Genomic DNA, 72,089 nt, shown 5'->3' on the forward strand with positions numbered 1-72,089 from the left:
AGCCCCCAAATGCTGGAGCCTGCTCTCCTGAGCCACAACTTCAGGACCCCAGACAATTGTCTGCTTTCCGTGGGGAAGTACCTGCTGGCATCCCGGAGCTCCTACTTAAGCTAGGGTTACCCAAGGGCCCCCAAGAGGATGGGGAGAAACCTCAAAAGTATTCTAGTACTTCCTGGCCTAAACCAGATCAAGACCAAACAAAGGACTTCCTCTTCAGGGGCGGTGTCAGTATTAAAGCCAAAGATAACCCTCTCTGCAAAAAGGACAGCTCAGAAACAGGCCAAATGCTTCACCCAGCAGGCAGCCAAGTGGTGGGAGGGGGATGGAACTTTATTAGGATAAGAAGATCCAAGTTCAACTCCCGTTCTGAAACAATGAGTGATCTTGTGTAAGTTACTTTATCTCTTTGAGTCTGAGTCTGCATCTTTCCCTCTTTCTTTTTCTTTTCTTTTTTTTTAAGAAACTGGATCTCGCTCTATTGCCCAGGCTGGAGGGCAGTGGTGTGATCTCAGCTCACTGTACCCTCGAACGAACTCCAGGGCTCAACTGAACCTCTCACCTCAGCTTTGCTAGTAGCCGGGACTATAGGCATGCACCATCATGCCCAGCTAATTTTTGTATTCTTTGTAGAGATGGGATTTGCGCAGGCTGGCCCCAAATTCCTGGGCTCAAGCGATCTACCTGCCTCCCACAGTGCTGGAATTACAGGTGTGAGACACTATGCCTGGCTTGCATTCTCCCATCATTAAAATGGAAACAACAGTACCTGTTTACAGGCTTGCTGTGAGCTCAGCCTGGTGAATACTTCTGGGGCCTAATTTCTGTATCTGTAAAACTGAGTTAATAATGCCCACCTTTCCTAACTCACAGGCCTATTGTGAGCCCAAAACACTTTGGACTTTAGAACAAACGCTTGGCAAAGGAGGAGTGGCATTATGATCTTCACTTTCTATGCTAACTCAAAGGTCAAGGGAGTCAGAGTCCTGAAATTATCATTGTCCAGAGCAGGTTCAGCAGACTATTCCTGTAAGGGACCCGAGGATAAATATTTTAGCCTTTGCGAGCCATACAAACTCTGTCACAATTATGCAGCTCTGCCGTGGCATGGAAGCAGCCACAGAGAATGAATAAATAAATGAATGTGGCTGAATTCCAGTAGAACTTTGTATACTCACTGAAATTTGAATTTCATACAGTTTTCACATCAAAAATGTTATTTTTTCCTGGCTAACACAGTGAAACCCCATCTCTACTAAAAATACAAAAAATTAGCCGGGCGTGTTGGCGGGCGCCTGTAGTCCCAGCTACTCGGGAGGCTGAGGCAGGAGAATGGCGTGAACCCGGGAAGCGGAGTTTGCAGTGAGCCAAGATCGCGCCACTGCACTCCAGCCTGGGTGACAGAGCAAGACTCTGTCTCAAAACAAAACAAAACAAAACAACAACAAAAAAAAGTTATTTTTTTTCTGAGCATTTAAAACTGCAAAAAGAAAAACATTTCAACTGGTGGACCATAGAAAAACAAGCAGTAAAGTAGAGTAACCCATGGGCCATAATTTGCCAAATACCTGTTGTAGAAGAATTCCACCATTACTGGCCACATCTCTAGTACAGCAAAAACTCCCTGGAGATTCGTTTGGTGATACAGATGTGAAAATCGAGAATTCAATCATTTCATGGGAAGAACAATTTTAGAATTTGTCCAATAGGGTCCCCTTCAGTGAGAGGGTATGCAGGTAACCATTAATTCAACATTTGAAGATATCGACCTAACAGCACATCTAGATCCAAGCGTAATGATGAGGGAAGAATGTTCACTGAAAATCCCATCTGTCTGAAAATAGGGACTTGAGACCTCACCAGTTGTTTTAAGGGAAAAAATATCTGTGGGCAGGAACCTCAAGTAAGTCACTAGGAGCATGCTTGTATGCATTGTTAAGACACACTGCTATCAAATTGGTTCATAGCCACCTTCATTATTTTGGTTAAGAACACTAACCACCGGCCAGAATCTCTTCTATGCCTGCACCTTTGATAAGTGTTTTCTTGGTTTACAGCCACTGTTGAACTTACTCTGCTACAGTTCTCAACAAGACCCTTGGACTTGGGGGCTCCTATTAAGGAGACTTTGTTAAGAAAAAAATAGCGGGAGGCTAAAGCGGGCAGATCACGAGGTCAAGAGATCGAGACCATCCTGGCCAAATGGTGAAACCATGTCTCTACTAAAAAGGCGGTCGTGTTGTAGACCACTACTCAGGAGGCTAAGGCAGAAGATCGTTGAACTGGGAGGCAGAGTTGCAGTGAGCCGATTGTGCCGTGATTCACTCACTCATCTGGTGACAGATTGAGAACTGTCTAAAAAAAAAAAAAAAAAAAAAAAAAAAGGCATCTCACACAAAAAAATCTGTAGTTGTATCTCCCCAGATTTTAATCATTAATTTATTTTTTATTTATTTTTGTCAAAAGGTAGTCGCAGTATAGACCATATCTGTTAGTAAATTACCTGAAGACTGTCTGTCTCTGCTCTGGACTTGTTTTTGTCAGTGGTCCGTCTTTTTGGTATACATCTTTGTGAGATGACATTTACAAAGCTTGCCAAGGTCCCCAGTGACCTCCACATTAATAAATCCAGGGATATTTAGAGTCCTCAGTTCACTTGGCCTGTCACCTGCATTTTCCAATCTGGACCATTCCGTCTCCCCTCTGGCCCTCATGATACCACACTTTTTTCCGGGTCTCCTTGCATGCTTGCCTTCCTCCACCCAACTGTTCAAGCGGGAGTTTCTCGGGCTGAGCTCCTCCTTGTGTCACTTTATCTCCTAAACAATCTCTCCCATACTTTGGGTTCCAGTCTAGGGCAAGAGGAGTGGTCTGGCCTGGGGATACACAATTGTGACTCACTTCAGCAACTGTACACCAGTGACTCACAACTGTGTATACCCAGGCCAGACCACTCCTCTTGCCCTAGACGTAGGTATCTGATCTTCTAGTCTGTGTCTCTTTTTGAAGGCCTCAAAAGCACCTGAAATTCGATGTGTCCAAAACTACTATCCCAAGTTTATCTTTTTGCAGTTGTCCCTGCCAGTAAATAACATGACCATCCATCCACTTAGGAGAAGACCAAAAACTTAGGAGTCATCTTTGACATCTCCTTTTCTCCTGTTTCCCCATAGCTAATCTAATGTGGACTAATACTAACTTTACATTTGAAATATCACTCAAACCCCTCATCTCCTCTCCATTTCCACTATGATCAACCCAGACCAAACCACTGGGACCCTTACCATGGACCTCAGACTGGCCTCTCACCCCCATACTTGCTCTTCCCAAATTCATTCCCTTATGCATCAGTAAGAGTGATCTTTAAAAATGCAAACCTGATCCAATCAACCCCCGGTCCCCAAATAAAACCCTTTGATAGTTTCTTGTAGCTCTTAGCATTGCACCAAAATTCTTAATGTGGCCTCAGAATCCTGCATGACCTGCCTGCTGCCTGCCTTCCCAGGCTGTTCTCAGCGGCCATGGCCCTCACCTCCTCTCGCCCCCTTTTGCCTGAGTCCTTCTCACTTGCTGAGGTCTCGGCCTACCAGGCCCTTCCCCACTGCTTTTTTTTGTTTTCTGTTTTTTCGTTTTGTTTTTGTTTTTGTTTTTGAGATGAAGCCTTGCTCTGTTGCCTAGGCTAGAGTGCAGTGGTGCAATCTCAGCTCACTGCAGCCTCTGCCTCCTGGATTCAAGCAGTTCTCCTGCCTCAGCCTCCCGAGTAGCTGGGATTACAGGCACCCGCCACCACGCCCAGCTAATTTTTGTATTTTTAGTAAAGAAGGGATTTCACCATCTTGGCCAGGGTGGTCTTGAACTCCTGACCTCGTGATCCACCTGCCTCGGCCTCCCAAAGCGCTGGGATTACAGGCGTGAGCCACTGCACCCAGCCCCCCACTGCTTTCTTTACCTACATGATTCCTCTCCCCCACTTTTTTTTTTTTTTTTGAGATGGAGTCTCACTCTGTCACCCAGGCTGGAGTGCAGTGACGCAATCTCAGCTCACTGCAAGCTCCGCCTCCCAGTTTCACGCCATTCTCCTGCCTCAGCCTCCCGAGTAGCTGGGACTACAGGCGCGCACCACCATGTCAGGCTAATTTCTTTTGGTATTTTTAGTAGAAACGGGATTTCACCACGTTAGCCAGGATTGTCTCAATCTCCTGACCTCGTGATCTGCCTGCCTCGGCCTCCCAAAGTGCTGGGATTACAGGCGTGCGCCACCACACCCGGCCGATTCCTCCCCTTTTTTTTTTTGAGACAGAGTCTCGCCCTGTCACCCAGGCTGGAGTGCAGTGGCGCAATCTCGGCTCACTGCAAGCTCCGCCTCCCGGGTTCACGCCATTCTCCTGCCTCAGCCTCTCCGAGTAGCTGGGACTACAGGCGCCTGCCACCACGCCCGGCTAATTTTTTATATATTTTTTAGTAGAGACGGGGTTTCACCGTGGTCTCGATCTCCTGACCTCGTGATCCGCCCGCCTCGGCCTCCCAAAGCGCTGGGATTACAAGCGTGAGCCACCGCGCCCGGCCTCCTCCCCATTTTTATGGTCTTACTTCAAACAGCAGCATTGCGGGAAAACCTCTGCAGATTCCCTGGTTTGTGTCTTCTACAGCTCTCTGTATCTCTTCTCTCAGCAGTTGTCATGTTTGTGGTTACATTTTAATTTGTGTGATCATTTGGTTAATTGCTGTTCCTTCCTTAGACTGGAAGCTCTGTGACAGCAGAGCAGTGGCCACTTTGCTCCCCATTACACCCTAGCACAGGGCAGGGCCAGCAGGAGGCACTTCGTAAATACCTGATGAAGAGAAGGAGGGACAAAAGGAGAAAGGGAGAGTGGTGGCAGGGCATGGGTAGGGGCAAAGGAACTGAGGGAAAAAAGGAGAGAAAGATAGAATAGAGCAGAATAAAGAGGGAAGAAGCATCTATCCCTAGAAATGGTACCTGGGAAACTACAAAATCACCCACACCCCATATGAAGTATCTTCTTTATATTACAGAAAGGAGTTTCAACACATGCCCACATGCCCGCTGTGAAAACACTCGTCATCTGAAGCCAAAGGGCCTGGGGAGGTTTGTCTCTTTCATAGTGTAATGCCCTCAGAGATCCAACTACTAGAATCGTGCTCATGGCATTTCTGAGCCCTTTTCATGGTGTCAGTTTTGGTTGAGACAGAAAGTGCAAGCCACACACCCCTTTACAGAAAACCTGGTGTTCCCGAGACCCTGGAAACACGGAAGATGAATAGACATGTCATGGCGTCCCACCCCGAGAGTCATCCGGAGGCCTAAGGGAAGTTCTCATTAGAAAATGTCAGACAGCAGACAGAAGGAGTGATTTACAGTACAGGAAAAATGCTGAGGAAATCCTTAGACAAGAGGCTTCACAAAGATTACTTAGAATTGGAAGACAGAAAATACATATTTTCTGGTGGGGAGGAGATCATTTTATCGTGCCTGGTAAACAAAGTTTGCTGTTGTGCTTGGATGGTATGATAGGTAGCCTACTTAATCCTTGAAGATTTGCTGTAAACTGTAGACCCACATATATGCATGAAGCCAGGGACCTTGCGGGGCTGAGCACAGCCTTCCCTTTTTGTCCCGATCAGTTTTTCGGATTCAGAGTTGAAAAATTGAATTCATTTTCTGGCCTCATGCATATTGCGATGCCATTTTTAAATAGAACCTGAGACCTCCTTCATCCTCGCCCTTCCATTGGTTTATGCATTTTCTACATTCAGCTACTGCCCCTGTTTTCTTCCATAAAGACTAGGAAGGACATCCAAACAGGGGTACAAAAGTTTACCAACGAAGACCTTCTAGGAAAAAAATAAATGAGCTTAAAGTTTAGATTATCTCTAGCTGAGCATGGTGGCTCACACCTGTAATCCCACCACTTTGGGAGGCCAAGGTGGGCAGATCACCTGAGGTCAGGAGTTTGAGACCAGCCTGGCCAACATGTTGAAGCCCTGTCTCTACTAAAAAAAAAAAAAATACAAAAATTAGCCAGGCATGGTGGTGCATCCCTGTAATCCCAGCTACTCGAGAGGCTGTGGCTGAGGCAAGAGAATCACTTGAACTTGAGAGGCGGAGGTTGCAGTGAGCTGAGATGGTGCCACTCACTGCACTCCAGCCTAGGCAACAGAGCGAGACTCTGTCTCAAAAACAAAACAAAACCAAAACAAAACAAAAAGGTTAGATGATCTCACAAAAATAGTATAAAAACCCGAGTGTGCAGCTTTGAGACACTTAGGGAGAAACAGGGGCCAAAAGAAGCTGAGAGGGAGGCTGAAATTGCCGGAATGAAGGGGTAGCTGAAATAGCCGCCACTTAGGAGACCACCAAGCCAGGCAGGACAGGCATGGCAGGGGAGGCAGCTGGAGAGGGACTCTTCACCAGCCTTGCTTAGGTTTGTTACCTTTTCAGATCAAAACTGGAGCCTCATAATAGATATCACAGAATAATTGGCCCACTAATTAATTAATAATGAATTTAGTTTTCCTTCTACAGAAATATATCTCCAAGATAATTTTTTTCTTTTTTTGATGCCAAAGCATAAAGCAATATGACCCTAAATAACTCACTATTTTGCTACCTGAATTTCCCAATTAAACATCTGTATTTGGAAAAGCAAGACATACCAAGTGGCCTTTTCATTTAGGATGAACATGTCTTTGCTTTCATCATCTTACTCGAAACTCCATAATTGTCAACAACTGCATCTAAATCCCCAAGTGGATTTCATCTCATTTCTTAATCTATGTTGTAAAGCTGCAATATTCAGCTTTTGCTGCCAACCATGTTTTATGTCTTCAGAATTGCCTGAAATGTAAAATTAAACTTAGTCCACGCTATTCTGAACCTCCTTCCATGGCATCTGGTCTGTGGTTAGTTTGCTTTAATAGTTAATTTAATAGGCCGGGTGCGGTGGCTCATACCGGTAATCCCAGCACTTTGGGAGGCCGAGGCAGGCGGATCACGAGGTCAGGAGATAAAGACCATCCTGGCTGACACGGTGAAACCCTGTCTTTACTAAAAATAAAAAAAAAATTAGCCAGGTGAAGTGGCGGGCGCCTGTAGTCCCAGCTACTTAGGAGACTGAGGCAGGAGAATGGCGTGAACCCAGGAGGTGGAGCTTGCAGTGAGCTGAGATCGTGCCACTGCACTCCAGCCTGGGCAACAGAGCGAGACTCCGTCTTAAAAATAATAATAATAATAATAATTTAATAAACCAGAGCCACTGGAAGCAAGACTGAATTGCACCTGTTGCACTGATTTGGTGACTATTATTCATAGGATTAAACAAAGATATTAATTTCCTTTTAAAACTCATAATTAGCCAAATGAACTTCATTCCTGAAGTCCTGAAATGCAAACATGTTCAATATAATAAAACTATTAATACAATTTCCCATGTTATTTAGTAAAAAATGAAAAATGATTATTTTAATACATGACAAAAAACCATCTTCTAAATTCTTTATCATTTGTGAAAAATTATTTTTTTGTTTTTTTTTTTAGAGACAGGGTCTTGCTCTATTGCCCAGGCTGGAGTGCAGTGGCACCAACACAGCTCACTGTAGCCTTGAACTCCTGGGCTCAAGCAGTCCTCCCACCTGAGCCTCCCAAGTAGTTGGGACCACAGGCACATACCACCACACTTGGCTACATTTTTATATTTTTGTAGACACAGGGTCTCACTATGTTGCCCAAGCTAGTCTTGAACTCCTGGCCTCAAGCAATCTTCCTCCCTCAGCCTCTAAAGCACTGGGACTACAGGTGTGAGCCACTGCACTCAGCCTCTTTTCTGAAAAACTATTGTAATATAATATAATTTAGAAACAGCAAGAAAAATGGTAAAAACAAGACAAAACCAAAAGTCTTTGAGTTAATGTTACAATCAGTTTAAGTTTCATTTAGCACGACTTCTTTTAACATTAATGTGGACATACTGACATAAAATTGACAAAAAAATGAAATAAGAGGTTTCGATACTGAAAGGAAAGAAACAAAGTTATTATTATTTTCTGATGGCATGCTTTTACTTATTGAAAACCCAGGATTAACAAATAAACGAACAAAAATCAGGAACAATAAGGAAGCTTATAAGGTGGCCAATTATAAAATAAATACTGAAAAAGAAGATATTGAGAGAAAAAAATATCATTTTTCCCTAAATTAACATGTAAATTCAATGATTTCTGTATAATTCCGAACCAAATGACCTTACTGAACAAAATGATTCCATATTTTATGTGAAAGAACAGACATGTGAGAATAACCATAAAATTTCTGAAAATAAAAGACAATGTTAGGGACACACTATTTGGTATTAAAATATATTATAAAACTATAATAATTAAAACAATGTGGTGATGAATTGGGAATAAATAGAATGAAAGGATTAAATGTAAACCCAGGATATATGGTAATTATAACAAATATATATACAAATGTCAAGTTGACATTTGTACCAGTGGAAGAAAACTTGATTATACAATAGAGAACAATGAATATCCAATAAATATGTTTTAAAAGTTCAAACTCAGTACTAATTGAAGAAATACAAATAAAAACAGTTGGTGAGAGTGTAAATTGATAATATTTCTTTTTTTTTTTTTTTTTTTTTGAGACGCAGTCTCGCTCCGTCACCCATGCTGGGAGTACAGTGGCACAATCTCAGCTCACTACAGCCTCCGCCTCCTGGGTTCAAGGGATTCTCCTGCCTCAGCCTCCCTAGTAGCTGGGATTATAGGCATGCACCACCACTCCCGGCTAATTTGGTATTTTTAGTAAAGATGGGGTTTCTCCATGTTGATCAGGCTGGTCTCGAACTCCTGACCTCAGGTGATCCACTCACCTTGGCCTCCCAAAGTGCTGGGATTGCAGGCATAAGCCACCGTGCCTGGCCAGCTGATACTTCTAAAGGACACTTCAACAACATAACCTAAAGACTTTTTTTTTTATTTCAATAGCTTTTGGGGTACAAGTGGTTTTTGGTGACATGGATGAATTACATCATAGTGAATTCTGAGATTTTTAGTGCACCCATCACCTGCACATTATAACTAAGGTATAGTTTTTTATCCCCGTAAATAACCTAAAGATTTTAAGGGACCATACTTTAACTGGACCATACTTTTTAGAAGCTACATCCATGAGAAGTACACTGTCACATCAGCTTGGCATAGTCCCTGACTCCTCACTGTCTCTCTTGCCACATATTATTTCATCACCCAGGTATTAAGCCCAGTACCCAGTAGCTATCTTTTTTTTCTGTTCTCCCTTCTCCCACCCTCTCCTGTCAAGTAGACCCAGTGCCTGTTGCTTCCTTCTTTGTGTTCATAAGTTCTTAACATTTAGCCCCCACTTATAAGTGAGAACATGTGGTATTTGGTCTTCTGCTCCTGCATTAGTCTGCTGAGGATAATATCCTCCCGCTCCATTCATGTTCCCAGACAAGACATGATCTCATTCTTTTTTATGACTGCATAGTATTCCATGGCATATATGTACCACATTTTCTTTATCCAATCTGTCATTGATAGACATTTAGGTTGATTCCATGGCTTTTCTATTGTGAATGCTGTTGCAATGAACATTTGTGTGCATGTGTCTTTATGGTAGAACGATTTACATTCCTCTGGGTATATACCCAGTAATGGGGATGCTGGGCGGAATGGTAGTTCTGCTTTTAGCTCTTTGAGGAATCACCATACTATTTTCCACAATGGTTGATCTAATTTACACTCCCACCAACAGTGTATAAGCATTCCCTTTCTTCGGCAACCTTGACAGCAGCTGTTATTTTTTGACTTTTTAATAATACCTATTCTGACTAGTGTGAGATGGTATCTCGTTGTGATGTTGATTTGCATTTCTCTAGTTATCAGTGATACTGAGCTTTTCGTCATATGCTTGTTCACTGCATCTATGTCTTCTTTTGAGAAGTGTCTGCTCATGTCCTTTGCCTACTTTTTAATGGGATTGTTTGTTTTTTTCTTGTAAATTTAAGTTCCTTATAGATGCTGGATATTAGACCTTTGTCAGATGCATAGTTTGCAAATATTTTCTCCCATTCTGTTTACCCTGTTGATAGTTTATTTTTCTGTGCAGCTCTTAAGTTTAATTAGATCCCACTTGCCAATGTTTGCTTTTGTTGTGATTATTTTTGGTGTCTTTGTTGTGAAATCTTTGCCCATTTTTATGTCCAGGATGGTATTGCCTAGGTTGTCTTCCAGAGTTTTTACGGTTTTGGGTTTTACATTTAAGTCCTTAATCCATCTTGAGTTGATTTTTCTGTATGGTGTAAGGAAGGGGTCCAGCTTCAGTCTTCTGCATATGGCTAGCCAGTTATCTCAGCACCATTTATTGAATAGGGAATCTTTTCCCCCTTGGTGGTTTTTGCCAGCTTTGTTGAAGATCAGATAGTTATAGATGTGTGGCCTTATTCCTGGACTCTCTATTCTGTTCCATTGGTTTATGTGCCTGTTTTTGTACCAGTACCATGTTGTTTTGGTTTCTGTAGCCTTGTAGGATAGTTAGAATTCAGGTAACATGATGCCTCCAGCTTAGTTATTTTTGCTTAGGATTGCCTTGGCTATTTGGGCTCTTTTTTGGTTCCATATGAATTTTAAAATAGCTTTTTTTCTGGTTCTGTGAAGAATGTCGTTGGTAGTTTGATAGGAATAGCATTGAATCTGTAAATTGCTTTGGGCAGTATAGCCGTTTTAATGATACTGATTCTTCCTATCCATGAGCATGGAATGTTTTTCCACTTGTTTGTGTCATCTCTGATTTCTCTGAGCAGTGTTTTATGATCTTCTTGTAGAGATATTTCACCTCTCTGGTTAGCCATATCCCTAGCTGTTTTATTCTTTATGTGGCAATTGTGAATGGGATTGCCTTTCTGATTTGGCTCTCGGCTTGGCTATTGCTGGTGTATAGGACTCAGGAGACTGAGGCAGGATACTTGCTTGAATCCAGGAGGCCGTGGTTGCAGTGAGCTGAGATCATGCCACAGCACTCCAGCCTGGGTGGCACAGCGAGATTCAGTCAAAAAATAAATAAATAAAAGGAATACTAGTGATTTTTATACATTGATTTTGTATCCTGCAACTTTGCTGAAGTTGTTTATCAACTGGAGGAGCTTTTTGGCTGAGACTATGGGGTTTTCTAGATATAGAGTCATGTCTGCAAACAGAGATAGCTGACTTCCTCTCTTCCTATTTGGATGCTCTTATTTCTCTTGCCTGATTGTTCTGGCTAGGACATGGCAGAGATTTTTGTCTGTTTCATCCATTTATGGCTGGGGCCTAGCATGCAGGCAGCCACCAGTAATGTATATTGAATGAATTTCTGAGCAATATTTGCCATACACTTTCCTGCCTGATAATATTTAAGTAAAGCATCAGAATGATAAAATGGAACTCAAAGAGGCATGGTGCTACCTGCCATGAGACTCTTTGAAAAGCTAGGAAAGGCACTAAGAAAATTATTGGTGTTTTTATATTCAGTCCTAATGGTGGTCTGCTATTTCTTCCAGAAAAGTCTCTAGCTGGTAATAGACTCACACCAAACTCCTAACCACAATAATAATAAATGAGGCAATAATAACTGTAATAATGAAAGCAGTCCCTTATATTTGTATACAATTTCACAATACGTAGGTACTTACCTATTAATTATCTTATTGAATCCTCATGAAGATCCCATAAGTTTGGGAGACAGGTAGATATCACCTATTTGATGGATTCAAACACTACTTTTTGCTGTGGGAGGCTACTTCTTAAAAAAGGATTTTCGTTTAGATTTTCTGAACTTCCCTCAGCATGGAAAGTTAAAGTTAAAAGATCAATTTAGTTATTTTTCTAAGTCTAATGCGTTAGTAAAATAATCTCAAGAGCTGTTAGTTTATGATTATGGCCATGGGATAGCAAAAACAGGTGTCTCAAAATGGATCACGTTCTGTGTGCTCACAACTTTTAAACTTATTTTCACAACCTTCATAATATTACTTCCATATGTAATCATTATCACCATGATAAACAACTTCTACATTTTATTTCAGTCCTTTCATTTTAGCCATCTAAACAGTGGAGCCTAATTGGTGCATTGGTTTTGCCGGGTCACCACATAGCCTGCTTTCACCCTAGACAGGAACAGTGTGCGTCATGGCCGCATGTCATCTGTACATTGAGATCTAACATATTTTGATGGCAATGGGCAAGTGGTAAGTAGAAGCAACTTTGTTTGTTTGTTTGTTTGTTTGTTTGTGATGGAATCTCGCTCTGTCGCCCAGGCTCTAGGGTAGTGGTGTGATCTTGGCTCACTGCAAGCTCCGCCTCCCAGGTTCGTGCTATTCTCCTGCCTCAGCCACCCAGTAGCTGGGACTACAGGCACCCGCCACCATGCCCGGCGAATTTCTTTTTTTTTTTTTTTTTTTAGTGAAGACGGGGTTTCACCGTGTTAGCCAGGATGGTCCCGATCTCTTGACCTGGTGATGCGCCCGCCTCAGCCTCCCAAAGTGCTGGGATTACAGGCGTGAGCTGACGCGCCGGAAATGAGCTGTGATTTTAAGAAACATTTGAAGTGACAAACTTGGGAGGAAATTATCCTCTTTAGGGCCTAATATGTAAAAGCCAATGTTGCACGTGTGTGTGTGTGTGTGTACATGTCTGTGTATGTGTGTGCGTCTCTGTGATTGTGAGTTTTGAGGGTCTTATCTAGGCAAATGTGGCTACTAAGTCTTCTACTTGACTAACCTTCGGAATCAGCTGATTAATCACAAATGATCTGTTGGGAACCTCTGAGCAAAATATTTGTTATTAATTATGCATACTTAACATTTACTAAAACTCTCAAGCTAACTGCATTTAATTTTAGAGAAATAAATGTAGCTAAATTCCTACCTAATGAATTGAATAATGGTTGTGTGTGTCTCTGTGGCCTACAGGACAATGGGCGGGCTGTGGTTTAACAGGGCCCACCCCAACGTGGAGCCAGCTAGGGACCTGGCCACACCATGCCCTGACCATTTTCAGCTTAGAATGCAGTTCACTCACAGAGCGTTCACACGTTCACAAAACACAGTGCCAGAGGCCCTCCAAGCCTCCAGAATGTTGACCTAGCAGAAAAATGAGACTTCGCATAAAACAAGAACATAGAGGGTCCCTGCTGGAGAGGGACAGGCAGCGTTGAAGGACACAGATGAGGGTAGTAAGGAAAGCAAGCAGTCAACATTTTGCAGTGCATACTCAAGAAGCCAGATCTTCAGGAAGCCAGACACGGAGCCGAGGGAGATCGGAAAACGCTTAAGCTTACGCAAACCATGAGGGCACTAAGACAAGGAAGGGGCCACTTCCAAGGTAGTGTTTCGTGGAGCCCGAGGTGCCTTGGGCACACAGAAGCATGGGGGAACTTAGGTGGGACTACAGAAGTGACCCCAAAGTCCCAGAAACCCTACAACCCCTCCCTGAGATGTCTCCACAGAAGCAGGGCTCCAAGGAACTCAGTTTGAAATCCTCTCTGAAAGTTCCTTCTGGTTGTCTGCACACCGGTGAAAATTTAAATATTACTCTCTAACTGTTCGATATAGCTCTTAAGTATGTTAAAAAGAACAACATCTAAATGAATGAATAGTATGGCCCTTTCTACCTCTCATGCCTTTCCATAAAATATAAAAACCTAGACTTGATTGACTCACCTGGTTGTCTGCCTAATGGCTATCAAAACGCAAGCCAGATGATAAAAACCAAATACTGTTTAGACTTTGCATCTTGGAGGCAGTAAACAAAAGTATTTTGTGTGCTCACAGCTTTTAAACTTATTTTCATAGCCTTCATAGTATTACTTCCATATGTAATCATTATCGCCATGGTAAACAACTCCTACATTTGTCGTCTCCCTTAATCCTCCAGCGGCTGTCTGAGGAAGGTCACGGCACGTCTCCCATGTCACAGATGCTGAGTGTGAGGCACCGGAGAGTGAAGTCACTTGCTCCAGGGCTGCAGCTGGAAGGGGCTGGAGCTGAACACTGAGGTCCTCTGACCCTGCTGCCTGGGGCCATCTTGCTGCCCCATCCCGCTCCTTGGGTCACAGTCTTATTTCTCAAGTTCAAAAGTATTTCCTGAGTCCAGAAATCTTTAATCTAGACAAGTAAACATTGTTTACAACAAATCTCTCAAGCTGACATCCTCCCAAAATCATGAGAGCTTTAAGATAAGAAGAGGCCATTTCCAAGATCGTTCGTTATGGGGCCTGAGGTGTTTGGGGCACGCAGAAGGATGAGGAAACAGATGGAACCACAGTAGTGACACTGAAGTCCCAGAGACCCGACAGCCCTCCCTGAGACATCTCCACATAACCAGGACTCGAAGGAACCCAGTTTGAAATGCCCCTGCTTCGATTTTCTCTGATAGTTCTTGCTGGCTGCTACTATATTTTATAAGTAGTATTATCTGATTATTAAACATAGTTCTTAAATATGTTAAAATGTAGAAAGAAACAGCATCTAAGTGAATGACATGGTCCTTTCCACCTCTAATGTTTTCCTGTAAAGCGTGTAGGTTAGGCTTGATTGACTCACTTGGTTATTTGCCTAATGGTGATCAAAATTCAAGCCAGAAGATTAAAAACCAAATATTCATTAGCGTTTTGCTTCTTGGAAGCAGTAAAACCAAAAGATTCTGTGGAGTCGTATTTTTCAACAAATGAGAACCATAACCTTCCAATGTTTGGGGCCCTCTGGATAAATAAATGATGGATCTTCAAGAACATTTACAAGATGCCTACCAAGTACCACATGCTGTTTTAGAGTCTGGGTCTACAAGGATGATTTACTTCCGCCCTTGAAGAATTTAGCTGAGGAGACGGTGGCTGAACAGGCCAGGTGATGTCAGCATGACATAGCAGGTGCTATGGTAAGGTGCTCTGGGCTCATAAAAGGAAATGCCAAGCCCACATGATGAGAGGGCGAGAGGGAGAAACTCACGGAAAGTTTTCTGAGGAGGTGACACTTGTCTGGAGTATAGGCAGGAATAGGTCAGATACAGAAGGAAACAATAGAATGCGGCAGTGTGGGTGAGTCGAGGAGGTTCTAGACCAAGGGAACACAGTGAACAAAAGGACCCAGGCAGGAAACACCGTGCCCTTTTCCAGGAATTATGAACGCGTCGATGTTGCTGGAGGTTAAAGGTTTTTCAAATGTCATCTCAAATGTTACTTTCTCAGAGGAGCCTTTCCAGACCACCAGGCAGGCTAAATTAGGTTCTCCTCCTATTTGATCTCAGCACTTTGGTGTTTGGCTTCATAGCAGTTACCACTGTTGATGACGATGTGCATATTGCTGTGTGCTGTGTGTTGGTGTAGCTCCCTCCCACTGGACTGAAAAACCTCTGATGGCAGAGACAAGGTCCTTTTTGTGCACTGCTGGAGGCCCGTGCCTGCCTGCCCTGACACCTGCAAACAGCAGGTACTTGCTAAGGACCGAGCAGTACCATGGCTGGAAATGCATTTGAAGAGGTTGGCAGGCAGAAAATGCTTTCAGGCTGATGAGATTAGCATGAACAAAGGCACAGAGATTGATGCAATGGGAGTTTGAGGGAGAAAAGAAACCTAATCAGGGTGACTTGAACATGGGATATGACCCAGTGGGGATATGGCTGGCAGCTCTATTGCTGTCTGATTATAGAGTCCTCAAACACTGAGCTGGGGAGGTTGGTCTTCCCTGAGATGACGGAACGTCTTTGTCTGCTCAGCCATTTTTAAAGTAGCACTAGGTGAGGTCAAAGTACAGGTGCAGTCTTGAGTTTGGCAGAATGCCCCTGCAACCACTGCCCTTGAAGAGCTTAGGACCCCCAAGAACAAATCAAAATAATGTGCCAACATAGCACCAATGCATTGAATGTCAAAGTCCCAAACTCAAGAATCTCTCCATCTTGAGTTGAATGTTAGCAAAATGAGTATCTTTGTGGAAAGCAAATCTGGAACACATATAACTGTTCAAAAATGAATAAAACATTTAATTTGGGCCAGGCATGGTGGCTTACACCTGTAATCCCAGCACTTTGGGAGCTCCAGGTGAGAGGATCATGTGAGCCCAAGAGTTCAAGACCAACCTGGGCAACATAGTGAAACCTTGTCTCTACAAAAAATAATTAGTCAGACATGGTGGTGCATGCCTGTAGTCCCAACCACTCGGGACACTGAGGTGGGAGGATGGCTGGAGCACAGAGGGTCGAGGCTGCAGTGAGCTATGATTGCACCACTGCATTACAGCCTGGGCAACAAAGTGAGACTGTGTCTCAAAAAAACTTAATTTGAAGGAAGAACTTATAAAATCTGCCAAGTGAGTGGTGGAGCACATAGAGGAATCCTCTTATCTGGAGTGAGAAACTCTGAAGTCCTGGTTCCTCATACCCTCTGTATGACACTGGGCAAATTCCATCACCTGCTAGCCTCATTTTCTCATCTGTGAATCAAGAAATAGGTTCACCTGAACTTTCAGGCCCTTTCTAGGTATAATAAAGACCCTGCACTGATGCCAGATTTTCTAGCATTGTGCTTTTGAGCTTACAGTCTTTTCATTAAACATCATAATCTGAGATCACATCATTTGGTAATATTATGTGAAATTTATAGTTGCAATTCTGCTGAAATACAGCATGTGCACAGAAGCAACACTCTTGTGTTAGAGCTGGTTTGTCTTTTATTAAACACTAAATTCTACATCTTTACACTCTCAGCCACCTCATAGAATCATTGGTAAAATGCAGTTAAAACTCAGAAATACAAGTCTGAGCTTATAAAATAACCCATAAAAAATGGTCCTGAAATAATTCCAAAAGGAAATACAAAATTGCCTCCTAATGACTCAGAAAAGTAAGGCCCCCAGGCCTAACCTATTGAAATATCTCTTTTTTCTTTCTTTTTTTTCTTTTTTTGAGATGGAGTCTCGCTCTGTCGCCCAGGCTGGAGTGCAGTGGTGCAATCTCGGCTCACTGCAAGCTCCGCCTCCTGTGTTCATGCCATTCTCCTGCCTCAGCCTCTCCGAGTAGCTGGGACTACAGGCGCCCGCCACCACGCCCGGCTAATTTTTTTGTATTTTTAGTAGAGACGGGGTTTCACCGTGGTCTCGATCTCCTGACTTCGTGATCCGCCCGCCTCGGCCTCCCAAAGTGCTGGGATTACAAGCGTGAGCCACCGCGCCCAGCCTGAAATATCTCTTTTTTCTATTACATATTTCTCTCCATCCACGTCTGTAAGGCCCACCATACATGACAGGAATATGGAAACTTTCCTCTGTTCCCTTGAACCAGTTCCTTCCTGCTTCTGTTGCAAGCATCCCACCCTTTCTCCCTGATGTATCTTCTTCTCTGTCTGCCTAACCATTTCTTTAACTCAATCTGTAAGCATCTCCAACACTCATTTTCTGAATGTGCTGTATTTCATCAATTCTAAGACATATATTTTTCATATTTAGCATCTCTGAGACCAGCATGTTTTTTTAAAATGAAGGCCCCTTACCAGTCTATTGCAAGGGTTTTTTCTCTAGGTACATAACAGTAGTGTGCCTTACAGCTCATGGAATCTTAGTTTTGGCACAATGCAATGCAAAGCCCTCTTTGTCCCCTCATACCATCTGTCTTGAGTTAGGCTCTTTGAGAGGGTTGGAAAAGGAGGGTACCTTTTATATATTTAGTTAATAATCGAATATATAATATGAGACTTCACAGACAGACAGGAAATGCTCTCAGCAGCTCTCAGGCAGGCCAAGGAGAACTGGAAGGTGGCAGCTCCTTGGTGACTAGCTGGAGCTCTGATGGTCCAACCCTGCTCTGATGACCCGAGAGCAACTCTGGTGCCACCTCAGGCTCAGCTGCCCATCTCTCCTTCTGCAAAGTCAGCCTCACATTCAAGCTCCCCCAAAGGAAAGATCAAGTTTGTTTGGCTGGTCACCCTCGTGCCATCAGCAAGACCCTCCTTCCAGGCACTGACTGCTTCTGTAGACTAGACTCCAGCCCATTCAAGATCAAATTAGCTGTGGCCAGAGCTGGGACAAACATGGCCACCTGCCAGTAAAGGCCCACTAGGAAGAGGCTGTGGTGCAGCAGGTATTCATAACAGAATAGATTTTTCTTTACATGTCCCTCTAGCAGACACCTTATTTTTTTTAGCTTCCCCTTTCCATCCAGGTTTGCTAGAAGAGTGGTCTAAACTTGCTGCCCGCACCTGTGTTATTCACCCTAACTCCATGAGCCTTCCATCCCTCCACCTCGGCAGACACTGCTCTGACTGTACTTGCGTCGGCATGACTGCAGGTGTGATGGCTCCAATGACCACTTTCCAGTCCCTATCTTAGCAGTCTTAGCAGCAAATGTCATTATCATACTGTGATGCCACAGGGAACCCCTTCATCAGATGGTACCCCATCCTCCAGGTGTTTCCCGAATGGACTGCCGAGGACCCTTCTCCAGAGAATTGCCTCAGCTGATGGGAACTCTTTCAGTGGAACACTGGAGGGTCGATCTGCTCACCCTGGAGCCGCTGCAGGCAAGGCTTAGCTGGTGAGGGTGCCATCAGACCTGACACCCCTTCTTGTGTGTGTGGAGACTCAATAAATGTTCACTGCATATGTTTTATTATTAGTCTCTCAGAACCACTCGTATTTCTTTTATAACTTTAATTTTGAATCATTTTAGATTTGAAGAAAAATTGCAAAAACAGTACAAAGAATTCCCTTATATTCTTCATACCATTTCTCCTAATGTTAGCATATTTCATAATCTCAGTATAATTATCAAGGTTAGCAAATTAATAGTGGTAAAATATTATTAACTCAACTATAGACTTTCTTCAATTGTTACACCAGCTTTTCTCCCAGTATCTTCTCTATCCCAGGACCTCACATTGCTTTCAGAAGTTATTTCTCCTTAGTCTCCACTAACCTGAAACATTTCAGTCTTGCCTTATCTTTCATGACAGCAAGTATTTCATAATGCTCCCTTTACTACACTGAAGTGAAATCCATAGATAATATTAGTGCCGTCTACGAGGCTCATTTTCTGAAACTGTAGATATACATGTACGTATATGTAAATGTGAAATAAAATTTGAATGTAAACTATAATTTCATCAGTTCATTATTATGGTTCAGAAAATACTTTTAAATTTGAAAAATGGAAAAGCGAATTAGGAAGAAAGAATAATATAGTAGTGAAGAAGGTAGGAATCATACTGCTAAGGTTAGAATAGCTGTATGACCTTGTGTAGGTTACCTAAGCTCTCTGTGCTTCAGTTTCCTCGTTGGCCTACTTGATAATGCTGTCATAAGGATTAAATTTTTTAAAGAATTCATGTATGAGCTCAGTGCCTGGCATGTAGTGAGTTTTAAATTACGTTTTTAAGACAATACATCATATTTTCTTTTGTTCTGACGTGGGCTGACAAACTTTTCCTTCAGCGGGGCCAGATAGTAAATATTTTAGGCTTTTCAGCCATATACAGTCACTGTCATACATTCTTCTTCTTTCTACTTATCTATTTATTTAATCCTTTAAAAACATAAAAACTATTTTTGGCTTGTGAGCCTTAGTTTGCTAGCCCAGTTTTAGCTTGAGACCTCAGGCAGGTTAATATGTAGCGCTAAGAAAAGGTTCACATTTCCCCCTTTTTGGTCTTTTTAAAAACTAAAACATTTAAACACAAAAAAAAGTACAGAGTGTGCCATAATACCCATGTGCCATTCATCCAGCTTCAAAAAATATTACATTTTGCATATTTCCTTTAGCTTTCCTTTTTTTCCCCAGACTACACATGGCAACTATCCAGAAGTTCATGTGCATCCTCTTTGTGCATCCTCTCAAAACCCTGTGAGTTCACCAAGATCAGTGACCTTTCTTCTTGAGTGGGAGGTTAAAAAACAGTTCCCAGTCTTCCATGCAGTCAGGTGCGGCTGCATCACTGCATGCTGGCCACAGGAGCCTGGATGCGGGTGATAACGTCCTTCTCCGGACAAGTAGTGATGAAGAAGACATGCTTGTCCCTTGTTCTTCTCCCCAGTTGCCCCTGGGAAGCAAAAGACCCCATGATGGAATTAGCCAGAGTTCTTGGGTTTCTGCGTGGAGCCAGAAACATCCATTAGGCTGTGATACAAATGAGAATAAATAAGCATCTTTGTGTTAAAGCTATTAAAATTTCAGGGCTTATCTGGTACAGCAGCTGGTGTTATATAAATTTCAACATCCTCCATGGTTTTATAATTTTACTAAATGTGTATTTATCCATATATAATATATAGTACCACTTTATATTTCAGACATTTGAACAAATGGCAAAAAAATGGTACATGGCATCCCACGACTTGCTTTCTTTTTTTTTTTTTTCTCAACAGTATGTTTTTGAGATCCATCTACATTGGTAAATGTTCACACTTTTTTTTTTTTTTTTTTTTTTTTTTTTTTGAGACAGAGTCCTGCTCTGTCACCCAGGCTGAAATACAGTGGCGCAGTCTCGGCTCACTGCAAGCTCCACCTCCCGGGTTCACGTCATTCTCCTGCCTCAGCCTCCCGAGTAGCTGGGACTACAGGCGCCTGCCACCACGCCCGGCTTATTTTTGTATTTTTAGTAGAGATGGGGTTTCACTGTTTTCTGGATCTCCTGACCTTGTGATCTGCCCACCTCGGCCTCCCAAAGTGCTGGGATTACAGGCGTGAGCCACCATGCCCGGCCAAATGTTCACACTTTAACAATGTTAGTTACTTGTTTGATTAGGCCCATAAAATATACTAAATATATATATTAAATATACACATTAAATATACATATTTAATATACACATATTAAATATGTATATTTAATACACACATATTAAATATGTATATTTAATACACATATTAAATATGTATATTAAATATGTATATTTAATATGTACATATATTTTTTGAGAGGGAGTCTTGCTCTGTTGTCCAGGCTGGAGGGCAGTGGCACAATCTTGGCTCACTACAACCTCTGCCTTCCAGGGTCAAGCAATTCTCCTGCCTCAGCCTCCTGAGTAGCTGGGATTATAGGTGCCCATCACCACGCCCAGCTAATTTTTGTATTTTCAGTAGAGATGGCATTTTACCATGTTGGCCAGGATAGTCTTGAACTCCTGACCTCAGGTGATCTGCTCACCTCAGCCTCCCAAAGTGCTGGGATTACAGGCATGAGCCACCGCACCCAGCAACTATTTTAATTAATATTTAAATATGATAATATTGTCCAATCTCCAAAAGGTTTAAAATTGTTTTTGGTTGGCCAGGCACGGTGCCTCACACCTGTAATCACAGCACTTTGGGAGGCCGAGGCGGGTGGATCACGAGGTCAGGAGATCGTGACCATCCTGGCTAACAGGGTGAAACCCCATCTCTACTAAAAATACAAAATATTAGCTAGGCGTGGTGGCGGGCGCCTATAATCCCAGCTACTTGGAGAGTGAGGCAGGAGAATGGTGTGAACCCGGGAGGCAGAGGTTGCAGTGAGCCGAGATCGCGCCACTGCACTCCAGCCTTGGGGACAGAGCAAGACTTTGTCTCAAAAAAAAAAAATTGTTTTCTGTTAGCATATAATTAGCATTTAGTCAGCTCAATGATACACATTGGTAAGGTAGCTTATGTTTTACATTACATTTTCACTTATCTCCTTCTATTTGACCCTCCCCGAAAACCCTGTGAGTTAGAAAGTACTGGCATTATCATCTCTGGTTTGGCAATGAGCTCAAATCCCAAACACCTTCTAGTTGTGTGATTTCGGGTGAATTATTGGCCACTCTGTTACTCAATGTATTTCCTTCTAAAATGGGAATAAAACTTGAACTCATATCTTGAGTTCTCATGAGGATTAAATGAGCTTTTGCTTTGCCCAGTGCAGATCACATGGTAAGCAATCAATAACTGTTAACTAACAGCAGAAAGACATGACTGTATGATATGTGGTTAATCTAAAACTGCAGCCCTTAGTGCAGCAGACTCCTGGAAGGAAACCATGCTCCTTCGCCTGCGTGGCTGTTTCCTGAGTCCACCACGTGTGTCTCTCCCTCGTTCGTTGTTCTATGATCACTGGGACTGTTCGCAACCAGAAAGTATTGTTGGGTTTAGTTTTTCTATTGTGAAGCCAAATTTTAAAATTCCAAACTTTCAGCCAATTTGCTAATTTTTTTTCTAGTGAATAGGAAAAAAGTCTCTCATTAGTCAATTTCACCACTTGTGCCACTGGGCCCAGCTCCACAGGCCTCCCACTTGTCTTGCTCAACCACACACCTTTTTGCCCTCTGACGAATCCTTGTCTACTTACCCCAATATTTTTATTACAAATGCCTCACACACCGCCACTTTTCTTTATCAATGATGAGCATTTTTCTACCTCTTTTTTTCTCCTCTCTTTAAATCTCTGATGTTCTTCCATGACATTTTCATCCCTCTTTACACTTTCAGATGGGAGCTTCTGATTCTAATTTGTTGTCAGTTGAGATGTCAAAGAATAATAAACAGCTGTGCTTGTTTGGTTCAGCATTAGTGGTTCTTTAAAACCTGTATATCAAAATTCTGGCTTTTTACCTAGAGGGTTTGGAACATTTTTTTTTTTTTTTTTTTTTGAGACAGAGTCTGGTTCTGTTGCCCAGGCTAGAATGCAGTGGCGTGATCTCTGCTCATTGTAACCTGTGCCTCCTGGGTTCAAGTGATTCTCATGCCTCAGCCTCCAAAGTAGCTGGGATTGCAGGCGCCTACCACCACAACTGGCTAATTTTTGTATTTTTTTGGTGCAGATGGAGTTCGGCCATGTTGCCCAGGCTGGTCTTGAACTTCTGGCCTCAAGTGATCTGCCCACCTCAGCCTCCTAAAGTGCTGGGATTACACGTGTGAGCCACTGCACCCAGGCAGGAACACATAATTTTATTTATTTTAATTTTATTAATTTAGTTTTCTTGAGAGTAAAGTGTCACTCTGTCGCTCAGGCTGGAGTAGAGTTGTGCAATCATAGCTCACTGCAACCTCTAACTCCTGGGTTCAAGTGATCCTCCCACCTCAGCCTCCAAGTAGCTGGGACTTTAGGCATGAACCACCCCACACAGCTAATTTTCTTATTTTTTTGTAAAGATGGGGCCTTGAACTGGATTTAAGTGATCTTCCTGCCTTAGCAATTTTATTATTAAAATCAAAACAAAATAAAGCTAAGCGTTTTTTTTCTAGGTCACATTGCTAATATGGTGAGGTGTTTGTTTTGTTTTGTTTGCCATAGCCAGGTCTTTGGACTCCAAATCTGTGCTGTTTCCTCCAGGTTGGAATGCCTCCCTTAAATAATAATTTGCATGTCCCACAAGGGGCATTCACTCTTGTCCACAGAATGATATATTGATTCCCTCAATAAAAGGAGAAACTATTTTTCAAACTAGCAGAATCATGGAATTTGAAAGTGGAAAGTGACTGCAGAAGTTGTGTTCTGAAATGTCAACCCAGTTAGTTTCCTGTTAATGATATTTTTCCTTCATTGTGTATTGACGATGAGCTTTACATGCCTTATATTTTGCAAGGGAGGTATCATTCCTCCCTACAGATGAGGAGAAAGTTTTAGTAAAGCCACCGTGTATGCCCAAGGTCACTCAGTTCAATTCACATCCCTGCAAGTCTGACTTCAGTGTCCACATGCTTCTCTCGGCATCATTCTGCCTCTCTTAAACACTAGCATCGAAAAAGAAAGCTGGATGATGACGTTTGCCATGATTTGTACGTTTGCCCAGTTTCTGATCTCCATTCCACCCTCAGGCACGTCCCTACTTATTTTCGTTCTTTATGCACGGAGGTGAAATATGTATCTTTAGGGAAAAAAACTGCAGAAAACATTGCCTTATTTTACAGAAATATACCAGATCAAAGAGAGAAAATTACACAAAGAATCAATGATAACCCTAGAGGAAGGGCTTCAGAGAGAGAAAAATCGAGCTTGTTTTCCTAATTTCTGGTCATTAAATTACTTACCGTCCTGAATTCTCCTGAGTTATACCGGTAAACAGGAGAGCTTCTAAGGGAGAAGAAAAGAGGCCAGCAAGGAGAGGAGGAAAGAAGGCTCAGACCAGCAGATAAGCTGAGGAAGCCAGGGCCCAGGGGACCGGAACTCAGGCAGCAGTGCCAGGGAGCGAGGCCATCTTCCCTGCTCTTCTGGAGCTGTGACTTCGCACAGACAGTATCTTCTGCAGAGGGCATTCTGCTCCGTTATTTAAAGACCCAACAGCGTTGGCAAAGTACGTAATAGATTTTACTTACTATTTGCTATGCAACATTCTCCCCATTTAACGTATTAAGCCTGTAATGCTTTCATTTTCTATCACAGGAGCAGAGAAACACCATACACCAAGAGAGAGGCCCTCTTTCCGTTGGATTACACGAGAAGTATTCAGGCCTTTTCCACTGCCTTCCACATGAAGCCTAACCCCAAGGTGCAAGAGATAGTATCAGGTTTAAGAGCATTAGGTTGCATGAAAATAGGCCACTGCATTTAGACATCCTCCCTGGAGACTCAGGGAGAGGCCGTTTGAAATGGTATGCTTAAAGATAGAAGCTAATTGGTGGACTTAAGGTAGTTGACCAGAGCTGTAGATTAATGATCTGCTGTCCTGGAGATAGGGAGGCTACTGCATGGCTCTATATTTTTAGATATCAGGTCAAATGGAAAATAAGTAGAGGAAAGTAGTAAACTTTTTAAAAAAGTATTTCTTTGTCGCCTGTGGACTGAGGTAGGCACTCCGGTCAGCAAAGAGTTAAAAAGATAGGGCTTCCTGCTTCTCACATCCAGGAAGATCAGTTTCCAGTCCTTTCCTGAGTAGGAGAGGGAAGTCTTGAGTTAAATTCACCTTTTTCTTACACAGTCTTATATTTTAAAATGTACCTGACAGCTGGGCGCGGTGGCTCACGCCTGTAATCCCAGCACTTTGGGAGGCCAAGGCAGGCAGATCACGAGGTCAGGAGATCGAGACCATCCTGGCTAACACAGTGAAACCCCGTCTCTACTAAAAATACAAAAAATTAGCCGGGCGTGGTGGCAGGCACCTGTAGTCCCAGCTACTCGGGAGGCTGAGGCAGGAGAATGGCGTGAACCCAGGAGGGGGAGCTTGCAGTGAGCCGAGATCGCGCCACTGCACTCCAGCCTGGGGGACAGAGCAAGACTCCATCTCAAAAAAAAAAAAAAAAAAAAAACCCGACACTCAGAAACTTTTCACTACCAATATCACATAGGTAGGTGATTTTGCTTTCTTAAAAGTACCATAGGATACTATTATTAAAACCATAAAGTATTAATAATACTGTCTATTTTATTCATAACAAGATAAATAATAATTGAGAAGCTTTTATCATTAGATTCCCATCGTGTCAATTTCCGATAGTTTTCTTTTTGACCTCCCAGGCTCGATTGATCCTCCCACCTCAGCCTCCTGAGTAGCTGGGACCACAGGTGCCCACCACCATGCCTGGCTTATTTATTTATTTATTTTGTAGAGATGAGGGTCTCACCATTTTGCCCAGGCTGGTCTCGAACTCCTGGACTCAAGCAATCCTCCCGCCTCAGCCTCCCAAAGTGTTGAGATTACAGGCATGAGCCACCACTCCCAGTCGAGTTTTCTTAAAACTCAACTTTACTGGGAAATTACTTACATTCAAAAACTGAATCCATTTAAAGTGTGCAATTCCATGAGTTCTGACGATTATAGGTGCCTGAGAAAGCACCACCACCCAAAGATGCAGCACATTCCTGTCACCCCAGAAAGACCCCCGCCCTCTGCAGTTCAGTCCACCTTCCACCGCTGCCACAGGCAGCCCCTCGACTGTTGCCCCTTGAAGTTTGTTTTGTTGTTGTTGTTATCTTTTTGTTTTTTGGTTTGGGGTATTTTTTTGTTTTGTTTTGTTTTGCCAGAAATGTGTTTGTTTCCACTTCTGGCGAGGAGTAAAAGATGGCTGCCAGAGTGTAAAGAACTCTTAGGGTTACAGTGAAACCCCTCCAGTCCCTATGTCATTCACGATTCTATAGTAATTTACCAAAGCTTTGGGGAGAGCTCCAGGTGCTTTGCCTCTTTCATACTCCTGCCGCCAGGTAGGGTCAGGCAGGGCTGAAGGCAGGTGGGTAGCTCTGAGCATTTGAGAAAAAGCATGTGCAGGGGAGGCGAGGCACACTCTCCCTCTTTTCTGACACATTGGACAAAACTCATCGCCCATGTTCAAGTTAATGCAAATGTGATACCTAAACATGTATGTGGTGGCATGTACAGCAGGGTGTGTGTTGAGGGTGAGGAGAACACTGGGCTAAGTTAGGAGGCTTCTACTTGTACAATTTCAAGTAAAGATTCTGCTTCCCCAGGCTCTCTCTCTTCGCCTGTAAAGTGAGATAGAGATAGGACCGAATCTTCTCTAAAGCCCTTTGCAGTCTATAAATCCATGTTCAACTGTCAAGATCTTTAAAACACCAAAGACTGTGGTTATTATAAGTCAGAAAGCAAATTGGAATGAAAACCAAGAACTGAAAATTTGTCAGAGAAATACTTCATGACTCTCAATCTCTCTTGCAAAAATGACCCACTAACCTGGGTTGACTGGTTCAAGCATCAGTTCAATTGTTTTTCTTGGCTCTTCTTAACCTTTATGTTAACGGCTCTGTCACTGTGATCTTACTTTGAGAGTTAAGAGACAAATATGTAAAAAATAAACAACATTAATGTCTCCATATCTTGCTGAAAAATACTGTTTTCCTTGAGGACATATTGTGTTTACTTTAAAAAGAAAAAGACTGCAATATTTTAACTTAGCTGCTGAGTCACTTTTACTCAAAGAGGCTTTTGAAACCAACTAATGCAAAAAAATTAAAATTTTATCAGACTTATTTTAGCAACTAGAAAAAAAACAAAATGATTTGAGCCCTTTCAGAATATCCTATTCCAAACAGATTACCCGTACAGGCAATTGTAACACCGTCTCAAGTTGGGTTATAACTAAGGTATGCCTGAGGTTATAACATGTTCTTTCTTTTAACTAAAAAAATATTCAGGGGAGGGGAAAGTCAAACCTCAAAAGCACTTTTCTGCCTCTTCAGTGCTAGTTCTATGTGTTCTAATTTTTACACAGCTTCTAACTTAGGAGACATGGATCTTGCAAACAGTCAACTCTCAGCTATTTGGGGGCTTCTGATCTGGTCTGTGGATTATATCACTATTTTTTCTCTCTCTTTATGATTACCTTCAGGTACCTCAAGCGAAAACTCAAATGAGTCTACTTTATTACTTATTATTAGCCTGGTAAAATGTCTGATGGGAGAAAACTTAAATCCATTAATTACAATGAAACGTGTGTCTTTTGGAAACCACTGTAATGGAAACAAAATAAGTCCCATTAGTTTTTCAGAGCCCCCGTCTAAACTAAATGATGTAATTTTAAACCTTAATCCATTCAACAGTCCAAGGACTTTTTGAATATATACACTTGTTAAGAGAATATATTTTAGCTGCAAACAAATGGAAATATTTTCTAACACCAATTTGGAAGATAAAAATAATTTCTGAACATGTACCAAACTGATAAATTATTTGATTTACATTTCAACTCTATCAATCTATAGATTTTATATTCATTATCTCATTTAAAAGTCATCACAATACATCATCCTCAAAAGCTAATCATGTACTTTTTTTTTTTTTAAGATAGAGATGAGGTCGCTATGTTGCCCAGGCTGGTCTTGAACTTGTGGCTTCAAGTGATCCTCCCACCTCAGCTTCCCAAAGTGCTAGGATTACAGGTGTGAGCCACCACACCCAGCCTAGATTTTATTTTTAAAGGTGGTTCATGTTAATATAGATTGTGCTTATGGAGCAAAGCTGTATATCATTTCAGTAACTCACACAGCTATGTATATATATTTATATGTATATATGGATATTATATATTATACCATATATAATATGCATATATATTATACCATGTACAATATCCATATATAACATATATGTATTTTATAATTATGCAATGTTGCCACCTTAAAGGTAGCTTAAAAACTATCTCCCATACAAAGGTATTTTAACCAGAACACAATTTTTTTTAACAGCTCTTTTGGGTAAGCACAACTATTCCTCCAAAGGCTGTGGAATGTATTCTACATTTTTAGTTAAGTTCTTACTTGTCCTTTCATTCATTTTATCATTTCAGATCAGATCAATTGCCTTCAAATCCTGAGCTTATAAGCCTCTGCTAACTGGCATAGCTGAGCATGCAACCTTAAGTGTGGAAAAGATTAAGAGGAGTGAATTGAAACATACTGGAAGAGGGATCAGCCACTTAGGTTGGTCCATTACCCATGGGACAAGGAAGGGCACTATCTCAGGTGTGAGGTCCCTTTAACTAACACCCCTAACCTCTGCGATTGTTGGAGACAGACACTGGGGTGAGCCAGCATCAGCCAGGCTGCAGCGAATGAGACAAGCACAAGCACCAACAAAGCCTTCATTCACTGCTTCCGGACACTAAGTAGGGGCAAGGGCACATGAAAGGGCAAAAGGGACTGTGGCTATCAAGACAGCCGGGCTCAAGTGTCACACTGAAGCCAAAAAACTTGTACCTGGCACAACTGTAAGAATCAGGGTGGATTACCCACTGGGCAGATGCTGGCTGGGCATCTGTCCCCCACAGAGATGCCACTGTGCTGAGAGGCACCCCCGAAGGGCCTTGGGGGCTGTTAGGTTCCATGCATGATCTCTGCTTACTATGGCTGGTCAGTTCGGGTCTCTAGTTCCTTGGCCACTGGTGATGCCATATTTTAAGAAATATTTTAATTGTCAAGGAGGAAGAAAAGAGGCTCATTAGAAAGTCAGGGAAGTTGTCCTGAGGTGGTCACATTCTCTGAGCAATGTGCCTGGGTAGACAGGATCTAGTCTTCCTGAAATGCATGCTTCCTTCATGATGAAAAAAATCCATCAGATTTTTCTCAGCACTAATAATCGCTCACATTTCTCCATTAGTGTTTGTGACTTCTTTGTATATGACTTTTGTCTCTTTAAGGTCCATCACTGTGCCCTAAATACCACAAGCAGCACCTGGCCCATAGTTTGCACTCAATCAATACTTGTTGAATGAATGATTGTTTCAAGCATTGTCATAGGCTCTAATATTTTACAGATGTTACTTCACCCAAATCTCAACAAAGCGAATAACACAAATGCTGTGCACACCCCAGTATACAATTGAGAAAACTAACCAGAGAGAAGTTAAATAATATGCCCTGGATCACACATCCAGAGATGGAAGACTCAGAATTCCAAACTGAGTCATCTGTTTATGCCGTATGGATTCTTGATCAATCGTACACTGACTCTCATTATCTTAGAGGGTCAATAGTTTACACTTACTGTACACCAAAACATAATCAACCTTATTTTGTTCCAAATATTTTGTGGCTAGACTGATTTCCCTGCTTCTAGACTGTTTACTGTAAATGTCCTCACACGTTGAAAAGATTACCTTTAAGATTTGCAGTTCTCTGGCCACCCTTTCAGCCGTCTGTGTCTAAGTCCACCAGCAAAGTTTGAGTTAACCCATCTGAAAAAGTTAGCTGGCAAAATGCAGCTAGTGACACATCTGAGGATATGGCTATGTTTTCCGTGCTGTGGGGAGTCCTTACTTTCATCTGGATGACCGGCTTGCACTCATAGAGGATGTGTTGTTTCTCTTTCAGTGTCTTTGAATGAGCTTGGCTCTGAAGACAGATGTTCTATCACTACCTCCAGAGAAATAAGTCTCTTCTGTTTGTGCTTACAAGTGGGCAGTGTAGCTAGGGCCTCATGGCTTACCCTCTACACTATGTTACAGCTAATAAGCCAAAACTTGACCCTGAAGTACTCACTCAAAGAAAGAGAGAATAGGCCGGCTGCTGTGAGTGCTCCCTCCTGAGCCGATGATGGCTGACAATAGCTCTTGTAACACGGGCACTTGAATTAGGGCCTGGACTGAGACGGTACAGGCAGCGGAATGGCTGTAAAACAATGTGATTACTTTCGGCAATGATAGAATTGGACCACATGAGCTGTAGGTTATAAACTCTAACCCATTAGTGCTTCTCGGCTTTATCCATTTTCCTTATGAGGGTTGGGTTAGCTTTTTTATTTTTTTCCTAATGTATTACCTTCACCTTAAGGTTGTCTGTTTTAAGGTTTTGTAACTATCTCATTTGCAGTAAACTTCATTTATGTTCCAGGAAGGAGGCTTGGACTTGGAGCAAAATAATCCAGAATAATATTAAAAATAAGGATTATAATCTACCTCCAGGTCTTTCTTGAGTAATTGTCAGATACAGACAAAGAGGAACAGGTTATTTTCACCCACAGAATTCATGCACCTCTGAAAACAATATGAACTGAGTATTAACACCAGCAATAACTATTTGTATTTTGGACATGTTCAATGCATAGAAATTAGAGAAGAGAAATGTATTACAATGTAACAGTCTATAGCCATTAAAATAAAGCATTCTGTCTAAAAGTTGGCCTGAACTATTCTCCTCTAGCCTTTTTGCAGCAACTGCCAAAACATCTAGGAGGATAATTTAGAAAGTGAAGCCAGAGATGGGCTAGAGTTGATTCAAGACCTTATGAAATAAAATGTACAGAATAGAGAGAAAGAAACTCATGCTCTAATCAAGATGTAATTATTTGTATATCACAGAGAATGTGAACTCTTGCCATCTTAAAAAGAAAAATATTAGGTGTGTTTGGGGCCTAGGAACAGTTTTCTGAGGAAGGGTTTATAGCTTCATCAGATTTACGTAGATGGTTATAATGTGAAGAGTTTATATATAAATAATTGCTGTAGCAGAGGATTGAATCTTTCGCATGTTGATATCTGCCTGCTAGTCCTTTAGCCAGGATGCCTGAATGGAATGTTTAGATTCCAGCAGGGCTTCCATCTTCTGGTGAACCAGGAAGACCCAGATCTGGGGTGAATAAGCTACATACCCTGTAGGAGAAACATAACCTCAAATGAGACAACATAAATAAACTTCTCAGGGTATTGTCAAGTACACAGAAGAAATATATTTAATCATAGCCTACTGTTGCCCTAAAAAATTTATTTCCCTCACCTGGCAAGTAGGTCACTGTCAGCGATACTCCCAAGCCTCATTCTGAATTATTCTTTTTTTTTTTTTTTTATTGAGATGGAGTCTCGCTCTGTCACCCAGGCTGGAGTGCAGTGGCACAATCTTGGCTCACTGCAACCTCCGCCTCCCAGGTTCAAGCGATTCTCCTGCCTCAGCCTCCCGAGTAGCTGGGACTACAGGCACACACCACTATGCCCGGCTAATTTTTCTTTTTTTCTTTTTTTTTTTTTGAGACAGAGTTTTGTTCTGTTGCCCAGGCTGGAGTGCAGTGGTGTGATCTCGGCTCACTGCAACCTCTGCCTCCCGGGTTCAAGCATTTCTCTGCCTCAGCCTCCTGAGTAGCTGGGATTACAGGTGCCCATCACCATGCCTGGCTAATTTTTTGTATTTTTAGTAGAGATGGGGTTTCACCATCTTGACCAGGCTGATCTTGAACTTCTGACCTCGTAATCCACCTGCCTCGGCCTCCCAAAGTGCGGGGATTACAGGTGTGAGCCACTGAGCCTGGCCGATTCTGAATTATTCTGACTCTCTCTGGACAAGGTACACCAGAATTGGGAGTGGAAATCATTTTTCTCTCCCAGTGCTACCTTGGCTCTGCCTGGTGGCCCATGATCTGCTTGATTCTTCCAGTGCATCTTCCTTTATTATGCTCATTACTTCGTGAAGGGCAATACATCATATTTTATTTATATGATATGTCATTCCTCCTCCTCCAAAGGATTTGAAGATGCAAACCTTTGTGTAAGCAGTAGTTTCACTGGGCTTAAAGACAGGGCTAGAGGAAGGATCATAGCTACTTTGAAACTACAAATGTCTATGAGAATCAATTGATGGTCATGAACCCTTGCCTCAGAACAATGCACACTTGCCTCAAGTAGACTGTGTAATTACTGAAGGTGGGTTTCTAGATTCTCACGGCCCATCGATGTGTTCACGGACCTCATGTTCAGAATCCCTGCTCTAGATGAGAGATTCTCAACCTTGGCACTATGGGCATTTGGGGTTGGAAAACTTTGTTATGGGGCTATCCTATCCATTCTAGGACATTGAACTGCATCCCTGGCCTCTACCTAGCAGATACCTGTTGCAGCCTCCCACCTCATTTGTGATAACCCAAAGCCTCTTCAGACATTGAGACATTTCCTTTCCCCAGTTGAGAACCACTGAGCTTCAGAGACCACAGTGGAACTTTATTAAATCACTTCTGAAGTCGAAGGAGGTGCTCATAGGCCCCCAATGTCTAGATTGGAAAGCAGAACAGGGGTCCATATTTGGGTGACATTTTCATATTCATGTCCTCACTGTAGCTTCACAACAAGCCAGTAAAATAAGTGACCACAAATGCAGTGAGTAGTGTCTTAGTCTGTTTGTGCTGCTATAATAAAATACCAGAGACTAGGTGGCTTACAAAGAACAGAAACTTATTGCTCACCGTTCTGGAGTCTGGGAAGTCCAAGATCAAGGGGCCAGCAGGTTCTGTATCTGGCTGAGGGCCTTCTTGCTGTATTCTCACACATTAGAGGGATGAATGCTGTGCCCTCACATGGTAGAAGGCAGAAGGGCAGAAAGGGCTTAAGCTAGCTCCCTCCAGCCCTTTTAAAAGGCACTAATCCATTCATGAAGGCAGAGCCTTCATGACTTAATCCCTTCTCCCAAAAGGGCCCTACTAGAGATACCACTGCAATGGGGTTTAAGTTTCAACATGAATTTTGGAGGGGACACGCATTCAAGACATAACAAGTAGCAAATCCAGGTTTAAAGGCAAATCTGATTCCAAATCCAATGTGCTTTCTAGGAAGTATGATAAGGTGATTGGACTATAACTGGAAGAGCTGAAGTTTTAGTTAGGGTCTGGCCCTTAAGCAGTCACACAAGCACTTAAACTGTCTGTGACTCAGCTCTGTGTTGCTCAGCAGGAGCAACGTCTCTGTATGGCAGGAAAAATGCCTCTGCTCGTTTCACAGAAACCTTACAGGAACAGATGAGAGACTGATGAGTGATAGCACTTTAAAGACTACCAAAGCCAGTTCAAATGTAAGGTGTTACTACATTGAAAAGTATCCATTAGCCTATAAAAATTACATGGACATCAGCACTCTAAAATTGTCTTTATGAATAGAATCTTGAGAAAGTATGACACTTGTAGAATATTAAAAACTGAAATGGCTCAGGGATTAGCTGTCACACTTAACATTAATTTCCTCTGAATAGTCCGGTAGAGCAAGCCTATCCAAGATAAGTGATAAGTGTTCCAAAAAGAAGTCACTCGAAGAAGAAATAAAGTAAGCTAACAATAGCTGACTATTTTTTTTTGGCAACCCCCAAGCCCTTCGTTGGATGTTGTGTACCACAATGATGCTGTTCAAATAGAATAAAAATACCCTGACATGGATCTATAAAGAAATATGGATGAATTACATCTTGCTTGTGCTTAAAAATGAAAAGCCCACATGACTGTGTAAAATGGGTTTACACCCAGGTGAACCAGTAGTAGTAGTGAGTTTTGCCTCCTAAGATGGCTGGTTACTGAGCATGCCAATGACAGTCACATCATTGTAAAGGTAATTGGTTATTTCTACAAAACCCTCGGGTGGGAGTCAGATGCTATCACATCTGTTGTGAGCTTCCAGGGGTGAAGTGGCATGAAGGCCACCATCAGCCATCCAGGCATCAGATGTCATCTTCTGCTCCCTCTTCCTAAGGCTGTGGTCTCTCCAGAATGATAATTGGTATCATTCTTCTTCAATTGCTATTTGGAGCCCACGAGGACAGGAAAATTATGCTATGCCCCAGAGGTCACTTGCTTGGCTAATTTTTCACTAATTATGTCTTAATTGTATTGTGTTAAGATAGAGGAAATAAACATTCTCTTCCAGAGTTTTATGAAGAAGGTCATGGGACTTGACAAAAGTGCAGGGTTGCCAGGACTGAGGCTCTTGACAGTGGTCAGCACGGGTGCGTCCTGCTGGAATCAGTCAAGTAGCAGCACAGCTAAAATCTAATTTTGCAAAAGATGAAACCTTTTAGTGAGGAGGAAGAACAGCAGATAAGGAGATCCTAAATGAATGAGAATAGGTGTGTCACGGAGTGATGGACGTGCATCACGTTTTCTGACATGCATAGAAGACAGTACTATGGCACCAGCTTTGGGGAAAAGAAAAAGCTTTATTGCAAGTTACTGGCAAGGATGCAAAAGTGTAACTGTGAGGGAGACAGGAAGATGGCAAGAGGCATGATTTGATCAGATCATGCAAAGAGGCGGTGACGGGTACTTGGCTAAGTCTGCACTGCAACGAAACAGGGCTTCTCTGCTTCTTAATTCAGTCCCTGCTCCTTGATCCAAGTTCTTAGGCTTCAACTGTGGTTGACTTTTTGTTTCTGGCCAGCACTGAGGTCACAAATTGGGCGTACTTGGTTCAACTGGGCAGGCGCAGGTTATCTGACTTGCAACCTGGGATCCCTTACACAGAAAAACAACTCATTATTTTATTACATTTTGTTACTAACAAAGTCGAACCAGATTGAACTGGTTCTACAGTAACAGGTGGACTTGACCCACAGATGGCTACAAAAGTTACAGAAATAATAACAAAACAACCCTGGGTGAGACTAGATTATGAGGCTTATCGAAATGCCACTGGATAGAGACTAAAAAGGAAGCAGTCTGAGCATTGTACAGCCAAGGTGGGCTGGGCTGTTACTTAAGACTTAAAGACCCCGACTTTGACGCCTGTCCTTCTATCAGAGTAGTTTGAATGTATTGTCAGAGCCATGGAGTCAGAACAAAGGCTGGGGGAGTGAGGTAGCACAGGAGGGTGTAGAGTTTCCACTGAAAGGAACTGATGGTCTCGCCGTCATTTGTCCTGAAAAAGGGCTCTGTACTGGGGCAGAAAATGAGGATTGGGGAAGGACACATTAGGAGGGGAAATGGAGCCTGGAGTTAGTTTGGTTTTCTGGTGAGGCGTGAGGATGCTGGGGTGGTGGTACGGTACTAGAGTCAACGGCTCAGGATAACTTGCGGTTGGATGGAAGTTATTCTCTCCATGTTATTCTTCACTGCTATTTTTGAAGCTTCAGTAAAGTCTGATCAAACGTGTGGCAAGTTAAAATTCTGAGAAAATAAGAACTTTCCCCCCACCACATTATCTTTTGTTGTATTTACCCTGTACCCATTAAAGCAATGATCCCCACTGCTTCAGGGAAGGGCAGACATGCCAAGAATAAAGATGTCAATTGAAAGTGTCAGTGTCATTTTTTAAACTGATAACCAAGATGCCGAAAGCTGAAGATGTGTCTTGTGAGACAGAGATTTTTTGAGGCATAAGATGGTTTGTGAGCACCAAAGACTGGGACCTTTCATGGCCTAGTTAGACCATTAGGTGTGAGGAATGCAGGATGACACCTCAGCTATGTTCCTGCCCAGAAGAAGAAAAAGTTCAAGCAGCTGATGCAAAGAAAAATTCTAGGGGAGGCAGGCGCAGTGGCTCACGCTTGTAATCCCAGCACTTTGGGAGGCCGAGGAGGGCAGATCACCTGAGGTCAGGAGTTCAAGACCAGCCTGGCCAACATGGTGAAAACCCATCTCTACTAAAATAAAAAAGGAGCTGGGTGTGGTGGCGGATGCCTGTAATCCCAGCTGCTTAGGAGGCTGAGGCAGGAGAATCACTTGAACCCAGGAGGTGGAGGTTGCAGTGAGCTGAGATATGCCACTGCACTCCAGACAGAGCGAGACTCCATCTCAAAAAAGAAAAGAAAAATTCTAGGGGGAACATGAGCAGGGCACATACACTAGTGAGTGTCTAAGAAAGGACCCTGCCCTCTGACACCCCTGGATGATGCTCCAGGGAAGAGAGAATAGCTAACACCCGGAACTGGGGGGATCACGGAGGTAAAGCCTGAGAAGGCAGCTCATCTTGAAGTCAAGCGCATCCCCCAGCCAACCTGCTAACCAAGCGTGGCTTGTAGAAACAACAGCATGGTGTTTTTAGAAGAAAGGAGCTGAACGTCTACCTCCTCTGTGCTCTGAGTCTCTCCCAACTCCTGAATGGTAAGAGTATGGCAGAGTGTATTATTTGCTCAAAATATTTCCTTCCTATGGAAGCTGTTCCTTTTCCCTGGATCCCAGTGATAAGAGCTTCGAGCACACCCACAGCTGATGTGTGGCTGAAGGATAAACCTTTATTATTGTAAGCCATTGAGGTTTTAGCAGGGAGGTTTACGTTGCCTTAGAATAACCTAGAAAAAAAGAAAGTAATATGCTAAGTCTTCCAAAAGCTTGCCAAGCCCCCATAAAGGACAGCAAGCAACGGAGGGCTTGAGGACACATTCTGGTTATGGACAGGGAGGGCTAAGTGGAAACAGAGTGACCTGGGTAGACCTGAAAACCAAAATGCAGTAGGAACGTGGAACTTTCGCTAAGTGAAGCACCGTAGCATTCAGTGAAAAAAAAATGCACAAGTGGATGTTACGTCAGCAAAGGCTACAATCCCGAACTGAGCTACATGATGGATAAATAGATGCTCCTTCCCCCAAATGCCTAGTTGATTCTTAAATTACCCATAGGGAGAGGTCATGAGCAGGGAAAGGAAAACATCCTGAACTTTTTACCCAGAGTAGAGTGAGAAATACTTAGTAACATCGTTTATATTCAATTGGCAGTAACAAGTTTTCTGCCATCAGCAGAAATGGGGGCTCAAGAACTAAGTGCAGTTATAAAGTTTCATTTTTACACACTTGATTTTGTGACTATAAAATTCACATCCTCTGGCAGGTGCTGTGCTGTGGGGGATGAAAGGGCGGGGCCTGCCCATGGCTAACAGAAAGAAGCTGAGAGGAGGGGGCCTCCCTCCCTCCTTCCCCCCTCCCCTTAGGCCAGCCAGGGGTTGAAGCAGGGATTCTGTGGGAGGAGGGATGCTCGGCTCACCACAACATGGGGAGCACGAGCTGCAGAAGCAACAGCACCAGGTGGAGCCTACGGCAGGTCCCCAGGGGATCCCTCATCCCTGCAGAACACTTTGAGACCAATTCCTAGCAATCAAGCTGATAGAGCTGGGGCCACAGTCATTCGGTTTACGTGGTAATGCTCACTGTAATTCATCCAGGGTCTAGGAAGTACTGCGCACTTTGAATATGTAGATTTGACTTTTCTTGCCATTTACTCAAATCTTTTAAGACATTATAGCACATTTTATTTTTCTAGAACTCAACGTGCATTTCAAGCCCCATACTACTTGATGGCAGAAAATGTAGCCTTAGGCAATTATGGTTTTTCCATCATTCCAGGCCTGAAATAACATTTCCTCTGGGCCCACTTCCCCTTTGGGGTGTCACATGGACACAGACATCCCTCCAGGTTGAACCCTCTCTGATAATCCCACCAGGCCCTCCACCACAGGATTTCAGCAAGCCCAATGCCCTCTCTTGGCCTATCCCTCTCTGGGGCAGGAGAAGTGTTCCAATGATCCACCTTTCTTTAAGGCACAGAAGACTCAGGGCTGTCCCTGTTCCCTGCAACCTGAGCTGCCCTGCCACAATCTGAACTCTACAGCTCCCCCGGTGGCCCCCATGCAGAAGTGCAGAGAGAGCTAGAACCCGGACCACTTCCTCCAGCCTCCACACAGGGAGCCCAAGGTCCCTCTGCCCAAGGATTCCCAAATGGTGCATTCTATTATTGCCACCCCCATCTGCGTTGGCTCAGTGGGCCACCAGAGCATCACCAAGTCCCTCGTTTCTTTCCCGATGCTTCCCTCACCACTTCAGAGGAGTTTTATTTGGTGGTGACAGGATGCACAGTAATGTTCTAGAAACTTTCTGTCTTCACCCCACAATACTTGTTTTTAACTTAAAGGCCAAGAATCGGGATGTTGTTGTTCTCTAGTTCCACTCCTTCCAGCAAATGGCACTAGAGGCTTTATATCAGGGGCCTGAATGAATGAAATGGGTGAGGGTTATTGTTTAATAGGGACTGTATGTTTGGGGCAAAACATCAATGAATACTTCAAACCATCACAGATGTTCGTCCTAGTGAATATTCCTCACCCTAAAGAGGAACAAAGGATCACGTTTCTCTCTTTCACTTCCCCAGCTCTGCAGGAAATCTGGAGACTGGGTGATGCTTCTCTTCCCTGCACTGGGAGTGGAGACCATGCTGGTTCTCGTCTCCTTTCCCCACCCCAGGTGGTTAAACGGCACAGGAGCAGGCAGTATCCACCAGCTAACTCTAATAGGCCTGGCAAAGTCTCCATCAGAGGCTGTCAACCCTGACTGCACAGCAGGATCAACTAGAGAGCTTTAAAAACGTATGCGTCCCACCTTAGAAAAATTCATCAGAATTGCAAAGGACAGAGCCCGTACATTTTAGTAAAGCTCCTCCACATACATGATTCTGACATACAACTAAGGGTGAGAATCACTGACCAGGAGCAGGGTTCTTTATGTTGGCACTATTACAGTTTTGAATCTGGTGATTCCTTGTTGGAGGGGAGTGACCTGTCCTGTGCATGGCAGGATCTTGGGCAGTGTCCCTGGCCTCTGCCCAGCTGATGCTATAACATCCCCCTAGTCATGACAATCAAAAATGTCTCCCGATATTGCCAAATGCTCCCTCGGGCATTTCCTGCCCTCCAACTAGGCAGGAAGCCCTAGTTGAGAAAGTGAAAAGCTGGCATTGGCTAAAGAAGTAAATGATATTCTCTCAGTTGTCATTTGGCCTGTGGGCTTCAAGAGGAGAGATATTTGTTCCCTGAGCCTAAGTTCCTACTGGACCAATGCACCCTCTTGGTTCCTACGTGCCCCTAAGCCTGCCCTACTTCTGTAGCGCAGTGTACAGGGCAGGTTCGGGCCAGAGCTGGGAGGTGTCCCATATTCTAGCTCTGACCTCTCCATTCAAAGCAGTCTTTTTACAAATCCTTGATAGTTCTGAAATCCACCCTGACTTCTGGCCAAATCCACTTTCTCTTTGCACACACAGTTTCTCTCAGAGGGTCTAGACCTTACCCCTCGATCACCAGACTCTAATTCCAATTCTAGGACTTTGAACTGGTCTACAGGGCAGACATGCACTGCAGAATGATTCTTTAAAACCCCAGTAGAGCTCCCGCATGTTCTCAGCCTCGGCACTATTGATGTTTTTGACCAGATAATTCCTTCATGTGCAGTTTGCATAAAGAGTTGTGGGCTGTTTAGCAGTTTCCCTGGCCTCTATCCACAAGAAGCCAGGAGCAATTCATACTCTTCTCCCTACAGGTTGTGAAAACCAAAACTATCTCCGGACATTGCCAAACGTCCCTTGGGGGGCAAAAGTCACTCCTAACAGAGGACAATTGATGTAGCATATACACATGTTCAAGGCAGAGGCTCAGGTATTCAGAAAAATGTGGTCATTTTTCCTTCTCTGTAATTCAACCTAGGCTTCCTTTGAAGCCCCCATTCTACATGATAGCTGAAAACAGTCATTTTTAGGCCTTTTCAGTTATGTCAGGTAAAGTCAGGAAATTCAGTGCTTCCCCCTTCCCAGTTCACATCTTAATAGTTTCTTCTAGAGCCTGGGGCCTGGACGGAGGGGCGAGGCTGCGGGGCAGTCTTCCCTCTGTGATGGCAAACCCTGGGCCTCATCTCTCCTGTTCACACCTCATCACAGGGCCCATGGGCTCTGCAGCACCTCCTCGATGTGGCCACAGCATGCCCCCACCCCATCCCCAAGCTCTCCGTTTGTCCTCCTCTGAAAGTTCCCCAACAGAGCCTGGGAACTTTGGGCTGTCCTTGCTGCCCAAGGCCGCAGACACTCAGCTGACTGTAACTGGCCTTTCCAACCTGGATTCTCCCTGACGCCATCTGCTCACTGCTACCTCCACCTTGGCTGGTGCAGGCAAAGATGTCTGGGACCCTGGTTGCCTTCCCAGAAGCAAACACAGAGCCCCTCTGTCCTGAAATCATCGGGCCTTTCTGGCTATTCTTTCAGTGCTCTCCCTTCAAGACACCCCATGGGCTAATCTCAGGAGGGAGGGCAAGACACCATGGGGCTGCAGTGGACGTGTCAGGGGGCTTTTTGCTTTTGTGTGTCACCCAGAGTCCAAGCCTCCTTCCTATGTGACAACGCTGGCCATTTGGGGAGCTGGTGGAAAGCAGGCCCCCACCTACCTTGGAATCCTGAGAGGTTAGATGCCTGGGAGTCGCCAGCTGGTGGGCCATGACCCTCAGGACTTTCCATCTGCAGCCAGAGTCACAAAATGTCAGTTCCTCCTGCAGCATCTTTCAGTGACATCCACCGTCCACCACTGGCAGCGGGGATACCAGGGGCAAGATCCTGCAGCCTTGGCGGCCTCATTTTAATCAGGTAACTCTGGGAGGGGACCTTGGCGGGGCGCTCACTACCAGAGTCTCTTGACTGCTCTTGATTTTCCAAATCTGTGTTTGCAGCCTTCCTAACATCCCTCTAATACATGCATTTTCTCTTTAGGTTAGCCAGACTTCATGGTTGTTATTTGCAGTCGGGGCCCTGATCATGGCAAGCCCCTGTGTCCCACCTTCTCCCTTCCTCTCAGGCCAGGGGCTCTTCAGCAACTCATGCCGAGGGTACTCTGCAGCCATCCGGGAGGGGCTGTGGGAGAGCCACGCAGCTCTCACAAAACAGATGTGCTTCCCAAATGTTCCCGTCTTACCCCTCCATGAGGGTTGTTTGTTTTGCTTTTCATTTAAAGCCAAGAATTTGATGTATTTCTTTTTGTCTGATTCAATTTTCATTTACTAAGATGGACCTGCTAATAGACCTAAATATTAGTAAATCATATAAAGCATGGATGAGATAAAAGGGTGTGGGTGTGTGTATAGGAGTATGCAAGTGTGTGCGTGTGTGTGTGAATTTAGGGGCACATCAATTAATACTTCTCAAAATAATCTTCCCATATATCATTTAATCCTCACCAAAAGCCCCAAAAGAAAACATTATTACCCTAATAATACAGAAGGTGAAACTGAGGCTCCAAGATACTAAATAACATGCCACAGATCACAAAGGTGGTAGACACTGTATCCAGAGCCCAAGCTCTGACAGTCAGATTCCAGAGCCTGTGGATTTTCTGCCACAGCACATTCCACTGGCTCGCTAGACCAGGACGTTTTCCCTCCAGAAACACCGTCTAGGGAGTGTGTTGGCATCTCTACTGTCTCTTCCCATCACCATCTGCATCACCAGCCTATAGATCTCACATTCATCCAAGCACTCACTACTGACACCACAAGAATGGCCAACCCTTGACATCCAGGGAGCAGCTTTGACCACATGGGTGAAGCAGTGGGGTCTGGCTCCACAGGGGTCCGATGGTCTTCTGTGCTTAGTACCTATAGCCAATTCTATAGACGTATCTTGCAAGGCCCATTCATCAGTTACCAGGATCATGCACCCATTTTGTAGCTGGAATAATGTCTTATCTCCCATCAGCAATTGATGGCACACACAGAGAGGTATGACCAAACCCGGCAGCCATTCATTGTTTAGTCTACCCATTTGGCAACATTTTCTCCTGCAAGAGCAAAAAGACCATCTTAGGTGTGTGTTCAAGTCACTGACACTGAGAAAAATCGTCCCTGTGAAAGCTCTGGGGCGCCCTGAGATTCCACCCATCTGGAGCAAAAGTACCACATTTGCAGATGCCTGTGGTTTGCCTAATTACATTTTCACAAACCCTTGGAAAGCATTGAGTGCTTCAGCTGCACCACGCGTGTGGCTTAATGAGGTTTCGGAACCCTATATTATGAAATTGTCACAGGTTATTTGTCAGAAGGCAGCTGCCTTGGAGTATAGCAGACTTAAAATTTGGGGTCCCCACATTTTCATAACAATTCTTTGTTAATTACAAAAATACTACATAATTCCAATTACATGCAACAAGTATTTTCAGAGCATTCATTTCAAACACCCCTGAGTTTTCAGATTTTTGTGGAAATCTGAGCATTTGTTGCTCCTCTGAGCATCCTTGAGGGACTGAAAAGTGACAAAAAGAAATAATGGTTTCCTAATAAACAAGAGACCTTGAAATGAATTAATCTACATTGATTTCTTTTCCCTGTAGCTGTATTAACTACTGTATACTCTAATGCTTACCCTTCTCACAAATTGTTTTTATTCTACTCTTTGCGTTGATTATTTTTAAAGTGTATTTAATGTAAGCACTATCATCACTTGGTTATTATGGAACTGATGATGTCATGAGTGGATTATTCTTGCCCTTTCCTGGTAGGTTATTTCCCCTCCCTTATTTCTCTTTCTGGCTCCTTGCTTTGTAATCCCGCTGTTGCTAATTATGAATTCTCTACACCAACTGGAGCATAACCACAGCCCCTACAGTCCCCGCTTAGGCCTAATAACACCCCTCTTGCCAAGTGGGCCTCTAGTCACCTGGAGCCACCAGGCCTCACTTAGAGCCTGGGCTCAGCCTCTCCAGGTGTCAGGAACTCTCACCTGTAGCAAGTGAGGCCCAGAAAGCAACTTCTATCCTGCTGTGTCCAAAGGCCACATGGCCTGGGGGTTAGCGAACGCTCATTATTTAGAGAGCTTCTGGATCTTGGGGGGAGGGGTATGTGATTGTCCAAATTCCTCCTTTGTCCTGCCGTAGGGAGAACACAGCCTGCACGATAGAAAACAATGAAATTAATTTATTATTCATGTGCACTGTACAGAATTTGGAAAATGCGGAAAAATAAACACATACACAAAATATTTGTAACGACATGAACCAGAGATAACCCCAGGCTTTAACCTCTGTATATATGTCTATGTATATTTAATGAAAAGGGATTATATCATTATACTGTTTTGTTGGCTGATTTTTAAAGTTAACAACATATTATTAATATTTTCACATGCCATGGAACATTATGCCAGATGACTGCTAAATAGTGCACTGTATAACTATATCATTATATGTAATACTTAACCAATCTAACGTGGCCTCTTTAGGATTTTTTTTTTTTTTTACTGCAAATTATGTGTAATATAAAAAGATTTCCAAGGATATTTGCACATATCTAGTTATTTCCTTATTTATCATATAAATATTTTTATAGATCATATTTATGTGATAATTTTCTAGAATTGGAATTGCTGCATCAGGAAGTAAGTTTTAAAGTGAGGTCTGTCTTCTTGACCTGGTTCTACCAGTTCTGCTCCTGGTGGCTAGGTTCTCCTAGTGCTATTTTCTGCTGCTCACACCACGTTGAGCAGAGTTGTATGGAGGTGCTCTTAGAAACACAGGTTCCGGGCCGCTCACCCCCATTTCTGGAGCTGCAGCCGAAAGGTCTGCATAGCTGATCTTCTCCGTGGCAATGCTTAGGAGCAGGGAAGTTCATGAACCACCCAAGCTTCCATGGTCCATAACCCTGTTGAGTTAAATACGTACCTGGGGTTTGTTTTAATGTCAGGTATGGTAAGACGGCAGATGCAGAAATGACTGTTGTGAGGAAGTTTGCACTCACAGATCCCCACAGGCAGGGGGATTTTAAGCCCCACCATGCCGGAAAGACCAGGGATGGTCAGGAAACAAGAGGATGTGGGCACCGTGTGGCTGGGACCTTTACTGGGATTTACAAGGGAAGGAATAAGCGAGGCAGGGTAAGTAAGCTGAGTAAACTTAGTATTGGGTACTTTAAATTATTCGAGTGGCCCAGTGCTATAAAGGTGGTCTCTAGTTGTCAGGTCCCTGGCCCTGGGGTGACATAGCGCAGGGGAAATATTGGTTTGGTGAGTGAGAGTTTGATGAAAGGGTTGGTTGGGGGTGTGAGCTCTAGACTGGTTGGTTTATCAAAAGCATGCTCACAGGGGAATTGTTTGCTATTTCTAGGAATTAGGTAGCCCTGGAAGGGACAGTCTCTCCAGCATCAAAGCCCCAAATGCCAGAGTATCAAGAATATAGAAAACAAAATAGAGTTTAACCCTCTATCTACACTGAGCCTCTGCTCAGAACTCCCAAGGCCACTGCACCATTTCCTCTTTTGATGACAGCTTCCTTTGGAAATAGGTATTCACTAGAATTGAATTAGAATTTTGCCAGCCTCTCCTGCCTGATTACAGCTCCTGGCTCCCAGAACCCCTAGCAGCTGGCACTAGACTCAGCTGCCTGTAACTCGCCCCTGAAGCCTCCTGACACCCAGAATGAGTTCCTATCAGAGTCAGCCTCCAGCTTACAGAAGAATAGCTATGACTGCTGAATTTGCCTTTGTGTCGGTTCACCTAACACTAGGCACAAAAAAGCTAAAACACCCAAGATCAAAACAGGTTTCCTTACTTGCAGCACCCTCTATGTAGAGGTCTCCTGGGGGGAGAGGCTGAAATTCTTGGCAAGATTCTATTTATGAATTAGCTGTGGATCTCAAATGCCCCTGCATCCATATAACTTCATTAGTATGGAATCAAAAATTGCTTCTAATTATGGAATGAATGTTTTTTAAACGAGAGAAGAAAATGAGTTTTTATCACAATCCTTGTTATTTCTCTTTTGTAGGGAAAATCTAAAATTGGATCAAAAAGAAACAGAACTGTGAGCTTCCGACAGTTCTTCTTGTGATTGGATTACTAAATATTATTATTTCTATTCATAGTTTACATTGCTGCTGATAGAGCTGTTATTACCGAAAAACAAAAACACAACAAAAACCCTTTGAAATCTTCTTCGGCAAATTCTCTCAATAGGTAGGCGTCTTCCTATCTACTCTCAATTCTTTTCTGAGAGGTCGGCTAATTTTACCTTTTAAAATCATTGATATTTAAATCCACTGGTTTTTTTTTTTTTTTAATGTTTATTTACTTGCCAAGAATTGTCCAATCTTTTCTTGAGCACATCAGTAAAAATGTTCTTCTCTATTGTTGAGGCAGCGACTGTTCTCTGTAGTTGGAAATTACCCCACTGGGGAGAGAGGGGCACCCTCCCCTTCATGGGCAGCCCCTGCGTTTTATCTTTCTGTTTGTGAGCTGTGTTTGTTCCTGCATCACCCGACTCCCCTCCCATCTGTGTGCTGGAGCTCAAAGTTCCCTGTGTAATCAGCCTTCCCGAGTGACCCCGTGCCCTTCCCAAGCGCGGCAGCCCCGGACCTGGGGGAGACGTCAGTACCATGGCTCCAGGGAGCGTGCTGCTCATCAGCCCTCTCGGAGCTGGCAACTCAAACACTTGCCCCTTCGTGAACAGGCAACAGGTGACCAGGCCCCAGCAGCCCGTGAAGCCTTGATAGAGCTCTTCTCACTGTTCACTCATGTCTTACTGCGTGCCAGGCTGTCCTGGAGTTTCGTTGACGTACGCCACATAGGCACCGTTTGTCTTTCCAAGGCCCTAGAAATCTGCTTGTTCTGTTCCAGCCCTGCGGGCCAGGCGCTGGGCTGGAGCCATCTCTGTGGCTCCCTTCCCACCACTGCATGTAAATCAGGGCATCCAAGGAGCAGCAGAGACCGTTTTAAGCAGTCTCTGGAAGCTGGGTTTTGATGTAGTCATGTCCTCGTCAGAGATCAGCTTCTCTTGTCCTTTTGTACACAGGTGAAAAATTCTAAGAACAGTAGCCCCAAGAAAGCTTTTCTTTCTCCCTGCCCCTGCCAATATTCTCCGTGGATCGCTGGTGTTTCTTCTGAGCCCGACGCCGCACACTGGGGCCGCCCCTGCCGGCTCGCTTTGTTCCTTTGATGGCCACATGAATGTAGATTCCTGTCTATTTCAGCTGAGCTCTCTCTACAGACTTTTCTAAAATGTTAAATGCTGAACTCTAGCCAGCATGATGCCGTTTCATTTTGCTTCAGCCCAGACCCAAAATACTAAAGCTCCTACAAAGACATTCAGACTGTGTTTCAGAAAGGAGAGAAATAAATACAAGTTTTAGAACACTTTGCAGGAGTGAAAGTTAGATCTTTGCAAAGTCAGTATTGACCTGTGTTTAGAATGGGTTGAAAGATAATACAAACTGGATTCAACTACTGAAAATGTTACAAAAAGTCTCAGACATGCCATTATTCAGAGTTTCTAAAATGGCAGGGATAGGGCTTTTATCAGGATTTCTCCCCACTTATAAAACGTGTATGGTCATGCCAGAAGGAAAAACGTGAGAGCAGGATCACATCTTCTATCCGATGCGACAGTCTCTTTCTTTACAATCATCTTCATATTTGGCTCTGTGAACACCGACAGCAGTCATGTCAGCTGCTTGTTCTGCAGTAAAAAATGTTCTGCATAGGTTTCCGTTGTAAACAGGTCATCCATCTCCCACGTGGTCAGAAGGGGGTGTTCTCCCAAATTGGTACAAGGCTGGTTTCTCTGTCTCCTCTGAAAGAATTTACATGCTCAGAGAAATCTCTCTGGCTCATCTGCTGCATGTATGGAAATGTGTGCACATGGAAACAAAACATATTTTATCCAAGCAGGTTGTGCTAAAACTAAGTGACATTCAGGGGCCTGTGCCCAGGCAGGAAGGGAGTAGAATGCCCTTCATGGGGTTGGGGGTTTGTTGTAACATTTTGTTTCCTATTCTATGGTTTGGGAAAAAGAATGGGCAAAAACGGGTTACAGGAGGAAGGCTGCTTTTCTGGAGCTCACTTGTTGGTTGCCTTGCAATGCAGAATAACTTTCGTTTGTTTGGGGAAATGGGAACCAAAGGCTGGAAATCTGGCTTTTGCAGGCCCCTTTTGAAAGGTGGAAGGGCTCTTCAACTTCCGAAGGTTTAGGAGGGGGCATTCTTGTCTTTACCACCCAACCAGGCTGGCCTGTAGGTATTTTTTGATCTGACATCCTTATTTCTTTATATTTTGTTTGGACTCTGGGCTCAGTAGTGCTCTGCTGAGGACATTCATATCCATGTATCCAGGAAGTAGAGCAGTTGCATTTTGAACAAAGGGCTTGAATACAAAACAAAACATCTATTTTTGGACAGGTAAGGTGGCTCACACCTGTAATCTCAGCATGTTGAGAGACAGAGGCAGGAGGATCCCTTCACCCCAAGAGTTTGAGACTAGCCCGGGCAAAAAATTTTTAAAACATTAGCCAGTTGTGATGGTGCATGCCTTGTAGTCCCAGCTCTTTGGGAGGCTGAGGTGGGAGGATTGGTTTAGGAGGATTGGGAGGCTGAGGCTGCAGTGAGCTGGTGATTGCACCACTGCACTCCAGCCAGGGTGACAGAACGAGACTCTGTTTCAAACACCCCAAAACCATGTATTTTCTAAAACTATGGCTGTGATAACCTACCTTATTATAGCATATTCCATTTTTTCTTTTTTCCTATATATTATACTAATAAGAAATGTGTTGAATAATGATGTTCTTTTTTATGATTTGTTTAAAAATTTTTAAATTCAACAAATCATTAATATTTATATAATACACTAAAACTGGTGAGATACACTTCATCAGATGCTTTGCACGTGACTACATAAATTTTGTTTTCTCTAGGCATTGAGTGAAGTGCATCATTGCTACTTAGGGAATCACAGTGATTCACATTCTGTGGGAATACCCTTGAGTAGAGGTCCCTCTCTGTCCAGGACATACACAGTGTGCCCTGTTAGAGCCGTGGCTCACATGCTGAGCTTGGAAATGACCACTCACTGTGGAGAATGGCAGCTTTGCTGGCTGAGTACTGAGACCCCATCAGGAAGTCGAAGGCAGCCGAAGGAAGGCAGGGGCGCACATGTGATTGATGCACAATTTTTAAAGAAGGATTAAAGAGTTTCAAAATGTTCAGTAACAGATAGGATAGACTATTTCTTTTATGAACTTCCTCATATCCCCCCATCTCCTTTTCATGTTTCCTGATTCAGTCTAAATTTGGAATGGTAGAAAGACAAAAGAGGGAAAGCAAGTATGTCTAATACTTGGATTGTATTTTGACAGATAATTCTCCACAGATACCTGGGCTGTCTGTCTGGCTGCTACTTGGCTTCACTTCACAATATCCTCTGAAGAGCGACTCACCAAGACCATCATTTTAAAAGATAAAATAGAACGTCTTCTTACATCGGAAGAAGGAAATGTTTGTCTCTCAAAGTTGCTTTCTATACGGGCAAAGTAGCTACATCTGGTGTTTGAAGTGCCAGACAGGATTAGGAAATTAATAACTTTTTATCCATACAAGAGAGAATGTGATTGTGAACAGCTTCACAATGCTTGATTTTCAGCAGTTTAAATGGAATCTAAATTGCATGCAATAAATCAGTGACATCTTTGATTCATTATAGATAATCAAGAGGAACCTCTTCTGTTTATTGGTGCTAACTGATTCAGAGCAAACACCATAATCTATCAAAAGAAGGGAATGGCCACTAGTTGAGGAGGAGACAGCTTTAGGTAATGGGTCATTGCCACCGTATGCTGGGTGCTACTGGGTGCCAGGAACTTCATTACTTGTTTCACAAGACCCCCATGTGATGGATAATACAGTCCTCCAAAACACAGACAAGAGGCAGAACAACTAGGTTTGAGGCATGTGACGTGGGAAGTAATTTACCTTCTCTGTGCTTCGGTTCCCCATCTGTAAAACGAAGATGATAGTAATACATCCATGCTAGGCTTTAATAGAACCTATCTCATTTAGAATAGGACCTGGCACACAGCTCTCACAATAAGTTACCTGTCACTACTGCAGAAAAACAAACTGAGGTTCAGAGAGATTAAGTAACTTGCCAAGAACTACTGAGGCAGCAGGTAGCAGATTTCAGGTCCGAAGCCCAGCGTCATGAACTGTGTGACCCCATGCTTGCTCCCTAAGGGCTCTGGTACCTTTCCCATTCTCCCTTGTGAAAGCATGCAATGGAAACCCATAGCCACATAGTCCAGGGATTTTACTTAGGGGGCTTGGGGGAGTTTATTGGTTGGAGGTTGGCTTTTTTTTCCAAAAGATGTTCTAAATTATTGTGAGTGGCATTGGACTGTCTTTTCTGCATAGAAATCTTGGTTTGGTTTGGTTTGGTTTGTTTTGACCAATGCTGGGTATTGACTAAAGAGTAAACCATCACCTTGTCCAGGCCTTGGTGTTTGATGAGAGCAGATGGTGCCCTGTATTGGAAAGGCTGTGGAGAAAGTCACCCAGGCTGACATTCTCTGGGGGTGGGATTGGAACCTGGGAACAGCCCCACCTTTCCCACCAGTCTACCAAAACCTGCCCTTTACTCTTCCTCCCCTTGACTATAAGCACCAGTGGTTCTGACCACAGAGAAGCAAGGTCTCCAAGGCAACCATTACAATGCCCATGACATTAACAGAGGTGTTTCCATTCCTTCCCTTTGCAGGTCAGTCCCATTGATTTATTTATTCGGCAAGTATTTACTGGGCACTTTCAGTGGCCAGCCAGCTGCTACGTTCTGTGAAGAAAGATACAAGAAAGGCGCAAAGAAAATATCAATTCAGTTCAACACACTCATACTGAACACCTGCTCTGCTCAGAGCAATAAGCAGAAGACAGGGGCATCAGAGTGAGTGAGCTCTGGAGGTACTCACATTAATATGTCAGAGGAGCTATATCTGGAAGCACGGCTAAGTCTTGTAAGAAATATTTTTCCAAAATGTTGCATGACTTTATAAGAGGGAGAGATCATTTCTTATTGGAGAGATAATAGGGAGCAGGAACTGGAAATACAGTAGGTTCCTGGAAGAAGTAAAATGTGAGCTGGACCCCATGGACCCAACCAGCTAACTGTGATATTGTGGGTATTTAAGAGCCAACACAGGCCCCAGGCAACAGTGCAGAACAAACACTGGCCAAAAACCAGCAGTGCATATATCTGTCCTGCACTTCATCAGTCAACCAATTTGTTGGCCACCTGCAATGTGCCAACATTCTTAGTTACTCAGGAGACAGCACTAAACAATATGCATTCCTTTACCTCATAAAGCTTCTTGAAACATAATCAGAGTTAACACTGACTGAGTGCTTAAGAGTCAAGCACTGCCTAACCATTGTTGTCCAATAGAAATACAATGTAAGCCACATATATAATTTTCAGTTTTCTTTCTTTTTTTTTTTTTTTTTGTGCAGAGTCTTGCTCTGTCACCCAAGCTGGAGTGCCATGGCATGATCTCGGCTCACTGCAAGCTCTGCCTCCCAGGTTCACACCATTCTCCTGCCTCAGCCTCCCGAGTAGCTGGGACTACAGGTGCCCACCACCACGCCCGGCTAATTTTTTGTATTTTTAGTAGAGACGGGGTTTCACCGTGTTAGCCAGGATGGTCTCGATCTCCCAACCTCGTGATCTGCCCGCCTCGGCCTCCCAAAGTGCTGGGATTACAGGCGTGAGCCACCACGCCCAGCCATATAATTTTCAGTTTTCTAATAGGCACATCAAGTAACAGGTGAAATTAATTTTAATCATATTTTTATTTAACTCTATTTATCTAAACTATTATCACTTCAGCATAAATCTGTGCAATCTGGTCCAAGCAACTGTGCACCCAAGTTGCACAGACACACATGGAGTTCTCTAGAGCAGTGATCCCAGCCTTTTTGGGACCAGGGATTGGTTTGGTGGAATATATTTTTTCCACAGATGGGGGGAGGGTTGTGGGAGGGGATGGTTTTGGGGATGAAACTGTTCATCAGGCATTAGTTAGATTCTCATAAGGAGCGTGCAACCTAGATCCCTTGCATGCGCAGTTCACAATAGTGTTCGAGCTGCTATGAGAATGTGATGCCACGGCTGATCTGACAGGCGGCGGACCTCAGTGGGTAACGCTCACTGGCTGACTGTTCACCTCCTGCTGTGCAGCCTGGTTCTTAACAGGCCCCAGACTAGTACTGGTCTACTTACTCTTCAGAGCTCTTCTCAGGTGTCATTTCTTCCATAAACTTTCTTTGACCCCCACGGAGTCAGGGATGCCCGTGACCTTTCTACTGTTAAAATAGATGATCCTGGAATCATGTGTGTACTTGTTTGTCTCATCCATTAGAGACTAGAGTGTCTGATTTACTCTGAATTGTTGGCATCCAGCATGGGATTTTGTACAGAGTAGATTCTTAACCAAAATGTATTGAATTGTTGTTTCCTAGTTGGGGAAATGTCTCCTTAAGAAAATTGCAGTGTGTTTGGAGTTTATTCCCTTTAGCAGCTACCACGTCAACCCTTGAGTGAGAGGAGACCAGGTAAGTAAATTTCAGATGAAAGCTTGGGCAACAGCTGCAGGAGGAACCGCGGGAGCTGAGCATCTGGGACCAGACAGGCAGGCAGACAGACTTGAGCAGAGAAGACCACCAAGCTACGAGTTGGTGAAGGGGCACTTGAGGGTGCCCTCCTGGGAAGAAAGCTCAAAGGAAGCATGTGTTCTAACCATTTACCTGTAACTCCACTCGCGACCTTGGAAAAAGTGGCAAATCCTTCCGTCTCCCTTTGGCAGCAGGATGCTTGCTTGCACAAGTCCTTAGCGGGGGCAGAAATCACGGGACAGGCGCAGTGCTATCTAGAAATCAGGAAACTGAGCTCTCATCCTGCTCTGCTACTGTTTTAAGTTAATGTTTAAAATTAGCGCAGGACTACAGAAAAAAAACTAGGGCATCTAGAAATTCAAGGCCATGGTCTAGGATAAAAAAGAGCCTTTTGGGAAACATAATTCTAGTATAACCAGGTCTATTCAATACAAACAGCACTCCTAATGCAGCCTTTGACCACCCTGGGCCATATCCTTTTCTGAAGCCTTGTCTTCTAGATTTGGATTTATAAACAACATGTAACTTGTTTTTTTCTTCTTTTTGTCTAGCGGAAATTGAATACATTCACATTGATTATGACTATATATTTAGAGGCACTGCTACCATTTTATTTTGTGCATTCTGTTTGCCTCGATTTTCTAATTGCTAATTCAAAAAAACTGCCTTTTTTTTTCTTTCTGGCCTTTTGCATTGTTTGAGAGTATTCTCCCTCCCCCACATTTTATTTTTGTCTCTCTATTACTTTGGTAATTATACATCCTAATTTCTATTCAGCTTTATCAGTCCTGAGAAAGCCTCAGTCATTAATTTTTCATATATTGCCTCTCCCCCATTTCTCCCTTATCTGCTTCTGGAACTCCATTGAGACAGTAGTTAGACTTGGTACTCACCCCTCGTGTCTCTTGACTGGGACCTAGAGCCCCCACGTGCTAAATACTAGTCATTACTATCCCCGGGTAACGGCTTCCTCCCCATGTCTTTAGACTCCTGCTCTCCCCACACAAGCACGAGTGCAAATGAATTTAACATTCCAGAAGGAAGCTCATCAGGATTCTAGATGCCATGGCAAGCCACTGAGGGAAGATAGGAGACCCCTGAGCTTAGTGACACTCCTGCCATGTGAGATGACTTCCCCTCACCTGTAGCGCTGTGCCGATAGCTGGGGGACAGAAGCTGAGGGGTCTTTCCCACTGCTCCCTGCTACGCTTTGAATGTGTCTCTCAAAGCTCATGTGTTGGAAACTTAATCCCCAATGCAGCAGCATAGAGAGCTGGGACCTTTAAGAGGTGGTTAGGTCACGAGGGTTCTATCCTCGTGAATAGATTAATGCCATTTTGGGAGTGGGCTCCTGACAAAAGGTTGAGTTTGGATGTTCCCTCCTTCTCCCTCCTCTGCTCCTCCCTCCGCATCCCCATTCTCTCTCCACCTTCTGCCATTAGATGATGCAGGTCGCAGCAAACGTGGGCCTTGAACTTTTGGGACTCCCTTCCAGAACTGGAAGAAATAAATCTCTGTTCTTTATAAATTACCCAGTCTCAGGTATTCTGTTAGGGCAGCACAACACGAACTAAGACATTCCCCCTCAGTAACGCTGAGTCCTGGGAAGCTGGTGCTCCTGGCCTGACTCCGTTACTATCGTCATCCACTCACTCAGGTTTATTCAAACACCGGAAAGTTCATCTCTACGGCTCCTCCTTTATCAGAGCGGGGCCAGTTTGTGGTCATCTTCCTCTCACGTGGGCATCAGTGAGGTTGGATGTACATGGAGGCTCAAATTGCGAAGTCTGCATCTGCCTTCCAGCAAGAATCCCAGTCTCTCCTGGGGTAGGGAGTCACTTCACCTACACATTTCCAACGTTCTCAAAGGTGCGGCCTCATACCTCTGTCCAGGAGGCACTCGCTCTAAGCTTAATATGAAGATTCCACCCCTCCTCTTCCTACTCCCAACCCCAGGGACCCTGACATGCCTACTGCCATCTCACTGACAGCAGCAGAGCTGGGAGCAGCAGCTGCAAAATGCCCACATTCCTGGGCATGTGGCGAGCTCCTGCCCTGCCAGCCCTCACGCAGGATGGTGGAGAGAAACCCATGGCACTGCCATGCGTGCCTTCAGACCAGTGTGTCCCCAGCCCAGTGTTACAGCCCTTTGTTTCCACACACGCTTATCAGGGTACCCCAGACCCTGTACCAACCCTCCGGCCTTCTTGGGGTGTGTCCTCAGACTCTTGCGTCCCCCTGTGAGTTCTTTCTCAGGGCGCCTGTGAGCTTTTCCTGAAATGTGGCTTTTCCTGAAATGTGACTTTTCCTGCGATTTTTATTTTTGCCTTTAAAAGTTCGGTGCTGTGCTAAAGTTCCAGTCCATTTTCTCCCAGGAGGTTTCACAGAATAGTACGATTTTTCATCAATTCCAAAATATATTTTCACTTCCTATTTTCACTTGCTCGTGTCTCTGAAACCATCATGCCTTAGTGTTGACAGTTTTTTACAATTGGAATTGACAGGAACTTTTAAAATTATCAGTATATACAATAATAGCACCTTCTACAATTGGTGGCATCTTGGAGTTAATAAAATACAGCAACTTGGTAGATGGACAGAAGTGCCTGGGCTAACCGCAGCACCTGGTATCACCAGTTCACAGAATCCAGACCCCAAATGCACCCCAGAAAACACCCCCCTGCTCTGTCTGCCAGTGCCTGCCCCACTCACCAAGGACACTTGGGACTCCTAACCACCACCAGTGTTTCCTCTTATTGCCGGAGGAAGTGTGAGTACACGAGAGAAAGGACGACCACAGTCATCACATCTAGGGGAAAGCTGCTGTCTAGACAATTACTGTACTCTGTATTACTGGTTTTTGGTTTTTCGTTTTTGAGACAGAGTCTGCTCTGTCACCCAGGCTGGAGTGCAGTGGTACGATCTCAGCTGATTGCAACCTCTGCCTCCCAGGTTCAAGCGATTCTCCTGTCTCAGCCTCCCGAATAGCTGGGATTATAGGCGCCCACCACCACGCTTGGCTAATTTTTGTATTTTTAGTAGAGACGGGATTTCACCATGTTGGCCAGGCTGGTCTCAAACTCCTGACCTCAGATTTACTATAGACTGTGTAACTGTTATTATTAAAGGCACTGAAGTGCCTGGATTATAGAAAGGAGCAAAGGGACACATATATGCCCAAAGCCCTGTCCCCATAAAGTCCCCAGCCAACGCCTCCCTGCTCTGTATGGCATTTCTTCCAGCCTTTGAGGGGTGCTGGTAAAAGAAGCTGTTCATCTAACCTATAGACAGTATTTCTGTAGTTAGTCCAATCCACAGACAGTATTTCTTTAGTAAGCCCTTTTTAGTAGGCTCTCAGTTTATTTTTCTCTAAGGTCAATTAAGATCTTGAACTGTCAGCAGGGTGTGGTGGCTCAGGCCTGTAATTCCAGCACTTTGGAAGACTGAGGTGAGAAGATTGCTTGAGGCCAGGGGTTCCAGACCAGCCTGGGCAACATGGTAAGATGCTGTCTATACAATAAAAACCTTAAAATTGGCCAGGTGTGGCGGTGAATGCCTGTAGCCCCTGCTACTCAGTAGGTGTAGGCAGGAGGATTGCTTAAGCCAAGAGGTCGAGCTGGGATCATGCCACTGCATTCCAGCCTGGACAACAGAATGAGACCCTGTAAAAAACAAAAACAAAAAAAACCCTGCAACTGTCTATGCAAGCCAGCATGGCAGGCTGACACCCACAAAGAACTTGCCAAGATTCTAGTACATTTGTGCAATGGTCAACAAATCTTACATAATTTCTCTTCTTTTATATTTTAACAAGCATAACATATGGTTCGCACTCAGATCTGCACTGATGAAAACAATAATTGGAAAACAACCGTAAGATTGTGACAGTGCATGTAAACACTGCGCACTGGTTTAAAAATAATTTGGCATCGGCCGGGCGCGGTGGCTCACGCTTATAATCCCAGCACTTTGGGAGGCCGAGGCGGGCGGATCACGAGGTCAGGAGATCGAGACCACGGTGAAACCCCGTCTCTACTAAAAATACAAAAAAAAAAATTAGCCGGGCGTGCTGGCGGGCGCCTGTAGTCCCAGCTACTCGGAGAGGCTGAGGCAGGAGAATGGCGTGAACCCGGGAGGCGGAGCTTGCAGTGAGCCGAGATTGCGCCACTGCACTCCAGCCTGGGTGAGAGAGCGAGACTCCGTCTCAAAAAAATAAAAAAAAAAAAAAAATAATTTGGCATCTAAAATGTTCTATTTAGCCACCTTTAATCATACTTACCAACAGATTTGCTCTTCTTACTCACATCCATTTCCTTTTACTGCTTCCCTGAACTGGAAAAAATACCTCCCTTCACGGGCAGGATTGAGGATTGGATTTGGTCTGGGAGACCTCAGAATGGAGTTGTTCTCCATCTAGCACTTGATCATTCCAGCCATGGTATCCCTACCCCAGCGGCAGCTGCGACCTGCTGTGTCCCACGTGCAGCTAAAGCCATCCTCATCTTCCCTGGACCACAGCCAATCTAAAAAGCTATGTAAGTCCATCTTAGGGGGCTGCACACTAATAATACTCCTGCCACGGTGCTCTGGTTCTAATAGTTGGAGCTCCATTTTACTCTCCTACCCCCATTTCCAGGGCTTGAGGCTCTGTTTCCTGAGCCCCAGCTCAGTGGCTAGGACTGCCCCCTCACCACAGACCTGCCTAGTGCCACTGGCTTTCTTGCCTTGCCTTCTTGAGTATTCCTCACTGTGTATTACACTGCTGCTATTCTTCTCCTGGCTCATGGGACTCCTTTCCTGGGTCACTTACATCGTCTAAATCCGCACTACCCACACCTGGGCACCATGTGCTTTGATTGCCACTGAAGGTGCAGCTCCTCCTCGGATGCATGCTAGCCTGCTACACCAGTGCTTTTTTGGTAGCAGCTGGAACTGAGTTTGTCCCTTTGGTACCTGCTCCTGCCCTTCTCATTTGGCTTTACAAGTAACTTACCATGCCCTGTTCATTCCAGAGGTGTGTCCCTGTTCCTAATGGTATTTCTTTGGCCTGGAATGCCTTCTCATCGCTCCTACACTTCTCTATCCCTCAAGCTCAGCTCACAATTTATTTCTTCTGTGAGTATTTCTTGCTCATTTCAGTCTTCACAACTTTCAGTCGGAATTAAACAAATATTTGTTGAACAGATAGAAGTACAGTATGGGATAGACAAAGGGCAGCCAGGATACACTGAAGGCAAAAGGAGGGGCCAGGTGCAGTGGCTCATGCCTGTAATCCCAGCACTTTGGGAGGCCGAGGTGGGCAGATCATCTGAGGTCAGGAGTTCAAGACCAGCCTGGCTAACACGGTGAAACCCTGTCTCTACTAAAAATACAAAAAATTAGCCGGGTGTGGTGGTGGGCACGTGTAATTCCAGCTACTCGGGAGGCTGAGGCAGGAGAATCACTTGAACCTGGGAGGCGGAAGTTGCAGTGAGCTGAGATTGTGCCACTGCACTCCAGTCTAGGCAACATAGCGAGATTCCATCTCAAAAAAAAAAAAAAAAGAGGAAGCCAAGCAGGTGGGTAAGTGCTATCTGGCGTAGGTGACAGGAGATCTGGGTGGATGGGCAGAGCAAAGTAGGACTGGAGTACTGAGGGCACCCAGTATCTCAAGTAGAGTGTTGGAGTGACCATAAAATCAGGAGAACTAATTACTGGAAAGAAGGGCACAAGGTTCTGACCATTTACTCAGAATCTTAGCAAGAAATCAGGCATACAAACCAAGATATCAGGTCAAAAAGGGACCAACAGCTCAACTAAGTTAACTCTGAACCTCATGAGTTCTTGGGCAAAGCCTTTTTTTTTTTTTTTTTTTTTTGAGACAGAGTCTCGCTCTGTCGCCCAGGCTGGAATGCAGTGGCGCGATCTCAGCTCACTGCAAGCTCCACCTCCCGGGTTCAAGCCATTCTCCTGCCTCAGCCTCCCGAGTAGCTGGGACTACAGGCTCCTGCCACCACGCCCGGCTAATTTTTTTTTTGTATTTTTAGTAGAGACGGGGTTTCACCGTGGTCTCGATCTCCTGACCTCTTGATCCTCCTGCCTCGGCCTCCCAAAGTGCTGGGATTACAAGCGTGAGCCACCGCGCCCGGCCGGGCAAGGCCTTCTTACGCTATGTTATCAGAATGAGGCAGTATTTGTCCTAAGCACTTAGAAAGTGTATATTTGAAATATTGTGCGTGGTTTTGCTCCTATAGTGCTATAAAGTAGTAGCATTCCCACATTTTACTCTAAAGAATAGTAGCTTCCTAAGATGACCCATGTCATCTTAGGAAGCTACTGTTTAATGATTAATTAATCAATTAATTTATCCTAAATTAATTGAATTCCATGATTGAAAGATGTTTGAGAAATCTCACATGCTTAACAAATGATTGGTGTTTGGGTGGACAGCCTGACTGATTCTGATATTATCTAGTGGTTAAACAAAATGGCATTTAAGGTGCCTCTCAAAGATGAGAGTTCTTAGAGTCTGTAATTTAATGGTTTCTAGAATCTGGAATTTGGTTCCCATTCATGTCTGAGTTTTCAATGTCAGATATCAATTTGTGACCCAAAATGTTAGAAAAACTTAAAAGTTTTACTACTTTGCTTGATTTTCAACTTCACGTGGTTCTTACCCTGTTTATGAGAGTGTAAATTGATACAAACTCTCAGGAAAGCAATTTGGCAGTATCCAATAAAACCGAAAATTCCCATAGCCTATTGCTATGGACTGAATTGTGCCCCTGCCACACACTCACACACACACTCTCACACACACACTCTCTCTCTCTCTCTCACACACACACACACACACACACACTCACACACAGTCATATGTTGAAGCCCTAAGCCCCTATGTGACTATATTTGGAGACAGGAACTTTAGGAGGTAATTAAGGTTAAAAGAACTCATAGGGTGGGACTCTAATCTGATAGACTGTGACCTTATAAGAAAAAAAGAAGACCAAGTACTGGGCTCACACCTGTGATTCTAGCACTTTGGGAGGCCAAGGCAGGAGGATTTCTTGAGCCCAGGAGTTCCAGAAGACCCTGGGCAACACATCTCTACACCCCATCTCTACAGAAAATTTAAAAATTAGCTGGGTGTGGTGGTGCATGCCTATGGTCCTAGCTACTTAGGAGGCTGAGGTGGGAGGATCATTTGAGCCTAGGAGGTCAAGGCTGCAGTGAGTAATGATCACATCACCACACTCCAGCCTGGGTGACAGAGTGAGACCCTATCTCAAAATAAATAAATAAATGGAAAACAGATCTCTTTCTCTCTCTCTCTCTCTATTTCTCTCTTTCCCCCTGCTATGTGAGGACACAGCCAGAAGGCAGCAGTCTGCAAGCCAGGTGGAGGACCTCCATCAGACATGCTGACACTCTTATCTCAGAATTCCAGCCTCTAGAATTGTGAGAAAATAAATTTCTGTCGTGTAAGCTATTATAGCTGTCTATGGTATTTTTAAATGGCAGCTTCAGATGTTTAAGACACCTATAATCTAAGATATCAGAAGTTCAACTTTGGCTGGGTACGGTGGCTCATGCCTGTAATCCCAAGACTTTGGGAGGCAGGGGAGGGAGGATCACAATATCAGGAGTTCAAGATCAGCCTGGCCAACATGGTGTAACCCTGTCTCTATTAAAAATGCAAAAATTAGCTGGTCATGGTGGCATGTGTCTGTCATCCCAGCTACTCGGGAGGCTGAGGCAGGAGAATCGCTTGAACCAGGGAGTCGGAGGTTGCGGTGAGCTGAGATCGTGTCACTGCACTCCAAACTGGAGACAGGGCGAGTCTCCGTCTCAAAACAAACAAACAAACAAACAAACAAAAAAACCTTCAACTTTTAGGTATTCAAACAAAAGAAACTCTGAACATAAGTCTAAGGAGCCAGGTACAACAAAAGTTGAAACTCACCTAAATATTCGTAAATAGGAGAATAAAGAAATAAATTGTCCTACATTGATACAGTGAATACTATAAAACAGTTAAAAACAAATGACTCATCTACTAATCTGCAGTTGCCAATATCTCAAAATTTCAATATGAGGTGGAAAAGGCCAAGTTGCATGTTGATGTGTCAAATATGATAGCATTTGTATAAACTTTCAAACACAAAGCATTTTAATTCTATAAATATGCATGTGAAGTATAAAAATGTGATGGAAAGAATATTTACCACCTCCAAAACAGTGATTGACTCTGGATGGGAGGGAAAGAAGAAGAGTGGGGGTATAAAAAGGACCCTCAATTGTATTTTGTTTGCTACCTGTAGGTGGGTTAGTCCATCTCCATTTTTCCTGTCATTCACTCTGAGCTCAGTGCAGTCTGTATTTTGCCCCAACCACAACAGCAAAGCATATCTTGCCAAGACACCAGCAACTTCCATAGTGACACTACACTGTCCATATTTTACTTGACTTCAGCAGGATTAGCCCTTCCTTTCTTCTCGATATTATCCCCTTACTTGGCTTCTGAAGACACCTGGCTCCTTTTCAGGTTTCTGTGTTACCTCCTTCTAGGTCAATAACAGAATGAATGCCCAGTGAATATTCCTGGGCATCTTACACTCTGGCATCTCTCTCCTGGTATTATCATCCCATCTAGATGTTAATAACTCCCAAATTCAAATCTCTAGCACCGATTCCTTTCCTTGAGCTCTTGGCTCATATCTAAATGTCAACTTGACATTTGGACTTGGATGTTTACTAATTATTGCAAACATAATATGTTCTGAACTGAACTTCATGATCTCTACCCATCCCTAAACATTCTTATGTGCCAGTCTTCATTATAAGTGGCTCTACATTCATTCCATTTCTCAAGTCCACATTCTAGGAGTCATACCTAATTCCTCTCTTTAACTCCCTCTGCATCAATTATCACCAAGTCCTGTTGGTGCTACCCTGACGTTCCCCCATCTCCACAGTTTCTTGCCTGGATTGATGTATTTGCCAATCCTCCACTGGCTATCTCTGCTTTCACTCTCTCTTGCCATTTTCCACAAGTAGCTTAAGCGATCTTTTTTCTTTATATCTGTTTTTTGTATCTAAAGATTTCATAATAATATGTTGTATGTAAAAATAACAACCAAAAAAAATCCCAGTCTATACCCATATACCCACCATATGCAACTTAATTAAAACAACATTGCAGGCCTGGCGCGGTGGCTCACGCCTGTAATCCCAGCACTTTGGGAGGCCGAGGCGGGTGGATCACGAGATCAGGAGATCGAGACCATCCTGGCTAGCACGGTGAAACCCCGTCTCTACTAAAAATGCAAAACATCAGCCAGGCGCGGTAGCGGGCACCTGTAGTCCCAGCTATTCGGGAGGCTGAGGCAGGAGAATGGCGTGAACCCAGGAGGAGGAGCTCGCAGTGAGCGGAGATCGCACCACTGCACTCCAGCCTGGGCGACAGGGCGAGACTCCGCCTCAAAAAAAAACAAACAAACAAAACAAAACAAAACAAAAAACAACATTGCAAACATTGGTGAAAGCTCTGAATATGTCTCCCTAATTAGGTCCCCTTTCTTGCCCATGAAAGGTAAGCATTAATCTGTATTTTGGTTTGTCATTTTCATGCATTTCTATACATTTGTATCCTTCTTCTTGATTTCTAAGCAATACATACAGTGCTTGGGCATTTTAAATTATATTTATGGGTATCATACTAAGTGTTTTTTCTACAACTTTCTTTCATTCCACAGTATGCTTGTGAAATTGATCTACTTTGATACCTGTGACTCTTATTCATCAATTTCTCACTGCTGTATAGTATCCTAAATATAGAAAATAATTTATTTTCCCATTGATACTTTGTTTCTTTTTTGTTATTAGAAACAATGCTATTATGAACATATTTGAGGCGTTTCCTTGCATACATTTACAGTACTTTATTTAAGATATGTATTCAGTGGTAGGATTTCTGGGTTGAAAAGAATAAGCATCTTCAACTTTTCTTGGTAGTGCCTACCACTCTCCACAATATCGTTTACCACTCTAACCCCCATCAGCAGTGTGTGAGAACCAATTCCTCTACATCTTTTCCAGCATGTTATATGGTAGGTCTATTGACTTTTACCAATCTGATGGGAATGAAAGAATATCTTTTGGCTTTTAAAATCTGCATGTCCCTGAACACCAGTCCCCTTGAGCATCCTTTTCATGTGAATTGACTTCCATTTTCCTATTGATATATTCAACCCACTTTTCTATTGAAGGTTTTCCTTCTTCTTGATTTGTAGGAATTTTTAAATATATTCTGGATACTAACCATTGGTTGGTTTTATGATTGCTTGCCTCTTCCCTTTTTAAATCTTATTTTTTGGTAGAAGTTTTTATTTTAACTATAAAAAGTATGATTTATGAATCTTCTCCTTTGCAGTTTGCTTTCTACGTCTTGTTTAAGAAATCTTGCCCTACTCTGACCTTCCAGCAATGTAAACCAGACAACATCCGTGTTCTGCTTAAAATCCTCCAATGACTACCTTTGCCTGAAAATAAAATCCAATTTCCTTCCTTGCCTGCGTCTCTGACCTTACAGTGACACTGCCTCCCTTGCTTGCTATGTGCCCACCTTCTCTTCCTTCCTCAAATACACCAAGCTCATTCCCAGTGCTCGGGGTCTCCCTGTTTCCTGCTGCCTCGATTGATCTCTGCTGATTAGGCGCATGGCTGGTGTCGTCTTGTCACTTTGGTCTCAACTCGAAGATCACCTCAGAGCGACCTCCTTTGACCTAAGTATCCCAAGCTCCTTCCTCCATCATATTCTAGAACGTCACCCCCACTTTCTATTCTCTGCAGCCCCATGGCTGTATGGGATCCTCGTGTGTGTTCATCTGCTCTCACTCTATCATCGCTACTGATGTGTAAGCATCTTCGAAGCAAGCGCCCTCACCTTCCTGCTCCCTCTGTACCTTGAGCTGTGGAGCAGTCACTAACACACAAAAACGGACGCAATCGCTATCTGTTGAATGAATAAATAGAGAGCACATATGGGGACCTCGTCCCAAGATGATGAGAAGGCAGCTGTCTGCAAAAGTCTGTAAAGATCACAGAGGTGAGATACTGAGCAAGAGACCCAAGACGTGTCCTTCTTGTTTCTAAAGAGAATACCAGAATAAAATGGAACCAAAACAATCAAAAATATAATAGATTTTTAAAGAAAAAGTGTTTCTGAAGAAAAGCTGAGTCTTCCCTCAACCTAATCTATTCTTAACACAGCTGTCAGAATGTTCCTTTCACAGCACAAGTCAGATCAGGTTTCTCGTCTGCTCAAAACCTTGCAGTGGCTCCCAGGTCACTCAGAAAGAAAGCTGAAGCCTCCGTCATGGTCACAGGGCTCTACTGGACCCAGCCCCCTGCACTCCCTGACCTCCCCCTGCTCTCCCCTCCCCTCTCACTCTGCAGTTCGCTTCTCGCTGCTTCCCTCAGCTGTGGCTCCCTCTACATGAACCTCCCGTCCTTCAGGATGTGCACTTGGCTTCAACCCTCACCTCCTTCAACTCGAGCTCAAATGTCCCCTTCCAAGAGAGAGCTATCCAAAACCACCCTACTGAAAATTGCATCCCACCTCTATCCAGCAGGTCCCTATCCCTTTCCAAACACTATGTAATTTACTCTTTTTTTTTTTTTTAGACAGAGTCTGGCTCTGTTGCCCAGCCTGGAGTGCAGTGGCATAATCTCAGCTCACTGCAGCCTCCACCTCCCAGGTTCCAGCGATTCTCCTGCCCCACCCTCCCGAGTAGCTAGGACTACAGGCGCATGCCACCATGCCAGGCTAAATTTTTGTATTTTTAGTAGAGACAGGGTTTCAACATGTTGGCCAGGCTGGTCTCGAACTCCTAACCTCCAGTGATCCACCTGCCTCAGCTTCCCAAAGCGCTGGGATTACAGGCATGAGCTAGCGCACCTGGCCTGTAATTTACTCTTTATGTTGTGTTTCCTGACCATCTCTCTCCATGAAAATAAATCTGTGTCCTGGGAAAAAGTGATACAGAATCAACACAAAGACACATTTGGGTAAATTTACAGAACCTCCATTTCAAAGGAATCCAGGCAGAGGAAGAGAATACCTCATGGGGGCAGGGAGGAGGGTGGAACCAGGCTAGCAATGATTTTTTCCTTGACTGTTTGTGCCAGAACATAGTAGGGCAATGCCCGCGGCATTCTGAAGGAGAAAGCACATAACACAGAACTGTGTAAGAGGTCAAGTTGTCCTCCATGTGTACATGTCTTTCATGTATAAAGGCAATAGATACTCTCAGCCATGCAGGAACCCAAGGAAATTAGAACTGTCCAACTACCACTTTCTGAGCTAGTTTGCTGGGAATTGCATGGAGTAAGGTGAGGCCACGGTGTTTGCTGTAGCTGTTTCTGTTCCCCGGGTCTGGTCATGACATAATTTCAGCTGTGGACCACAGGGCTGTCATTTGTTGAGTGACTAAGCACCACTGAACAGGGCTTTTCACCTCCCATGTATGAAAACCACACAACTTCATTTAAGAGACAAATACTTTTAGCCCATTTTATAGGAGAATGCAAAGCAGAGCAAAGATAAACAACTTCCTAGAGTATTCAGTAGCAGAACCAGGGTTCAAATCCAGGTTTGCCTAGAAACAAGGCTTGTACTACATGGATTATAAAGATTAACCTGGCACCTACAAACAATTATGTGAACAGTCCCTACGGGCCATGTCACAAAGCTGAGATCTTCATTGTATAAAAATATTTTCCAAATCTGGATTTCTATGTTCCAATTGTTCAAGAATATGGCAGGGAGCAAAATCCCCACCCTGAAATGATACAGAAAGGACTGAGACTTTCCATCTAGAAAAGGAAATAGGACTAAAGAACTTCATGAATATAATCTTAAATACCGTGAGTTTCATGGATACAGTTGATGCACTTTGAAGCTTGAGAACAAATAAGAAATAAGACGAAGGCCCTTAAGAGTCTGTAAGCAACCTGTGTAACTCCTACCCCAAAATGTGAGAGTGACAGGAAATGTAACTAAATTCAAACCGCTTGGACACTTGGAAATCTGGTACTCTAAGAATCTATTTCCCATGTGAGAGTGTGGCCATCAGAAGGGAGACATGGCATCAGGAAGATCTGAGCCTGAATCTTATTCCTCCACTTATTGAACAAGCTATTTCAACACTGTGCAGCTCAGCTTCTTCAGCTATAAAAAGTATCTAACTCACTGAACTGGTTTAAACAATTAGTGATAGAACATAAGTAAAATATTTAGCGTATCATCTGGTTCATTATAAGGTCTCAGTATGTGTTTACGATTATCAACAATAATGACAGTAGTTATAATACCCTCATGAAGCCTTTGGGAGCTTGATGCTAGCATGTTAGCAACAGGACTCCATGCAATATTGCAAGTTTTTTTTGTTGTTGTTTTTTGTTTTGTTTTGTTTTGTGGATAGAATCTCACTCTGTTACCCAGACTGGAGTGCAGTGGCATGATCTGAGCTCACTGCAAGCTCCGCCTCCCAGGTTCAAGTGATTCTCCTGCCTCAGACTCCTGAGTAGCTGGGACTACAGGCACGCGCCATGACGCCCGGCTAATTTTTGTATTTTTAGTAGAGATGGGGTTTCGCCATGTTGGCCAGGCTGGGCTCGAACTCCTGACCTCAGGTAATCCACCGGCCTCAGGCTCCCAAACTGCTGGGATTACTATTGCAGTTTCTTTACTTTTGTTCCTATTGACTCTCCTCTGTCATCTATTTTGACCTTTCCTTTTTGACGTTGGCTTCTATTTGTCAGAGGGGAGGTAAAAATGGTCCTATCAGCATCCATATTAGCTTCCACCGGGGCCTGAGGAATCATCATGTAACTTTCCCTTACCTATCCTCTTCCTCATTCTCATGGGCTAAAATATGAGCCTTTTGCTTCTGACCTTTGAAGCCTGAATATGCCACATTAATGTGGTGTGCAAATGTGTGCCAAGCATCCACGAGTAAAGTACACTTAATATTCAAGGGATATTTAATACATCTTTTTACTTATCCCATAGGCTTGCTGTTAGAAGAAAGCAATAACTTGTTTCACCCGACTCTTATGACTGGCTTCATTTAATTTTTAAGGAATTGTTTATTTACATCATTTCTGTTGCTACTTGATAAAGAAATATTGCGTTTTTAGAGAAATGGCTGGAAGCTCAGAAAACAAAACAATAAAGCGAGGAGAAAAATAGCAGAAGTGAAATAGAAGTAATTAGACTTGAATCTGACATCATTTTCTATAGCTAATGCAATATATTAGTGCAAGAGAGAGTAATTATTTTCCATTTGCCCTAGTATTTATGATCATTATGAAAAGTCACAATCATATTTAGGGAAGTTCTTGGTGTAAGCCAGTGTATAGAAGCTTTTTACTTGAACTGCATTACACTGACCCATTTCCGAGCAAGTGATTTTTTTCTGCACACACACACAAACTTTTTCAAAAAATAAATAAAATGTTACCAGCATCATTCTTTTTATATCAAATTTACATATGTTCAAATAACGAATGCAATATCTGCTACTGTTCCAAAACATTTCCTTATTATTTCTGTATCACCAAAGTGTATCCTTTTGGGGGTTAAAATTTCAGCAATTACTGGAACATGTTGGAACATCTTGTCTTATTACCCTTTAAAAACATTTTGCTGTTGAGTAAGACACCATGGAATCTGGTTTATATTTACTTTCCTTAACTGGACCTGTGTTGTGAAATGAGGTTTGCTTCTTATTATTGTATTCTTTTTTAAAAACTTTCTTCTACTTTAAACTTATGAATTGCAATCTAAGCAATGTGACTAAAATGAGTTCATGACATTGTTACTCATCGGTAATATGGGTCCCCGGCTGGAGGCCCTCTACACGTCATGCCTGAGAAGAGCGAAAGGAGATAAACGCACCACTGAGTCCGAACTCGTCACAAGAGCCACCACTGTAAACCGCGGCCTGAGCTGCACATCACCTGTCCCCAGGTATGGCCATCAAGATGAGTACAGAGGCCTCTGAGTGCTGTCAATGATCCCGTGACTGCTGTAGGCTTTGGGCCCAGTTTGGGCATCTCACTCACTTGCCCAGCCTTTGTCCTGCTCCATCATCCCTGACTGAGGCCATTACCAATTCATGCTCTCAGAACTATCATCCAGACAGATGCAATGTCTGGCTCTTCCCCTCTACACCAGGCCTGGCCAAGAGAAGCCCCCAGCAGCACAGGAGGCCCAGAGTGAGAGCAGGGGTATATTGAATTGCCTACTTCATGGTGCTCAGGAGCCTCCTGTTTGATAAGGTAGCCACTAGCCACATATGGATTTTCAAATTTCTTTTTTTGTTTGTTTTTGTTTTTTGAGACAGAGTCTTGCTCTGTTGCCCAGGCTGGAGTGAAGTGGCACGACCTCGGCTCACTGCAATCTCCGCCTCCTGGGATCCAGCGATTCTCCTGCTTCAGCCTCCCGAGTAGCTGGGATTACAGGTGCCAGCTACTGTGCCTGGCTAATTTTTGTATTTTTAGTAGAGATAGGGTTTCGCCATGTTGGCCAGGCTAGTCTCAAACTCCTGACCTTAGGTGATCCGCCCTCCTCTGCCTCCCAAAGTGCTAGGATTACAGGCATGAGCCACCATGCCTGGCCTCAAATTTCAATTCATTAAGTGCAAAGAAAATTTGAGCTCGGTTTCTCAGCCTCAATATTTCACATGCTGAACAGTCACATGTGTCTAGTAGCTATGGAAGTGGACAGCACAGAGTATGGAAGGTTCCCGTCACTGCAGAACGTTCCCATGGACAGCACTGCCCTGGAAGGTATCACACGTCCTGCAGCTGACAATTGTTAGGCCAGGAGTTCTGCTAGCTCGGTCTGCATGGAAAGGATACCTGTCTTTTTCTGACCCTGTCACCTGTTGCAGATTGGGGTGAGTCAGCTCTTCTCTTTAGGGTTTTATATCTCTTCCTGAGAGGGCTTCCTGGAATTAGATTTCAGTCCATGGTGGAAGGAGGGCGGGACTCACATCGTTATGGGTCCTAGGTTACTTGCCTGTGCTTTGACCTTTCATAGAATGGCTTTTAGTGAATTGTGGTTTTGCACTGTCTCCTACTTATGGGAGGACAGTCATAGAAAATTCAGTATTACAAGTTTAGTGTAGGGATCTTTTGAACTTTAGAAAAATTATATTACATAGTTTTCTTTTTATAAGACCCAAGGGAAGAAAGTTTTCTCAGATCCTGGGGCCAGGACAAAATGTCCTCCTCATAAGCAATTCATGGGTATTTAGGTTTTAAAACAATGTCAATATTGTAACTAATTTCATTTTCCTCTTTGTTTGCACTATGAGGAGGCTCAGAGCAATAACATTAGAAGCAATTGGGCTGAATCTTGTGGTTTTCATTTTTCTTTCTTGGTTGTATCTCTAATAAAAGCTTTTTGAAAGCCATCAAAATATTTTTGGGAGAAAATTGGAATTGGAATAAATTACTTTATCAATAGAAGGAAATATATTTGCAGAACCTTCAAATGCATATATCATGAAAGTACATAATCTAAAATCCAGGCTAAGAAAATCCATCTGTTGAGAAGATATTCTTACAAAGGTGCGTTCTCAAGAGACTTGACCCTCCATTGAGAAATCTGGTAAACAGGTATTTCTGGAGTACAACAAAAGACTAAAAGAACTTAATGTGCCTGAAGTTACAAACACAAATGCAAATGTTCTAAGGACTAAAATTTTTTTTAAATTTATCACTTTGTTTTTAAGCAGAGGGTTTTTGTTACTGTTGTTAAAAAAACGTTGAAAGTTTCTAAAACTGTCACATTAACAGAGTTCTCACCATCCCCACACTAAGCAAGATCTCTGTCATTGAAAACTATCTCTTGACAGAGAAATAAATTAGTAAAGGTAAAAGCATCTCACTCCTCAAAACACTTCCATCCTTCTTAAAATGTGCTTTAGCATTGTCAAAATGTAGTTTGTTTTGTTAAAGGGTACTTTAAGTTTTAAAAAAAATTCCTAGAAAGCTATAAATGAGGCAACTTCCCACTCAGAATTATATTGTCATGGTATCATACTTAACAAAGAAAGAAAACTAAGTGTTTTGGAATTAAAATTTGAAGATTCTGACTAGAGTAGACCCAGATATAGCACACGAGAGCTGTCTGGAAAGTACTGAATTGTTGCTTAGTTGAAGTAACAGAACCCAAAAAAGTCTCCTACACAAAGGCAGCCATAGAGTTCCAACCCAAACATGTGCTCGATAGTGATCATCTGACGTGCTGCTTTCAGGAAGAAGGTACTGCTCATCCCTGTGCTGAGGCATATAAAACAGTGCAGAGCATTCTTTTCATTAAATACGTTAGTCTCTTTCATATTTGTAACACAAACACATGATCATCAATATAATTATGTCTTCCCAATCATTTAGTCAAATAAAGGGCAAGATAAGAGAAAATTATTTAAATAATAATAAATTATGGTGTTTGAGAATTTAGTGAGTGCTCTGCATGCTGGCCAGTGTTCCAGGTGGATTCTCTTATTAATGATTTAACAAACTATGGGGTGGGTACTGCTCCTAATTTCATTATATAAAGGAGGGAACTTGGGGACTAATTTTTCCAAGGTCCACAGCCCCTCCTCAGTGATAGATGGGACTGTAATCCAAGACTGAGTGCTTGATCACAGCTCTGTAAACCCTGTAAAGAGGATAAATGTCCCGACTGCAAGTCAGTGGTAGAGCTGAGGAAAAAAAGGGAAGAGGGACCCAGATCTCACCAATCCCACACTGGAAGAGCCCTCCTGAGCTCCGTCTCCACTGCTTAGAATGAATGGGAGCAAGCCATGCCATTAGAACAAATAGGTACACACAAAGACCGGATGGATGGCTCTCCAAATAACTGAGAGGAAACAATTCTGCCTTGGCTCTTATTATCTGATGTCAAACTGTTTCATTCTGCATCTCTGTGAAGAGAGAACAAATGCGTTTTCACTTTTACAAAATTAATTTGCCTATAGTGTATTTAAAGTAATAATCATTCTAATTATCCATCTATTCTGACACCAGATAGTTGTGACCCTGAGAAGCTTGGCTCTCCTATCTCCCTGCTCCCAATTCCATTAAACAAGGATGGATAAAGGGCTTTCTTATCAAAATACCTTAGTATTTGATGATGAGTGCAACAAACAAATGCTGAGCTGCCTTTGTATTTAGGCCGAAAGACCAGGCATTTTCCAGTGTAGCTTCTATCCACATTTAAAGGCCTAATCCAAATATAGTTTCTATTTGAAATAATTAAGATATCATTTGGGCCAACATTTTAACATTCAAAAATAATTTAATACTAACAGCTGGCTGGGCATCTGTCTACACATTGTGGCCCACTTCATCTTTCAAATACCTAGGCTATCCCTAGAATGAACCTGCATTGACCCTATACCCCTTTCCCAATTGAGTAGAAGTGTTCAGGGAAGAGGGAGAGAGGGTCAACCCTTCCCATTACTTCAGTCTTTGGGAACTGGTATGTCCCAGCTTGAAGGCTTGTGGCCGGTGGCCCTGCATATCCACCTCAAGCGTGTGGCTGAGAGGGCCGTGTGGCCTCCTTGAGAAGGGGATGGCAGCTGAGCTCTCCCAGCCCCTGGGTGCTGCCAGTTGCCTCCTAAAATAGGAAGCCTCTTACCAGCCCGCAGGACGGCTGGGTAAGCAGCCCTGAAGGAGCAATAATTCAAGCATTTTTATGATATATATCAGCTGTCTTGGGATTCTCCCCCACTGCATCTAAACTTTGGCATTTATAACTCATTCCATGTGAAAGTAAGGGACTTCCTGGATTTGGGTCTAAGATTGCAGTTGCTGTTTTTAAGTTTTATTAATCCAGCATTGTCTGTTTTTGTAAAATAGCTTATTTAGATATATTTGATTAGCATTTGTTGGGCTCCTTTACACCTGTTTGAGTGTTCTCTCCTGAAGGTGAAGGAAAATACCATTCCTTACCAATCTTTCTTCTTTCCCTTGCTCTGGTCCAAAGGGGAAATTAACTTGGCTCTAGCTGACGAGCTACTGGCCACCTCCCACTTTCACCCTTATGTGAGGCCTGGGAACTTGGCGGGGGGTGCAGGGATGTAAGTCCTGATGTCCATACGAGGGGGAAGACAGATGCCCCAGCTCAAACAGAGAGGATAAATTCACCTTTCCTCCACCTTTTTTGTTCTATTCGGGCCCTCAAGGGATTGGATAGTGCCTATCTGCAATGGTGAGGGCAATCTTCTTTATTCAGCCCCCAGCTCAAATGCTAATCTCTTCTGGAAACACTCTCGCAGACACACCCAGAAGTAATGTTTACCACTATCTGGGCATCCTTTAGCCCAGTCAAGTTGACACATAAAATTAACATCACAGCTGATGTGGGTCCTGAGTGGGCCTCCTCGGACAGTTTGCTGTAGAAGGGCCCTCTGCAGATTTGAATAGCTCTTTCCAAGCAAACAGGCAGATCAAAAGTGAAATGATCAAAGAGAGTCTAACAAAGACATCACGCCTGAGCAAGGTGAAGTGTGAATTGTGGAAGCTCTGTTTATGTTCCAATACCTTGGGGAGTCGGGTACAAAGGCAAATTTTATTGCAGTGATGAAAAAAATCCATTGATTTACATGGTTCTGGAAATGCATCTAGCCAGATGAAAGAACACAAACAAAACAAGAATTAACCTGATTCTCCTCCTGTCTCCTCCCTCCTCCTCCCTTCATGAATGTGGGTTTTGGGAGGAAACATGACTTGTGGATGAGGCAGAAAGCAGGGACAAACTTCAGATGCTGCCTGGTTCCACTGCATGGACTTGTCTCGCCAGCCATCCAGATGGGCAGAGTGACAGGAGGAAGGCTTCCTGCCAGCTCCTAGCTGTCCTCATCCTGAGTTCCTATTTGACATGTTAAACAATTACTCAGATAAAGACATAAAAGGCATGGAGAGTATCAATTCTCCCCCCGACCTCTCTCATCTGAACCTTCTTCTTGTGTTTGGAGAATTGCTTACATAATAAGCCCTGATGGGAAGCAGAGCTTACCTCCAAAAATAGATTCTGAAAGTGTCAGACACTGGCCGGGCACGGTGGCTCACGCCTGTAATCCCAACACTTTGGGAGGCCAATGGGGGCAGATCACAAGGTCAGGAGACTGAGACGTTGGTGAAACCCCGTCTCTACCAAAAATACAAAAATTAGCTGGGCATGGTGGTGCATGCCTGTAATCCCAGCTACCCGGGAGGCTGAGGCAGGAGAATCACTTGAACCAGGGAGTTGGAGGTTGCAGTGAGCTCAGATCGTGCCACTGCACTCCAGCCTGGCGACAGAGTGACACTCCATCTCAAAAAAAAAAGAAAAAAAGTGCCAGATATTTGGGTCCCAGGCCTCCATGCAGCTGGAGTGTGGGTAAGTGACCCTAGCACAGCCACTCAGACTCACCGCCCCCCACCCACTTTGAACAGAGGATAGGAACTCAGAATAGTGACTGAGACAAATTCCTTCTGGTGGCAGAAGCTCTGGGTTTCCAGGTCAGCACTGGCACCACTGTAGCATCTATGTCCGTGGTCCAGGGCCAGACACTGCGCAGGCAGTGCCGTCCAGGTGCCAGGAGCAGCAATGTCCTCTGCAGCTGGGCTCTGTCGAGTGGTTTGTGATGCCGTCCCTTCTACTGCTCAGGCTACCTTCTCCCTGTTCCACCCAAAG

The 72,089-nt window shown here is 43.6% G+C and overlaps 1 long non-coding RNA gene across 1 annotated transcript; it reads right to left on the reverse strand.

Moving 5' to 3' along the window:
• Nucleotides 1-34,458: 34,458 nt before the first annotated feature.
• On the reverse strand, nucleotides 34,459-52,325 carry LOC131383424 (uncharacterized). Its single transcript, XR_009213431.1, has 4 exons — nucleotides 52,246-52,325; nucleotides 51,485-51,606; nucleotides 42,654-42,819; nucleotides 34,459-34,655 (listed from the first exon to the last, which is right to left on the reverse strand). It is a non-coding gene; the product is annotated as an uncharacterized LOC131383424 (long non-coding RNA).
• Nucleotides 52,326-72,089: the final 19,764 nt, after the last annotated feature.

Source organism: Hylobates moloch, unplaced genomic scaffold (assembly GCF_009828535.3).
Source record: "Hylobates moloch isolate HMO894 unplaced genomic scaffold, HMol_V3 SCAFFOLD_5, whole genome shotgun sequence".
In the NCBI taxonomy this organism is placed as follows: domain Eukaryota; kingdom Metazoa; phylum Chordata; class Mammalia; order Primates; family Hylobatidae; genus Hylobates; species Hylobates moloch.